Genomic DNA, 72,089 nt, shown 5'->3' with positions numbered 1-72,089 from the left:
ATGTCCCGACACCGCTGCTCGTATCTTCCGGCACAACTGGTTTTCATTTTAAAATTATTTTCCATCCACGACAAATGCCGACGATACCCTCTCGCTGGAGCAAATACTCCCCTCGATTTTTTTTCGCAGATGAGTCCGACAGTTCTCGATTTTCCCGGACAGATACTAATTATTCCCTAATTATTAGACAATTTTTGAGTTCATAGTCTGGGTGAGTACGCGCGAGCGCCGGTCCGGCTCTCAATTTTGAAATAGCCATTTCGACTTAAAGCGAAAAATGCGGAACTGACCCCCAAAACCCGACGCAATAGAATGAAGGCAACTGGATTTTAAAAAAATATTAAAAAATACAGTCACATGAAATAACAGTTTCTTGCGCGGGACCCGACCGCAATCGCTCTCACCAAAAAATAAAAGAGCCTCGAGTGCAAAAAAGAGAGAAGAAAAAAATAGTGAATAATAAAATAAAGAGTCCGATTCAAAGTGAGAAATTATCCCTTCCCCTCCTCATTTCCCCTATTCCCCCCTTTCGTGTAAAAATTCCGACAATTGCAAAACCCAAAAAAAAAGAGAGATCCCCAAAAAATTATATATTTATTACGATATTCAGCATAAAATATCCTCGAGGCTCTCCCAGACCGTTTAATTTCTAACGATTAAAATGGGATTGTATAAATTACCGGAAAACGGTTGCCAGAGTGATTGCGGTGGCCGATTTAAATATAGGCAGGCCAATTAAAACGGGCCCCGCGCCCAATCTCACTCACAGCACACACTGGGCCGACTCGTCCGATAGAATGTGCCTTCAGTGTTGATTTTATACGAAAAAAATAAAATAAAAATGAAAAAAAAGAAAAAAAAAGAAAAAAAAATACTAAAATTATACAAAGGGGCCCGACATAGACCGAACGCCCACCCAAAGCCTGATCGGTGCTCGCCCACCGCCCCGTTACCGCCCGAAAATCCATCCCAAGAGTTAAAAAAAAAACAATGGCAAAATTTCCAAAACAAGATGTCGGACGACATCACGGAATTCCGAAACACACGACACAAAAATCCATTTGACCCACCGAAACCCCAAACTCAAAGCAGAATTTTATTTGGGCAAGGAGTTCGGAACGCTGATTAAATACACGTATATTAATTAACTGCAATTATTAATGCGATAGGATATATTAACATAATATTATATGTGTACTATGGTCTCTCCCACTTTCCCATCAGACAAGACCCGTGTCATTGCGATCCGGCGTCGCGTAGATCAATCCATCCGAAATTTTACCAATTACACTTGCTCTCTCTCTGGTGACAATGAGATTACCATCAGTCGGTTCAATTTGTAATTGCGTAGAAACATCGGTGTCACGATCAACGAGACGATCGTAATCCACGGGAATTTACCTGCCCAATTACAAAGCGTAGATTCCAAACCGCATAATTATGATGAGGAGCTACGTTATAGCTAACTAACTAAACATACAATTAAACATTATTAATTATTAAACAATTAAACAATGCAGTAAACAGTATAAACCATAATGAAAAAAAAAAATGCCCAATAATCATTGAATTGTGTGTCGACAACTACATACTAACTACCTACCTATATCGAAGTAATAGCCGTATGTAAAAGGAAATAAAAAAAGTAAAAAAAATTGTATTCTTACCAGTTGTATCCAAGCCAGTCCGTTCTATAAGCAAGCGATTTTAAAGCAGATTAACCACGATTAAATAATTACCTCCCCCAAAACAATACCCCTATCTTTTATCAGAATCAATAATAAAATAATCAAAGAAAACACACTCCCCGCAAACCGAAATCCGGATTATTATAACGCGCCAAACTATCATATAACGTGATTGGACAAAAATCTGAAAAATAAACCGAGAAAGTTGATCTTATCTGTATAATTTAAATGAATTAAAACGAGGGAGCGCAAATTGGACAGATTGAATAGAAAAAAATGAGCCCTCAATCCCTCCCCAACCCTGAAGCAAATCTGAAAAATGAATCTGATGGACATTCAACTACCGATCAACCGGATAATTTATTAAACTTAATGAAATAGCAGAAAATGAGAAAAAAAACTCGTAGGCAGATTGTAAAACTTCGTTCACGTTGTACGCACATGTGTGGGGAGACCATGTAACTTTAGCTCCGCCGCTCATTCCAGCGGGGGCGCTGCTTGATGCCACCATTATTGCCGCCATCTTGTCGACGATTACGAGAAAATGGTGGAGGTCGGTGATGCAGTGCCGCGACGCCGTCACATGCACCACTCGACTGACTGACGGACAAATAAACAAGATGGCGAAAATAATGATGTGCACCACCCCCGGCCCCCGCAATCACCCCCCTCGACCGGTATAAGTGTCAACCACTGACATAACCAATAAAAAAATAAATCTTCATAACCCCCCTCCCATTGGCCTGCACCAAAGCCCTCCCAAACCTTCCACCTCCCGACTTCCCCTACGTGTTGTATTATCCGTTATTTTCGATATAATATAATAGTGCTAATAATATTTAACGATAATGATATGACGAAGATAAGGATTATTGGAGGAGACGTTTGGTCACACGTACCACGACACGCCATTTTCCTACGGAATCACTCACACTGATGACATTAACCCACAGATTGTAAACACAACACAATGACACACACGCACACTTATACATGATTGAAGATAACAACAGCATTAAAAAAAAAAAAGAAAGGTGAAAACTAGAGATGAATCAAGAAACACGAAGCCATTTCGCCACCGTGTAACGCGATGAACGTTCACACTCTCACACACGTACACGAGATGTACCAGGAAAGAATAATTAATGTGAACAGGAAATAAAAAAAAAAAGTAATAATAAAAGCAAGTAAAAAACAGTAAACAACAAAACTAGTTGCCGTGTTTTGAGAACACCAGACCTACCCGCGGGTCCGCTTCGACATTTAACTCCGCGAAGCCGAGAGGGCGCGTTCGTTGTGTACAAGCGATCGTCAAGCCACCGTCAATTCTCCAGACAACGGTTGTATATTTTTTTCTAATTTTTTCATCACCAATAAAGACCGTTGACCTGCGTGCAATTGCCCGCGGACCTGACGTCGCGCGTCGCGCGTTAACGTCTGCCAACCATAGTAATAAAAAACCAAAAAAAAAAAGTTAATGAATAAAGAAAATGAATTGGCTTTCTCTGACACACGAGGCAGATTCGCAACCGCAAGACGATGCCGTCGTTTTGCTGAAACCATTTTTGTACAGGAAATAAATGAAAAAAAAAAAACAAATGCATTTAAACAAATGTAAAATCTTGAGTTACAGAGCAGCACTATACATACGACACAGATGATGTATATATTTTTACGTTACAGAAATATGCCTGATTGTACGCCCATACGCTACAATCAGGCGCAATAAGACTGGTTCTCATTTCCCAAAGACAATGCGTACATACATGCCCTTATTAAGCATTACTGATTAAATGTAAAACCTAATGAAATATTTGTATACGGTTAAACAATGAGAAAAAAAATAACGAGGAAAAACGAGAAAAATGAAACAATTTAACTTGGAATAATGAGGAAAAAAAAAAAATAATACAATTGCCACATTGAAACGGGAGTGCCCGCACGCAACACCGAGGTAGAGGATTGATGAATAAAAAAATTCCGCGCGCGGCATAGTCTCGTTCGCTTTGCACTCATTACGAGTGTTGGCGAGCGAGTCAATTGGCGTTTGCCTGATTACCAAATTTATGATCGTAAAAACTAAAATTCAATATCACAAAATTTCAGCGTAACTTTGCGATATTATAAACCGGTAAAATTAACATCCTGATTTTCTCATTCGGCCGTTATTCGTAAAAGGATTGATGAATAAAAAATATAACGATGAACCCAATTCGGCACAAGTTGGTCACACGGCGGTAATTAATGGGATGAGATTGTTTGAGGTGGAGATCAAATTTTACCAGGTGATGGGGGGGAGGTGAATTGTTGTCTACCGTGTTGTCCGCGGGCATCCCGGCGGAAGCATAACGCGGGTAGGAGTCTCCATAAAAATTCCTGGCGGTTTCGAGGCGGTGAATCGAGCCGCGGGAAAGTCCGAAGTTTTTTAAAGTATTTAAAGAAAAAAAAAAAAGTAAAATAACTAAATCCGTACCTCCTGAGTCGGAAGAGGTGTGGCGTCGCGGTGGGTGGTGTTGCCCTCTGGAGTTGCTAGCGCAGAAGACGGTGATTCGAGGCGGTGCGACTGAGAGGCAACGAAAGGCCTAAAAAAAAAAGATAATGCGAACACATGATTAAGTGATCGACGAGAAAAAGAGAGAGAGAGTGGAGTCGCAGCGTTCAAAAGTTGCCGCCATTCTGCGCGCTGCATCGATGCGCTACGACGCGCCGTGACGCCACGCGTCTTCGGGCGACGCCGGTAATCATGACACAATTTTTGAGTTGCAGTGCAAGCGAACATCTGTAGAGCCATATACATATAGTAATGTTGTTGTATCTTAGACAATAGAGAGTAGTGAGTGTACATTTTCAAGATAGGGGGTTGCAGGTTCGTACTATTTTGCGATAATGAAAAACGCGTGAGCGAGAGGGGCTTTATTGTAGCGGGCAATGAAACTTTATGACATGCATCAACAAATCATTCAAATCAACAAGAGCCATACCGAATACTGAGAGCTGTACACATACACAACACACAAGGAGCAAAAATAAGTGTTTGAGGAATAATGGGAGAACGTTGGAAAATAAACATCCTGAATAAAACAATATGGAGATAAACTGAGATTTAGGTGAAAACATAGACACGACGAGCTGATAAGAATGTTGGGAGCCTATAATGTAGCGAGCAACCGAACGTAAGACGTGGTCACCGGTGGCCCCGTCCGAAACGGGTGCAAGTTAACTTTAGGTGTATAAATTAAACAAAAAAAAAGATATTTCTCTCGTGGTTTAGGATGTTCTAAAATGGTGAAGAAAAATTATTGTAAAAACAAAGGAATTTTATTATACGAAGTGACAAGAGGAGTTGGAAGGTGGGGGGAAAATTTTTTAGGGACAGTTTAGGTGAGTGTGTAAAAAAATTGATGAACCAACAGGAGAAGGTAATTGCGTGATTGTTTTATGTGTGTTAACAACGATTGAGCAGGGAGTTTGTGAATGACAAATGATGGATTTACGAAGCTGCCAAAAGAAATAAATAAATGAAATTATTGTAAATTTTAGGAAGGGTGATCCGGTCGCCCGGTGACCTCGTCTCAATTACCATCTGTGGCTCGAAATTTCATGGGCGCAGGAGCGTGTAGATACTTTTTTCGGTGATTCCGGGGAATAAATGGCGGAAAATCATGTCTGGGCATAAAACCAAAATTCAAAAACGATTTTGACTCGCGATCGTGCCAATTAAAATTTATGAAAACTAATGATGCTAACTCACTGTCAATGAACGATCCGGCGCCCCTGCCAATTTCGACGGTAGTATACTCGTCTCGATTTCGGTCAAAACGACAAAAAATGAACAAAAAAAAAAGGGATTAAAGAATAAAAAAGAAGAATAAAAACGTTTCTGGATTTTTATATATTTTTGGCAACGATATCTCGTTACTATTTAAGGTTTAAGCGCAACAAAAAAAAACTTAAAAATGAGGGAAAATATGCGTTAGGGAGTGAAAAATGATGAAAAAAAGATTACCCGGAGACGAGGATGGGAAAAATAGGACGCAGCGCCGTCGTAGAGATTTCGACAGGTCGAACGGTTATGGGAGTTGATGAAACAAAGTGGCAGTAAAGTAATATTTAAATATTCGTATCAAAAAAATGTGTAGGGCCTCGAGGCGGTTACGTGCGAAAAAAAAAAAAATAGTAGAGTGTGAACCCGAAGCATATGTAATGATCGAGTGAAAAATCCTAAAAATTGAAGGGCAAAAATGTAAGAGGTTGAAACTACTTAAAAAATGGAAAAAAAATATTATAATATATGGCTACAAGTACAAATTACTTCGATTACTGAAGCGTAGGTGTATTGATGCGTGGACGAAAATTAGGTTGGCCGATAACCGTTTTTGGAACCATCATACTGCGTATCAAAGTATGTAAAATTTATTGAATAAACGCTAGCGTATTATGATATAATGTAATCTAATAATGTAATATTGTAATGACGAAGTCTAAATGATGAAGTTAATCTGAGGTAGGAGCGCGCGTGAGAATGCACGTGAATGACAAAAAGATGACGAAAAAAAAAATACTGAAAAAAAGCCAAAAAAAAGTAAACATTAATAAAAAAAAAAAGTAATAAAAAATGAAGAAGTTATTGTGCATACGAGCAACAAGAAAAATTGCATATTTATAATTAAAAATTGTGTATTATGATTATTGCGATTGTGATCGGTATCATGGTCATTGTCATTATAGCCACATTGTCATCGCGATCGCTATCGAATATTTATTATTGCGATTTTATTATTGTCCATTGTTTTTACCACTTGTATCTGTATAATTATTGTGACGACCATTTATTATTGAAATTGTACATGGAAAAATAAGGGAAAAAAGGGAATCCAATGGTGAAAATTAAACGAAGGTATGAGTTGTACACAGTTTTCGAGCACACATATTATATAGAAACGTTCGGCTATAAAATAAATTAAAAAAATGAATGATGAGTTATAAACAGAAAGGGTGAAACACTTGAGGGGATGAACAAAGTAAGCTAAAACTTTAGGTGAAAAAAAAAAATGAGAGATAAACAAAAATAATAAAAAAAATACTAATGATAAAGAAAATTTTACACGCTAAATTTTACTTGCGTGGAACCAGCGGCCTATACGATGTTACGACAAATGTTGTGTATAAAGGTCATGATAATTCCTAGAAATGAAAAAATGGTGGAAAAATGAGATTAATTTCAAATGCACATACGCTTTGGAAACTAAATTGCAAATAACAAACATTTAGGCGGATGAATTTAGCACTGAAAAATAAGAGAGTGAGAGGGAGTTTTTTCGGTCCTACAAACTTGGGAGGTTGGAGGGAGAATTAAAACAATAAATATCAAATCCTCACGGCCCTGAAATCGATGCACCTGTCCGCGCCTCGCTAAATTCTATTTTTGTAAGCATATTTCTATAAAAGGTATACTAACGATTACGGCAAAATTTATTATTCCTAGTGTGGTGAAAATGCGCAGATAACAGAGAAACAACACATGAAAAAAAAAAATGCAATTAAAAAAATTGAACGTTTAGATTTCGTTAGTATAGTGTAAAAAAAAATTAACGATGTCTAGGTCCTTTTCGTGTACTGGGGGATTTGAGACGGAAGACGATGATGAAAAAAAAAAATGATAAAAATTATATGTCGATGGCGGTAGGTTGTAAAATTGTACATAAATTGCAAGAGGAGACGCGGGGAGTCGCCTTACGATCGATGGGTCCGTTGTGGATTGTATGTAAAAATTACTATGAAGAAATTCTCGAGAAAATAAGTGTCTAAATTAAACAATGGTAAAAATTATATTAATGAAAGAATTTTAAATTTAATGGAGAAAATTAACCGTCGTAACCGTATGGCTGATGAGTTTCTCGCAAAAAAATGAAAAGAGAGAAAAAAAAAAAACGTTCTACGTCACACCGCTGATTATTAAAAGTCGTTTCGTCTGGAGCTATTGGCAACTGCTACTGCCTTCTCCCGACACATTCCACGTATTCTGTGCACTCCAAGTGTGCAATTAGTCAATGAAAAGAAGCATAAATGAAAAAGTGGGTTGAAGATGAGAAAAAAAAAGGTGCGCAACGGTTCAATTAACGCTGGGGATGCCAGTAACAGTTGCTACTTTGCTCAGTTATTTTATAACTTTCTTATTGTACTTCGAAGAGGAAAAAAAAAACCCATTGTTATTCCATAATTCAGCGAAACGACGAGTTTTACCTATTTATGTAAGTATTTTTAATGAGAGATGATTAATTTAACTATTGATTTTTATTATGTTGTCACGAGAGCCCAACAATCCTGGAACTTTAGGAAAGTGGTTTATGGCAAATGCGACACAACAGAAGAATGCAATATAATCGATTTAAAAAAAAAACATTTTCGGAAATAATGGAAAGAGGTTTGATTTAACAGTTGTCATTTTGTGCGCCAGTTTGCTACCGGTTACACAATTGATATTTGTCACGGCCTCTGGTACATACTAGCGCACGAAAGAATGAAAAAAAATAATAATAATAAAACAGGTTAAATGGGAAAAAAATAGGCCACACACTCTACGAATACACGAAGTGCTACACCAAGAAATAGAAAAGAGGGAGAGAAAAAAAAAAGTGAGGAATAAAAACGAAAAATTGGAGTAAAATTGGAAAATTTGTGAGTAAAAATGCGTGTGGATGCGAGTGAGAGAGATAGTGCGACTGTGAGTGAGAATTGTTGTGAATGACAGGGAGGATATTGTGAAAAAAAAAAAATGAAACATAAGAAAAAAAAAGAGACATGGAGGATGAGACACAAAAAAATAAGTATCACGGACAGCCGTTCACATACCCCCCCTCCCCCACAAATCTACAAAGAAATAAAAAAAAAACACACACTCACGATTGAAATGACCATACAAATACGAGACACACCACAATATTATATATATACGACTCCATAGATGATGGCGCGGCACACTCACATAGATAGTGTCTCTCGGATTGTTCCACAAAACTTTTCATTCGAGTTTGCTTCAAGAAACCTTCTGTTTTCTAATGTATGACGTGTTGTTGTCGATATATAAAATAAACTTAATAAAAAAAAATACATAAACGCATTATATTGAATTGTCTCCAATAATAAAAATAAATCCTCACCGATATATTACATATCTCCTTTATTTCTGTGAATTATTATAGGATTTCTTATGCATTGGACTATTGGTACACCCCTCATTCTCCCAGTGTAAAAAAATTCAAATTTTCCCCTCAGAATCTCGAGAGAAATTAAAAATTCCCGTCTTTGTGGATCCTCCCCCCTGAAAATTCTTTTCCTTCATCATTAGCTTCTCTAATGAAGTGAGCCACTTGGGTTTATCAAGAAAGTCTCTGTACTAGATTTAACCCCTACAGCGTTCCACTCGAAAATCACTCGAAAAACCACGCACCAGTGATTATACCCTAGGCCTCTCTGAAAGATCCGAGTTAGAGGATAGAGAGAGACCCACCCTTGTTCTCGCGTACAAACCTTAAGGGGTTGTCAAGCTTAAACGCCTCATCGAACTCATAATGAACTTTCAATACTTCAGAGCCTCAATGTGCTTCGGGAATGTGGCCAGTGAACTCATTTTTACGCTAGAGTTGCCATTATCTTTCTTATATTCTTGATCACCTACTATTTGCCTGCGTTGATCGAACGAAAAAAAAAAATCCCCTGGACTATCGCGTGGCGGTCATTTGATAATTCACGCGCCACTCGGTCACCCATTCAGCGCCTCTCGCGGATTTTTCGCTGACTTTCTTATAGTTCCTAGGGTAATAATTAATTATATTTATATTAATTATAATTAATTATATTTTTCAAGTTTCTAAGCGTCGATTTATAATAATATAATTCCTTCAAATTAATGGGTACGTGCGGGAGTAATTGTCCACGTTGGAATTAAAAAAAATAATTCAATATAAATGTTATCTCGATTGCCAAAATAATTTTAGATTGAAGTCAGTCCGATCACTGTATAAAAAAATAAGTACAAAAGTGATAAAATTATATTTCTAAAATCGGCGCATTTTTTTTTAATTGAAACGATAATTTTATTACATTATTACAAAATTAATTATCCCCCTGGCAGGTGACTGTATAATATGACTGTATAATTTTCCAACCATTTATCCTATGTTTTTTACATGACGGACTGATGTAAAAAGAGATTTTCCATTGTCAGCAGTCGGTAAGTGATCACTAACTGATGTGCCACTACTGGCTGATGAAAACTATTATCAAATGCTGCACGCACTGATAAACAATTGCAGAGTAATTATTATGATTGCAGCAAGGTAACAATATTTGTCAGTAACCATCTGAGATTTAACAGGCCACCAGCAATTTGTCGACTCGGTGTCGTCGGAAAAGTGCCGTTGACATTTCGCGGATGGTCTTCCATAAGTAATTGTGTCGCAGTAATTATCGTCAGATAAGCCATCAATTATTCGTGGATTAACAATCGTCTGTTGAATTTCAAAAGTACTATAAAACACTTTGAAATTCTTCGTCAGAACGCACCGACGGTAAGTCTGCACGTGCACATCCATTTTTAATTATCTTCAGGGAATGCACAGATGGTCTCATTTATCAACTAATAATCCAGTATAAAAATAGTTCAATTCTGATTTGTCTCCATTTTTATTTGAAGAATCCAAAAAATCCTAACTATCGGATATACAGAATTCACACAGATGGAATAAGTATTCCATAACTCCGATTATACCCTTTGTAATCAAATATAAATACACATTGAATTGTATGTCATCAATTCTTAAGTGGTTATAAATAAATAACTCCGTTCACACTTGATCTATGAAATCATCATTGAACATAAAATTATCAACTACATAACGCAAAAACAATTGCGGAAGCATTCTGCGCAAAATGGATTTTATCGGATAAAAATTATGATAGTTAACTATTTTATTGTCTTTGAAGTGTGTAAAGCGAATTATCGTAATAAATCGGAGGACACGAACTCCTTGGAAAGAAAAATATCGGTTGAAGAAAGATAATCAGATACGATCTCATCTCGGGGCACAGTTAATACAAAATTATACCGTGTCACGGGTTAATTAGAGTTTATAATAGACTGAAGTGGAGGTAAAAAAGATGCCTGCACTGATTAATATCACTATCACGCATCGCAATGCCTGGTGAGAATAATTATTATCCACCTCAGTGCAATCTACACGATACATTGTAGTTACCAGCAACATTATCACTCGAGGTCTATTGACTTAGCGTGGGCAGATATCACCAGCAACATTTACCGAGCACTAGCTTGAAAACACTTTAGCATTGTAAGTACATGAAGGCAGCGTGTGCAAGAGAACTCAAAATAACTCCTGACTATTCTTGTATTTTCCATCAGCAATAAGCGGAAAATTTGGTGTGAATTCCGCAATTGATATAGCTGTTGACAAATAGCTACAACTGTTGTAAAGTGAAATACCAATTAATTTAGCGCTAATGGTGTGCAACAAGGTAACTTGAGCAAAATCGTTACTGCTGATTGTGATGCGTGCATTTGTCAGAGGCTCAAGTTTTTTTTATCATTATTATTAAGGTGTCTTCAGAAATTTGTCGTCATTGACACTCGCTTCTTCATCAAATAAGAACTTCCGGTCCTTATTCCGCCATTCTAGAATTCGTTGATGCGTTTAACAAAAATTACGTTTTTACTGTAATTTCTTCGTGAAATATAACGAAGGAAAAAACCGATATATCAAGTGACATTTTCTGACCGTGAGACACAATATTATTTTTTATTGCAGTTCAATAGTAATGAGCGATGTCCTATCCATAATCATTTTGTCTCATCGATTATCCACTGAGTTTCAGAAAATGCTGATTAATTATTGCAATCCCATTTCTTGGACTTTCAACTTCGTAACTCTCGCGTCACTGTTCGTTAATAGCCGTAGAAAAAAATCATTGACATACTGCAAATTATAGGTAATTTTTATATCTCGTTTGTTTTGGCTAAATCCAAATTATGCGGGTGTCACGTAAAAATTCGGATTGATAATTCCGTCATCAATTCAGTCAATTTTTCGTGAATAATTGTCTGTAGAAATGTGTGTGAATATCTGAGTACAATTAATGTGGGTAAGCAATACAAATCATCGAGCTCATCCCCACGAGTTGGGAGTTGCCAATACTTTTTCCTCCGACTGTAAGATAAACTGGCAAATTATAGCTACAATGTTGCACAAACCTGTACAGACTGTGGCAAGAACTCGGTTAAAGTATCGAATTACGGGTAAGGGGCTCCTTCGGGTTTCTCGGCTGGCTTTTGCCGGGTATTTCGCTTGCTGAACCCGCACGATTCAACTACTACACATGAATTGCCCCGAGAAGCCGGATTAATAAACGTGACAGTGTAGTACAAGGTAAGGGGTTTATTTATTTATTTTTTTTTTCCATTTTTTTTCCCGAATGTCTTCACCGTTGCCCACATACCGCCTCACATTACTCGTTGGTGCACCGTTCTGCGCTCTTCCCCCCGATAAATTGTCGAACATCGCGGATTTTTATTGTTAACCGTGGAAATTTCAGAACGAGTACCAACGGATTTCTTGCGTAAGTACATCTCGGTGCGTTTTCATTTCTCGCTTGAATCTAATTACTAATATTTTATTGGTCAATAGGTGGATGATAATGAGCAGTGACAGCTGGAAAGATGCGATGATACGAAGGTAAACGAGTTTCAGGAGGAACGATTGAATCCCATCCGACGGCAAGCGACGTTCGTGTTTATGCTAATTTAAGAATCTCTGGACGTTAATTGCGCACAAATTTCATTGATTCTTGAATAGAGCAACAATTGCCAGGTCATGAGAATTATTCAAAATTTTTTTTTCCTCAGGAAAAGTCGTCGGATCAACAGGGACTATAATTCCGGAGAATATAAGGATTTTTAATATAATTGATAAAAAATGCATAAATTCTCGGTGCAAAAAAAAAATGACGAAGAAGTTTTGGAAAATGAGATATGAGTGAAATAAACAGAATAATCTCGAGTTAATTAAAAAACAGCAACAATCTAACCGAAGCGAGAGCGATACCCTCCCCCCCATTACCTCCCTCACGAACCCACGAATAAGATTAATAATTAACTAAAATATGTGGGTTTCGCACGTGTGAAGGCCGTTTCATTGCACACCTTCTGGCACACGGAAGAATAAATAAATCTGCTGTATGGAAAATGAAAGAAAAAAGGCCGCGTGCAGTATTAAAAATTTTATAATCACAAGTCGTTCGATCTTCTCAATACATCAGCAAGAGGAATGAGTGTGAATGAAAATGACAGAGCAAGGTCCACATGACACATTAATCCCGTTTGTCACTGCTTGTGTGACCCAACATGTGACCCCTCACATCCGATATCTCACCACATGTGCAATATTTTACGCTAAAATGTAATATATTATTTAGCCAAGGATGATTTCATGGTTGCATGGCACCGAAAAATCAGTTATCGGTTTTAATTGACGGGAGGAGCTATCAGCCACACTTCTATCCCCATCACGTACAACAAATAAGTCAATTTCCCTGGGTTATGTATTCCCTCGACAACAATCTGATGAACGGTAAATTGTCCGGATTTAACGCGTCAAATTTCCGATTTAGGTTGCCCGTTTAATTCTCTCAACGAGACGTGGGTCGGTCTCAGAATTACTCATCAATCGTTTACTGAGAATTTGTCTCCTATCGAGTGATTGAATTTTTTAAATTTATTATTGCTCAACTAGAATCATAACAAATAAAAACTGGATGGATAAAAGAATCTTAGGTTTAAATTGAATTCACTTGCTACAAGAAAATCTGAAAGTCAAGGCATTTAACAGAAAATTTTTTGCCAGTGTTTTAATCGATTGAGTCAATTAGAATACAATCTCCAAAAAAAGTAATCACAATTATCGCCCCGGCTTACCGACCCCGGTTCTTTATCTCATTGTCGTAATAACTCGAAGTGTTAAAATCAAGAAGTTGAGAAGCTGGATGGTACACTGTACGAAATTATTGCGAATTTCCCTGATTTTTCAAGTTAAATAAAAAATTGATGACGGTTTTCAATTGAAATTAAAATCAAACTCCGATGACTCCTCAGCTTTTAGGATCATAATAAATTCGTAAAAGTGAAATTGTTTCTGAATTCTTTTCTTATTAATAATATTTCAATATTCGCGGCAGCTCCCAGTTGTACATTGTACGAAACAACTCAGGGAGTCAGTAACTTTGAATGATTATGGATGACTGCGAATGTGGTAGACAGGAATGAGAATCAGGGAGGAAAGGATTCCGAAGGAGACGACAGAGAGATTGAGAATTGAATTGTGCAACCGAGAGAGAACTATCCATTTTCATAGGCGACAGAGTGAAACGAATTACGTGAACGTGGCTGTACGGTATATTTCCTCTACTATATTTTATGGAACAATGTAAAAATAAATTCAACTCTATTTTCCAGAATTTCGTGAGGGTTATTTTAAAAAATTAATCACACAATATTAAACAATTAATGAAATGGACCAACCGCTTTATTTATTCAATGAAAAAGAATAGTAAAACTTAAATTTAATGACTCGATTATTCGTCTAGTCTATAATTTGTCTATAATTTAATTTTCAATTTTTTTTCCAGTGCATATTAACAATTCAACGTGGGACGCACCTGTCCAACAATTACCCGCCCCTCGGTGCACGTACATGTGACATACATACTGCAATAGTTTATTTCATCATATGTTTCCATTCGCAAAAATAAATACACACCATGCAGAAGGAATATTTTATTTTTGCTATAGTCTATTGAGTATTGTGGCAATTGTATCGAAATTTCTTCCAACTGCTATTCATCATTTCTTTTCACTCCTGAGCATGTGGAGGGTAAAAAAATTGTATCAGACACGTTAATTTTAATGTCCGGAGTACAGATCCGGAGAATTCATGTGCGTGTAGTCGTGGATATTTTTTCCACGGACCCATGGGCAATTTCTCGGAATAAAGAGAGGTAATGCCCGTTCTGGGGACTATTCAATCAACCGTACACGGTTGAAAAATTATTTGAAATTTTAATTGATAAAGCTTTCAATTTCCCATAATCCCGAAGTGCCACGAAAATTCTCATTGAAAAAATTGCAACTTCTTGAAGATCGAATTGAAAATTCAGATGGAAATTTGGTTGTCATTTGGAAAATTTTCCAGAATCAAAAATTATTCGAGAAAATAATTTTTGTTTTTATTTAAATGGAACTCGTTTTGCAATGTTGCCTAGGTCGTGCTGGAGGCATATAATTTGAATTCGGCAACACTGGGCCTTGAATGGCACGCGATGACATTAGCACACATAAAAATACTCCGATACCACACCATTATCCAGTGCCCAGAAGATGAACCATAGAAAAAACACCATATGCACGATCAATTTATCGTAAATTACACACGTACTTAGTAGAGGATAAATACCAGTGGACATGCACGCACCAATTAGAAAAATTATAGAGGAAAATGAAAAGCCATGTAATACTCTAATGAGAACTCGATTCCAATTTCAAATTTTTTAATTAAAAAATTCTCTCGCTCATTACAAAACTCTCTGGCAGTTCTCAAGTTTGAAAGTTTTGACGGACAAGTCTGCAAGTTCCCCCCAAGGTTTGCCGCACTTAAAAATTCACAAGGTTTACATTTATTTGTTTTACTTTATATCACGTTGTGACCTGTTTAGTCTACCACGATGTGATTGTAATCACGGGATCAATTACTGATGGGGAGAACTCTGAGGACTTGAAGGTATGTAAATAAATAGTCCGTGAATTGATGTGCCCAGGGATTGAGTTGCTGAGAGCAACGCGAAAAGGTTCTATATAATTTCATTTCAGTCAATATTTAAGTTAATATTTTTCGGAATTTTCACATGTGTATTGAAAAATTATTTATTCTATTTCCAAATAGACGAAGGAAAAATTGGCGAAGGCTCTCATAGACCAAATATTCTGTCTGATCTTCAGAAGAAACGGTTAAAGGGGTGATAACTAGGACATTGACGGTAGATGAAATTGCAAAAGACAGGAAAGAATGAAATCGTGGAAGTGAAGAAGGCGACCTGGTAGACATTTCAAAGGTAGAAGCAGTAACCGGGTAGTAAACCTAGTTTTATCGTACAGTCTCTCCCGGTTATTGCCTTTTGGCCTCGTCTCGTACTTGTCACCCCTTGCAACCCCTTAGCACCATTTTTGCAAACTCGGTGGTAATTTAGTCCAACCGTTGGCCCATAAAAACCCAGGAATCGACGAAAATCGATAAAAAAAAATGTGTCGGTTATGATAAACCCGCGGCTTCGAGAATTTTGATTGTTAATAGAACAAAAGACCTCGAGGAAAATATTAGCGGTTGAAAATCGAGAGAAATTTTGAAAGAAGCTATTGTGTGAACGCTGTTGTATTTATGGTTATTTATTTGACAAGAATAAATTTATGAGGCGTCAAGTGTCAGTTGTTGTTTTAGGAATACTGAATAGTGGATTGTGTAGAATTATTTGAGAGAAGAAATCGGAGCAATTCCCTATTTATTTTAATTTCATTCACGAGTTTATCTATGGAAATAAATAAAATTCCGAGTTGACGTGGGACCGCAAAGACTTGGAAATCGAGTGTTTACTTTCGCGGCGAGGAGAACGGCTTTATATCCCCCAAATCAGTGACACATGTATTTTAATAGTCTCATCAAGAGGCCAGCGCCCACTCCTGACTGTTAAGTTCGCAAATAACTTTACCAATACATAGACCGAATTGTATACAATGTTTGAATACATGAGTGGCATGAGCTAATGCCAGTGGTTGTACGTCTGATTGACACACAAGGCGAATAAAAGACACATGTGTGAGGAGAACATATATATTGGGTTACTCTTTGTATCGGTAACAAAATGAACGAATTATCATTGAATGGGTGTGATAGTGATGTGAGAATTCAGAGCTTTTTGTTCCCGCGCATTTGAATCGCGACTTCCGCCAGAAAGTTCATTTTGTTGGGGTAGGTCACGGATACATAGAGCACGAAATACTCGAAATATTTTTTTTTCTGCATCATCCCCTGAGCTTTCACCGGATCCTCAGGTGTTTTTGAGGGGTGGAAAGTAAATGGATTTGGCAAAAAAAAAATTTTCTCAGTGTGGCGCTCAATTTTTTTACTTACAGTTTCGTCATTTCAATCGTTTCTCTGAATTTAAGGGGCAGATTGCGGCAGATTGAATTTAATTTCATCGATTAATTAAATTTCAATCAGTTGAAGAATCATGACATCTGGAAAATGTGACCTCGTGATTTTGCCAAGTGAGCGTATATATTTCTGGAAGAAACTCAGGGGCTGACTATTCGCAAATCCACTCTCGCCGTAGCGTTTTACGATCGGCTCTCATCCCTCTTTTGCCTCAGCAGATGAGTCCAACACACTTGAAGAAACTTCCGACTAGACGTCGAATAGTCGTCACTATCACGGGTATAACCCACACGCACAAGTACGATTCAAGTATTTTCCTCAATTTCGTATATATAACGTTGAGTTGAAACTTCATCGCACGATTCACCAGATTTTATTTCCTTAAATCCAAAAAGCCGACGACGGATTTTGGTTAACTACCGTCCAAGACGGGGGTCGGTTTCAAGGTACATAAAATTGTTCGTGAGTGAGATACTTTACTGCTCTCCAAAATCCGATCACCATTTCTCCTTCGTACATTTATTTTTCCACCACTCGTTCATCCTCTCAACTCACCCCCCATAAAAAAATATTAGTTTTTTTATTCATCATTTTTTGGTATTCCAGTATTTTCTGGAATGATTTTTCAAATTTCGTGTATTGAATAAATTTTAATTTTTCATTTGATTCATCAATGGGAATAATTATAACTTTTTACGAAGCATTTATAAAAATTAAATAATTAAATAGAATAATTGCTAAAGTGTAATTTTATCGTCAATTCAATGGATTCGTTATAATAAACAAAACTAGTCTGCATGTTCGCAGGAATATATTTGATATAAAAAAATACGTTTGAACTTTGGACTAAAATTTTCTCTTTTGGTGAATAAAATTTCCAAGAAAATTTGGGGCATAATTCCTTGAGTTTTACGAGCAGCCTCCCTTCTTCAGAATATTCAGATTATCCGACGTGTCGTTTCATGTTAAATGAAGCATGAGTGGCATAAAAATTTTATTCTCTCAGTGTGACTCATTTTCCCAGCTCCGTCATCAAAATATTGGAGACAAAAACCATTTCTCTCACTTTTCCCTCACCCGGATCATATTTCCATGCATTCCAATTTTTCAAGACAATTATCCCTAAAAAATATAGAAACAACAATTCCCACAAAGACTAGGTCCCAGTCTCTCAGACCGATTGATCTCGTTCCCTATTATAAACTGTATATATTTCCTAATCTGAGACCGCTGAAGACGTGTATATAACATCTGCTATTGTTTAAACTGTAATCGACGTCAGAGAGCCATGTAAAAGTAGGAAATGTTATTGGCGATTTCTTGTTGAAAAACGATTCCCTGTCGAAAGTGATGAAATTCATTTCCCCGATTTCAGCACAGTACAGTACCCGAGGTAAAAACGTAAAAAATGAAAAAGTTTAAACAAAAGAGCGAACCGAAGGTGAATAAAAATAATCCAGAAAATAGTCGTTGATGGTCGTCTGGAGCGAGTCGTAAAACTCAAAGTGTATTTCACCCTCGTGGAAGATTCAACCCCCTCCAACCGATTTCGGGGCAATACCTTTGCCGCAATAGTAGTGGCAGAGTAAACCCCACCCTCGGTCAGTTCCCCTCGGGCCGACCCCGGCCCGCCGACACTCCATCCATCCCCCACCGTTCACCTCCACCACCACACACTCCACTTTTGCCACATGCACTCCATCGATGTGGCATTCCTCTCAGTGAGTTACCGACTGCACACTGGTGAGGTTCTACGCGTTAAAATAACATTTACCAAACAACCGATTCACATGAATCTCTCAAAATCCACGTGCCAGTGACACTTGTGCCCACAATTACCAAAAAAATCGTGATTATTCTTCAATGTTGGACTATTCTTCGATGTGATTATCACAACATTGTTAAATCAATGTGATACCATGTGTGTTGCTTTGCAGCAATAGCTGCGAGCTGTTACCACTTGCCACTCGTATCGATTGTCACCGATTTCTTTACTTTTCGGTATTCAGGTGCAGCCTCGGTAGAAATTCCAGAGTGCAATTTTTGATAGCGCACAATTCAACAATTGAAGGAGACCTGGTTGCTGAAAATAGTGTATGCGCATGTAAAGTGGTAACCGGGGGGGCTGGACCTTAACTTCCGGGGGCGTTCACTTCCTGCTTGGTTTATCCGTGCGTGTTCCACGTGATAGGCGCGAACGCCAATTCTCACTGCGCCGAAGTTCTTCTGCACGTGGCTTATCCTGTATTTTTTTTCTTTTTTTTTTTGTTATCATTGCAACGAGATGCGGCGGGGTTGACGGGGGCGCGGGCCTATCGGTACGAATTGCCGATCGACGATTTGGTTGATCGGTATTGAGACATCATCGTGGGATCACTAGCAATAAACTGTTGGATTCCTGAATTTTTCACTGGATTTTTCTCAGGTAAGGTAAAAATTTCTTGTCGATACAAAACCGATAATTTTTCGGTATCAACTTCATACGCTATCGATTTTTCCACCGGAGGAATTGTAATCGTCAACTCTGAAATTTTCATTTCTTCATTTCCGAATGAGCAATTAAAAAAAAAATAAGAATATATATATAAAAATTCATTCGCCAAGTCCATATACTGCCCAGCAGTAAATGCATTCAAATACTTCCGCAAGTCATACTGTGGTCAAATAATTTCTTCGCCCTTACAAAATGTAGTTGATAAAAATTTTTCCTTTAAAGTACTCTCTTGATTCCAAAAAATTGAATTTCGTTCACACATCTATTTTTTTCTTCGAAAAAAAATCGAGGGGATAGGTCAAAGAGGATTTATCATTTCTAACCACTATGACAAGAGATTAGCCCACACGATTAATTCTAATTCAAACACGAAGAGCAATACAATTGCGGGAGGATAATGAGTCTAAGATTCAATGATTATTCCTCTGACTCAGGGGGTGAAAGGGAGGGTGAAGGGAATCCGCGAAAAACAACGAGAAGGAAATCGCGATAAACGAAAACAACTTGGTAAATACGCGGAACGTAAGAGAGAGCGAGAAATTCGTACATTCGTGATGGTTACACGGTTCTTGAGCTTGGAGCACAATTAGGAGATATCACGGTTTACGATTAATTCAAGACCATCTCCAACGCTCATGATATACTTTTTTTCCATCGCTGTTGCATAAAGTGATAATAAATAGTTGATATAACCCGACATGATTAGTGGTAGAATTGATTAAATCGATCGACATACACTGTAACGATACAATGTTGCTCGCAGGAAATTATTTGTCAGCGAACATGCGTGTAAAACACCAGGAGTGATCCATGGGAATGTGTCCTCAGCATGCTAATGTTATTTCCACACGTTTTTTCGATTTATTTTTTTCACCTTCTGCATTTGTCTTCTGCATCTTCTTTGGTTCAACCGGTTTCTGGAGAACGCAACGGGATACAATGTTTTCATGGATGCGTGGATTTGATGAAGGCCTCATTTTCAAATTATCTCCTTTCAATTTGATCGAAAATTAGTATTATTGGAAAAATTTTAGTCGTAGAGAATAATAAATTCTGAGATTAATTGAGTCATAACGGTGGAGATTTTCTCGGGGGATATCGAAATTCCTTTAAACGAAATCGGTTTGACCTTTTCATATTAGCGGAATTTTCAATCCACCTACCTTCTAGTAGCTTTAGAGAGCATATGTGACCCTCGAGGTGTGAGTAGAACGAGTGAAAAGCCAGTACTAGAGACTCAAAGTTGTTCAAAGTTTTAAAAACAGTAGTACCGACAAAAATGATCCATAATACATAAACCGGTGGTTACGCTGGCTTCACCTTTGAATTCCGATCGATTCGATTCTCGCAGAATCAATCTCCATTTTGTCAAGACACTCTACCACAATGTTGCTTTTCATATAATATTGTCGCAAGTTGTCTACCCGTTCACTCAAATATTAATGCGCCTTATTATCTCTGTCCACTCATGTACAAATCGAATTGACGAACGGTTCTACATTCACTGGGAATCGGTAATGCAGAGGTAGTGGTTGTTGAATTTTTAAAAAACCATCTAGCAGACGTTTCCAGCTATTCAAAAATGATCAATACTCGAAATATCGGTAGTCTAGAGGTATCATTAGTCGACCATACATTATTGTCCAATATAATGTTGAGTTGGTTTGAAAAAACGCAAGGCTGGTAGCACCTGCAAGATAACAAGCCAATTCTTTTTCATATTGAATGCATTCATTTTTACTCGGTATTTACTCCATCCGCAACGAATATAATCTAAAAAATATATCAGCCTTTCACTACCCCAAGCTTAAATAAATATTCAATATCATTGTTTAATTTTATTTTTCAGCGAGATCGAAGGAGAAGTGCGTGAGGCGCGGAGTGAACAATTAATCAAGTACATTGAATTATCAGTGGTGTCTATTCAATAAACTAGTCTCGTTAATCAGTTGGAGTGTTAAAAAAATTAAAATGAATCAAGATAAGGAGGCAGTAGTGGCTGGTGCTGAGAGTAAATCGGTTGTTATGAAAAGTGCTGTGGTGATACCACGTACACCACCAAATTGTGCGCGTTGTCGTAATCATCGGTTGAAACAAGCCGTCAAGGGACACAAGAGATTTTGCCGATACCGATCGTGTACATGTGACAAGTGTATCCTTACCAAGGATCGACAGAGGGTGATGGCGAAACAGACAGCCCTAAGGAGGGCACAGGATCAGGATGCAACGAGGCCGCTGCAGCCTGGAGAGGTTATTTTTTCTTAGTTCCTTGGGGAATGAAAACATTTACCAAATATTAAAATTAGTCTCCACATTAAATAGGTCTATGAATTATCTTGGCTGTCGGAAGAAGGAAAGAGTGAATTCTAAATGGCTGGAGGAATAATTTGTTTTGTAATTAATTTCTTTGATGAATTTTTAATGAAAAATAATGTTGGTTCAGCCAGTTGGCAATGGAATTGGATGTTACTATTGATTGAGTGGGGGTGGGATTATGTTTTGGGGCGAGATATCCGCCATTTGAATTGATGAATGTATTTCTCCAGCAGATCAGAGCACTACCCATAGCCCTGGATGGGGAGCTTCCGATATCCGTGCCACAGCCTGCCCGTAGCCTAGAAAATAGCTGTGACAGTATCAGTGCGGATTCACCCTTCAGTAATCAAGGTAGCACGGGTCCTCATAGTGGCATTTTCACTATTCCACCATCCTGCAAACTACCACCGTCCTTCAGCAGTCACTCGACTTCGGATACACAATTATCTGAGCCGAGGAGTTGTGAGTCAAGTATAATGACAATGAATATTTAAATAATATTACATTACAATACAAATAGAAAAAAGTACTTTTTACGGTGTGAGAATTGTAATGGTACGCGTTGGAAAGTACTTTTTTTTTCACATGTGATTAATCAAATATAATATCAACATTAATATTGAATGCAAAGCACTTTTTCGGAGTTTGGTCTATATCTTGCGATTTATTCTCTGGTTATAATTTTCTACACGAAAAATCGCGAAGACCTGAAAAGCTAGAGGCGTAACGAAGACTTGATGTTTTACATTAATATTTCTCTGGGGATTTTCTTCATCTGCTTTTCCCGTTTTATCTTCATCAAAAGCTTGGCAAATTCTCTCGTCTCTAAAACATTTCCGTTAAATTTAATGACTGAATGCCATCGGCTTTGCCGTGAGAAGCTCACCACAGCCTCAACGCAATGCACAAAACTCGATATTTCTGCGGGATAAAGTACAAAAGGTCTGCAGAAGAGACACAGAGCGAGCATAATGTAGCCGTGTGCTCGTGGTTGGGTTTTTTTTTTTCATCACCACAGTGAAAACCCGAGAGCACAAACGATATTCTCAAGACGCTAGATAATAACTTCACAATAATTGCCAGGAATAAATAACGCACTAACGATAGTGAGACCTCAATTCATCCGAACAAAGAGCGACATTGAGCCTCGAAATATTCTCCAGTGAATTAAAAACAGAAACTTCACTCCATTCAGATATACTTTACTGTCCAGTTAACTGACAAATATCCTTCTGTCTCGCGTAATCTTTAATGCAGAATTAACTCGATCAAAATTCCTGCAACGAGATATTGTAATTGTCTGATTATTCAAAATGAATTGAGAGATCGTCAACATCGGCTGTGGATCTAATACGTTGCGCCTTCGATATTTCCGAAATCGAGGGAGATACCGAATTTTGTTAGATATCTTTTTTGAAGATTTTGGTAGGCTCTACAAAAAAGGTCATGACGAAAATTTCTCTATCTTCTTTAGGTTTCGAGATTTTCGTTAAAAACTGGCCTGCGGTAAAAATCGATTTATTACGTTTCGCTAGTGGAGTGATTTCTGTGATATTTTTTCTCTTGGTGTACGAAATTATCGCACAACGTTGTGATAATTGTCCTCTGCAATGAATACAGCTAGTAAATACCTACTAATGGAGATATCGATATTACTTAGCCTCTAACCCTCAATTGTGTTTGGTCAATGAGTCACGTGAAGTTGGTGTTGCAAAGATGCACGCGATTTCTGACTCGTCAAACGCAGAAGTTGTAAATCGCGTATTGCTTGCGTTATTGCTCATGTTTATCCTCGACAAATCGCTTATCCTTATCATCATTGAGCTTTTCCTCCCGTATCACTAGTTTTTATCTCGACTTTTCATTTTCACACGTGAGATATCGAATGAACATGATTATGAAACGACAGGAATTATTTCAGGATTTATTACTCCATCCGACTGTCCCTGAATTTTCACATATTTTTTTCCGAATTTCTCATTCACAAAAATTTAAATTCTATTCCATTTTTAATCTCCCCAGTGATCCTTAACGAAATATAAGTGGAATAAAAGTAATGAGCAAATGAAAAAAATCCGGAGGCTGAGTCCGAGGTGGGACATGATCCCACAATTAAAATAAAGTCTAGTTATGAATAATTACACCGGTATTTATAAATGTTGGAGGTAGTTGGAGATAATATTTCAAAATTCGGGCACAACTGCACGTTGAAAAATCCAAGCGACTCTTTCACTTGACAGTCACGGCCGAATGTCGAGTTCCCCTGTGAATTTTACGATCGTTCCTATTGGTTGCAGGGCCATTCGTACCCGGCTAATATAATACGGACTTATAACCAAAGCCGAAACCTAGGAGCTCACTCACTCTAACACAAATGTCTCTCCTCTCTTCCTTTTCTCCTGGGCTTGGTGCTTTTACGAGCGGCCCGCACGTTTTAAAAAGTTATCGTTATTTTGCTCGGTTTCTCGTGAAATAGTTTTCTCTCGTTTCTTTTCCACTGCACATGTGTAGATATACTTGTTTTAGTATCACCAGTCAGTAGTATAACGATTTTTACTGTTGCCGGACGAATTTATGGATTTCCGGATTTACCTCTTTCCCATTATGCGGAAAACGCTTGGGTTTCACCGAAAATCAACGAGTGCCGGTGATTTTCCAATTGGTGAATTTTTTATTTATTCGGACCAATTGAAAAAATTGAGGGAAAAAATTTTGAGGGTCGCCTTGGGACTAACGCACGGTATAATGACCGAGAAAGGGCTTTTAGGCGGGGACACGGTATGAAAGTGATTATTATGAGAGTATGGGGGTTGTAAAGTCTTGTTTTACGAGGTTTGCATTTCGAACCATCGGCCGGTGGCGTTTTAATAACCTATCACTCGTACCGCTCATTATGACGGCGAAACTCTCACATCCGGAGAGGGTTGGATAATCGTATAATCGGTGGCTATCAAGGGCTACTTTATTTTACCTTTTGTCTGTGCATTTTCAGCTCCCGAGCGATTCAAACGAACACCCTAAATTTTATTCAATAAGGATATTACCCCTCAATATATTTCAAAAAAATATTACAAGACAAGAATTTATGATGTAAATTTATTTCTTCGCGGAAATAGCCCGAAAAATATTACAAGTCGAGAAATTATGATTTCATTATTGGAGCGAGTGGTTCGGGGGTAGTTCGCAGTCATATACAATTCTCTTTCTATTTATTATTTTTCGCTGTTAATTACCTCATTTTTAATTAAACAAATGGCGATGAATCTTGGCTGCATTTGCGATTGCAGTTTGAACAATCATCTGGTGTTGATAATATTGTATATGAACTCAACGAAATATAACGTTCAAGGGTATAAACAATTACTCCATAAATCCGTTTCCCATTCCTGGATGATGGTATCTCGTTTGACTAGCGTGTTCCCATCGATTTTCATTCTAACCGACTATTTACAACATGAACTATTTATTATTAAAGTATAAACAGACAAAAATTTCAGCACTGAAAAAAGTCTAATTTATTTTCCTGAAATTCCACGAATAATTCAATTTTTTTAGATACTAATTTACGGAGTTAAAGAGTCGTATCTGCACGCGTGCGTCATTTTCATTTCAGTCATCAAAAACAATGACTTGTTCAGCGGTAGTTCATAAATCAGTTGACATAGGTCACGCATGGCTTTGAACCCTCAATGCCTTGACCTTGGACCACTTGAGAGAAATTCCTGGATTTTTTAGACAATCTTATGACCGCAAAGTTCGACGTACCCTACGCTACATGAGACGCGTGGCGACGTGGGGTTGTCTTTTACGACCTCTCGAGAAAAACCCTCGATAACAGAAGGTTCTCACAATATGACGGGCCCCAACTCGTGTTACAAGGAAAAAAAAATGGTTTCACGCCGCCATTAAACACATCGGTTAATCTTTTTCATCATTTTAAAATGAATGTTAGTGGGTTTGAGTGGAGTCTCCATTGATGAAAAAAGATTTGACTCATTGCTTCCCAACCGTGCATCCCATATTTCAACGATTGTTGATGAATTTTCAATGAATTTCCACGCGTTAAATATGAAAGGCTTGAATATCATCGTGGGGTTGCTAAGAGGGATAAACATAAATTAAAGCACTGTCCCGTAATTTTAACATGGCAGATTGATTTCCATTTATGTCTACTTATACCCCAAGATGTTTGTTCGCTACCCTTCAATCAAAATATGCCTCTAGGCAATTCCTTAAAATTCGATGGTCATTAAATCATAGCGTTTCCAGGTATGCGCGGGGTACCTCGTATAGTCTTGTGATTTGCGTCATAACGACGATGACGAGATTAAGTTAAAATGCCAGTTCAAAAGGTCGGGGTTGATCTCGAGTCATGCATGAACAGAAGTTTCACCACACACGTCGTAAAACTCCAGCTTGAACTGCTTACGACAATGATATTCCCTTTTTTCGTTGTCATTTTGACTATTGCAGTAATTGTACATTATTACATCGCGTGAGAATAATAACCTGACCATCTCAACCCTTCGGGAATTACCCGCGGCGAGTCTATTCTCTCATTTCGTTCACCTGTTTAATCGTTTCCTGGAAACAGGTTTTGTGGATTTTTTTAATTTCTCGAGTTTTCGAGGAGCAGTTCAGAAGTCAACAGGTAAAGAATGATGAGTCGATCAATAGTGATTATTCCCCATCCTTTCACAACCATGTAGATTGGCCGCCAATTAAAAAATTACTGGACTCGCTCGAGTAAAAATCCCGGGAATTCCTCCTTCAATAAAATTAATATGGAAAGTAATGATGATGAGGAATGAAGATAGATACCCATTCATTTCCCAGTTACAGCTGAGAGTGAAATTTATGACTCACTTCGCGTTTCACTGGAAAGAAAATCCAGAGATTGTTTATTTTTTATTGAATAATTTACAGGTGTTTTGCTAGATATTCTACTCCGTAGAATCGATTTCGTGGATAATTCAGTTCGGGAAACAAATGGACTTATCACCCTCTACAGTTTTGCTACTGAATTCGACAGTTCGTCTGGAATCGTGACGAGTATGAGGGGTTTCTCCACGGGGTGGTTGAGGGTAATAAAAATCGTATGGTCACAGTCTAGCGAGTTCGACCACGTGACTTTTACGATATCTTCTGTTAAACGATCTGCCATTCTCCCTCGTTCTCTTTTCACTTCCTCACTTTCTTCATCACGGAGAAATGACAAGATCGAACAGAAAAACGTGACCACTCAATTTGTACAGCAACATTACATCTCGGTGGGATAATCAATCCCTGGATAAATATGAAGATCATTTAGACCAGATCTGCACGTGACTTCGTCTTCTTTAAGCAATTGCACCATATTTTGTCGATCATTTAAATATCGGCGTGGGAGTGTTGCTAAATATATACTCCATAGGTACATTTTCCTCTGACATTTTCATCTCGCTTTTTGTATGCACTCACCGAATTTTATTGTCCTCCAAAAAAGGGATGGAGAGGTTTGGAAAGACGTCGAGGACTGAAGGGGAATTTTACGACAACAGTTGACAGGAATTTTACCGCTTCCGAAATGCCGTATAGTAAAGCCCTCGTAAAGCCTTTCTTTACTTGGGACCCGTTTGACAAGGTCCGTGCCCATTTTTTTTTTTTATCTTACTCGAGATTTTAACAGACAAAATTTACATCTCTTTTCTGATGAATTTTCTTTTGCTATTTTTCACCGGCGAACTTTGATGTGGGGCTCCTGTCAACAGCTGGGATCGCCGACTACTCCACGAGAAAATATCAAATATATTTTTCAAATTTATTTTTCTGTCGGGTAAAATATAGTAGCGCTTTTTCCCGTCGCATGAGACGGACGCACAGTCATTCAAAATCATTAATTAGTCATTCATGACATCTACCGCGAATTCTACGAAAAGTAATTTTTTTTAATTATCTAGAAAAAAATTTCAAAACTTAAAATTGAAAGAAAAAAATATTTTCAGATACTTTTTTATTATCTCTCGGATTGGATTTATTTTCTCACACTTTTAAAGTCAATTTTAAAACAGGTCATCCACGTTACTATTTTACTGAATCGATATACGGATATCGATCGAGGGAAATACATGAAGAATAAATCTTCAATTTTTTATATCATTGGATCACCCTCGGAGAAAAATTATTCAAAACCACGAGTCTCACCTGGTTTTCCCCATTTTTTTTCACGCCATGACATTATCGATTTGGTATTCCCGCGTGCAGGTAAAATTTCGAGTTCTCATCTGACACGGGGAGATTCAATTACGAACAACAACGGTATCATCGGTACAAAGCTACCTCTCTACAACCCCTTACCATTTCTCGCGTGCCTTGTGTCTGCGTTATTCGATGGTCATCCGTATTTATTCTATTCCTCTCTCTCAGCAACGCGAATATTCGCGGATATAGCCATAGGCCAGTGGGAATTTCTGCAGAACACATGAACTCGGGATGACGAGTGCCCGCTAGATGGGCACATGGGTGAAACAAAGGGCTCATTCAACCCCCAAAAAAATCGTTTGTAATCTCTACCCTCTTGAGTATTCTCACTTTTCACCTGGAGTAAATAACCGTTACCCATCTACACTGTTCGAATTCTCCGGAAATTTCTGGCCCAATATCGTCTGCCATTAATTTCCACTGAAAAATTAATTTCCTTCATCCAATTAAATTAACAAATGTGTGATTGAATAAAAAACTGAAGTAGTAATTCAATTTTTAAGTGGTTGTGCATGTTCTGAAGTTGAGAGCCGCTCATTCTTCCAGATGATTGACAAATTATTTTCTGAGAACACAAACCCCTGAGAAAGTGAGAACGGAACGGTTTCAGGTAGACACTCATCATCAAAGGGAACCATGAGTTATAAAAGTTATAATAAACATCTAATATCTCTGAATCACTGGATTCATTCACACCCCGAGGAAACGATACATCGAATGTTACACAAATGATTGTGCTATCACTCAACTCCGAGAATGACCGATCGACGTCGAATGAATGCGATTAAATATCTTTATTCACCGCCCCAAGTAAAAGATAGTTCTCATATTCCCACAATGTTCTCAGGTCACTTGATAACGGACAAATGATCGCGCGGATGTGCATTATTCTGACAAATGACGGGAAAAGACTATCTTTTAATTGTCCAGCGTTTGTCAGTGCGTAAAGAAAGAAGTCATCGGTCTTTTATTTTTCCCTTCATCAACAGGAAACTGAGTAATGAAGATATTACCTAATGCAATGTTGCAAACAATGCTGATCATGCGGAATAAGATGTTATTTTCATTGTGATGAGTGGATGCCATCAATAATTCATCAAATGACAATAATTTGGGGGCAATAGAAAGCGGTGTAATTTCAATAAACGTCATCATTGTCGATGCTATCGAAGCGGAATCATTTCCTTTGCATGTCATTGAGTAACGAAACTTCATGTCAATCTGTTTTCTCTTCTAGGTCGTTACTTCGAGTGCAATCACTTGTTTCGAAAAAAAAAATTCCAATAAGTTGAGCGATTATCATAATTTTTATTGACAACAATTAAATGATTTCCAAAAAATCTTAATAAGAATAATTTTATAAGAATATTAATCATCAGGGGTATATGCATTCTGCCATCCGGCGAAAATTTTTCGCTCTCCTGTGAATGAAAAATCGTCCAGTTGGGATAATTTGAAAGCGATTTGAAAGCGATTTGAAATTAACGAGGGTATAATTAATGTATCATTGTGCATAAAAGTAGAGCACGTCCGGTGTCTCGATGCGCCTGTGCCACCTGCAATGGTCTCTGTCTAGTTGAGAATACCATTCACGTTCCAAAAACGGTCTGGAGGCTTTTTGTGGGCGGAGTCGCGACAACGCTATGCAACCGCATTGGTTAACGGAATGTCTAATATATCATGCTGTTGCGGAATGGAAACTATTGTCCGGTATTGGGGGGTGTTTTACAGTTTGTGCCATTTTTCCCTGTCATCGTCAAATCAATAGCTATCATAGTGTCACACGTTCGAGTCATTTATGAGGGCTCCATAATCATTTTTCCATGCAGCGAATGACCACTTGGATGAAATCAATGTTAAAAATTAATTGAGATTGATTGATTGAGTTCTTTCTTATTGACTAGACTCTCGGAAGTGGCAGTAGGTGCAGTAGGTGCAGTAATAGAGATTGATTGAGGAGATAGTTCCATCGGTTTACGTTTTAATGGATTATTAAAAATTTACTACATTTTAATTCCAGAATAATAACGAAATTAAAAAAACTCGCCACCTCGACGACAATAAATTCCTCAAGTCATTGAAAAATTCATCACAAGTGGTAATTTACAAGTATAATTTTCTCGTAATGAGAGTCTCATTTTTTAAACAATACGAATCAACAACAAATACGAATGGACGAAATTTTTAAAGTAATTTCCTTTTTTATGGTGCACGCGTCACGGTTTTGAGATTATAACAATTTTTTGTTCAAGGAATATTTATAATTGATTCGCTTGTACTGATGCATCGCATTTATCTTGTGGTTCCAGGTGATGACATGTTGCTGGAGTACAGTGCTAAATTGCTCGACCAATTTTGGTATACGTCGGAAATATTACCGCTTATGTACGTCATACTAAAAGACGCTAAGTCAGATCTCGACGAAGCGAGGAGACGCATAGCCGAAGGTAACAGATTTATTTATTTATTCACAAAATGGCACAACTTTTCTAGCGGCTTGATAACGTGAGATAGTTGCTTGGTCATGTTTACAGTCCCTATAGTACTGGAATGCACATTAAAACAAGAAAAAAAGTCGTCATTCACGATTTTAGTTTACAACATCAGCCGCGGTATTAGTCAATAAAGAAATCATGATGGAGTAAATGATTGATAAATTATCTTGTTATTGAATATAATTATAAGAAATAAGAGTTAATCCACAAGTTCTTGAAATCATCCACTGCCATTTCTGCAAATAATTTTTTTTAATGCGAATATTTGTGTACTCAAAATTTTTTGTTGTAAATTGAAAATCAATTTTTGTCCTTCGGTCTAGCGCTTGAAAGATTAAGTTTTAATCTATTCAAATGATAAATTCATTGTCTGCTGGACAGGACAGCGAAACTGACGGACATGGTGACATTTTCCTTATATCTCATAATTTATTATTTTTCCTCTTTGTAGCTGTGGATACATTCCGCGTGACGTTAAAGTTTTCCATGATGGTGATATAAAATCTTCCATGGATCGAATCGGATCGATTATTAATTTCGTATTTAATTTTCCACTGAGAAATTGATATTTTTGCAGTAGAATCCATTGTTCGAATTTTTATTCGTAATTTATGCGATGGCAATTTTTGAAAATTCATTTCCACTGGTTGACGAGAGAGCTGAGGACATCATTGAAGATCCATGAAGATAGATTGACCGGAAGATGATGACTGCATTGAAGATTTTCACTTCGTTGTTTTTTATATTGAATTATTCAATGATTATCGAATTATTTGACATTGCGACTCGCGTTGGGTTTTAATTACTGAAAATTAACGAATTCGCCAGTGAAGATTCTAATGTCCGATGATCGTAAGTCCGAGGCCTAGCTCTCAGAATGATTCCAGAGTACACAAGGTAATTACATATTTTAGGGCGTCATACACACAACAATTCCATCATTTCTTCTTTCGTATTTACAATTTTTATTCCTCCACATTTTATCAACGATTGAATTCCAAGGATAAATCCATAATTTAATTTTATCCGATTCAGATTCCCGTGGAGATTCCGACACGAGCGATGAATGGGGGAGTAAGTGACCGGAAAATTTAGATCCATTTACTCTCGGTACTTGATTATTGTAAGTCAATTAGAGGCCATTGAGTGTATAATATCAATTAATCAAATCCAACGAACTGATATCCAAAATCCGAATGAATGAATCGGTAGATCGCACCGTTACATGCTTATAATTCGATTCTCTTTTGGTGCCAAAAATTGTAGTAATTATTCAGAAGAACTCTCCACCGTTGAAAAGCAATTTCGGAAATTACCACTCTCGTCTGTCACCGCAACGTTCCAAACTATCTTTTGCGTGACTAAATTACAGTCAAAGTGTATCCCATTCTTTTATCGATCTTCGAAAATCAACCGTCTGCGTACATAATAATACTATCTGCTACTCTATTACACATCAGACGATTTGAATGAACCGCTGAACACAGATGATTCCAAATTAATTAAACAATACCTCAGGTCTTTCAAAAATTCAATTGTACTTGTCGTTTAATTATCACGATGACTCAGAAAATTCAAGCTTAATGAGAATGATAATTCAATGAATGTTTTCATTTGAAATAGAATTGATTCTCGCTTGAATGATCTAAATTGTTAATTTAAATTACATTCTGGCGGAAGTTTCAAGAAATCTTAAACAGTGTACCACCACTTTACAACACAAATACGAAAATGTCAAGTAGAGTAATTACGTTTCTAGCACTTACCTCAGTGAAATGTAGATCAATGGTTGTACTTATTCCACGTTTGTCAGTTCGCCTCGAGCATGTCAACACGGGCCACTATTGTCCGTAATATAAATACTTGATCTTTGACCACTCTGTAGATTTATTGATGGGAAGAGACCTAGAAAAATAGTGAGAAATTTCCCGTGAGGCTATTTCAATCAATTTCACTCTGGGCTGAGAGAAAATATTTCCGATTCGTGACTCGAACAATTTCCACTGACGACCGAAATCAATTGGGAGATGATTTTTAAAAATTTTTGAAAAACATTTTCGGATATATTGTCGCCAGTCTCACTGAACTTTCCTGTTGATTTGTTCAACATTGAATTGTTTATAATTCAAACAATAAATAATTTGTAAGTACAAGTGAAATATCTCCTCGCCAGTTGATCTTATCAATAGTAGAACGATTGATTCCGTGGAATAATCTACAATTACGGTTGTGAATATCATCCAGCGATAAAGAACAACCGATAAAGGAAACCAGAAACAGCTATCAAAAATATTAAGACATTAGGAGAATAGAAAACGAACGGACGATTTGATAACACGACAGTGAGAAAATGAAATATAATCTGCACTGGATGGATTAAAGCAGCCATAGATCAATATGTCCCGTTTCCTTCCTGCCTTTCGAAATATCAATAATAAACATCGTGTGGGAATTTCTTTGTTGTACAATTTAGTCAGAAGAGTTGGCTATTTATCGCGAGCTTATGTAATGCAAGACACGAGTCTGTTACAGTAGAAAAGTTTAGCCGTTGAAATAGAGGAAGGGAGAATGACTGTAAGTGAGAGCTATTTTGTATGATAGTCGGCAGTGCAATTTGACAAGGATAGAAATAATGGCACGTGCACCAATACATTTCAATGAAAATGCATCCACGGATTCTGGTTGTGTGTGAGTGCACTTGATTTTGCCTTGAGATTGCAAATGCTACAATGTCGCCGAGGCTAGACGATCACGACTGTCGTGTCTGGCACAAGTAATAGAACGTACGTTAAAACTTGTGTAAAGTTGGCACCCAACCTTGATGAATTTCCCCGAGAATATGGCTAATTCCGGGTTATCACTGACGGCCCAGTAATTTTTCAGTAATTTTTCAATAATTTTTCATAAAATCCAAGTATATCGTACGGATAAAAAAATCAATTTTGTTGAGCAGTGATTAAACCCGAAAACTATTGACTTCAGGAGAAAATAACAAAGGCCTTTTTTATCGGAAATTTAATAAATAATAAAAATGTCTTTTTGATTTTTCTTCCTAAAGTCGATGGTTTTCTAATGGTTTTCATTTTACGAATTCGTCACAGATTTTTTTCTGGAAATGCATTGACTAATTTCCATAATTTTTTTATCTTCTATTATGTTTATATAGTAATAAGTGTATTACAAAATATAGTGTGCATAATCGAAGGAAAATGCGATAAACGGATACTCGGAGCCCGGAACTTCGTGCAAGTACGATTGTTGATAACAATCGTGACACGAACGTCTGGCCCTATTGATAACAATAATAACCTGCTCTCAATATAAGATATGATGCTACATAACATATACCGCTGTGTACACGATATTACATATGTGTTACATTCTCCAGTGCACTATAATTACGATAATATTTATTTGTTTATATTTATCCCTTGATCATTTCCACTGGAAACATTTCTTGACACAAGGATTACGTACCATTGAAGAATAAATTTCTCCCTCATTGCATACATGTAGCTGTTACTACCCCAATGCAGATATAAAAAAAGTTGTCATGAATTATTATTATTACTGTTATACATGAGCTCTTCGGAGTGGACTAGAGCACCGATCATGTTAAATTTTGTGATAGACCGAGCAATACTCACCTGGTGATAAAAAATTGTGGATCACCTGACAGTTTTAGTTTCCACCCCTCGAACAAAGTGCAACATTGGGCATTTCGAAATGGTAGAAGTAGAAATGACACAGTTGTAAAACGGGGGGCGTGATAAAAAAAAATAACCAGTTGTCATTCATCGAAAGTAAGGGTGAAACTTCTATGAGAGAACTTTTTCTGAATGCACATAGAATATTCAATTCTCCAGATGACTATTCGCATTGACTTTGCTCACTGTCGGAAAAGTCGTTGATATCTTTGTACGATTCTACAAATAAATAGAGATTCCATTTTCTCAGCTCAATCTGAATGAATTGCGCTTTAGCCTCGACCGAAATCCAAGACGAGAAGTCATTTCGCCCGTTATTTTAAGATTTTGTGATCGTTGTTCTTGGAGGGCATGTAATAGCGCAAACCGGAAACCAGTACAATTGAAATATTAAAAAAAAAAAAAACCGCGGTCACTGGCAGCTGTCGGCTGAAATTATTTCTACCGAAAATCCGAGATCTGCATCAGTCTCAGATTATTTTCGATTCATCGAATAAAATTTCTAATTCAATGTAGTTCCCCCGATAATCCTCTGCAAATCACATTGAAAAAAATATACTGAATCCAACAGTTCACCAGAAGGGAAAAAATTCGATATTCCAATAAAAATTCATAACCGGGAGTGAGCAGATGTCCAGCCATACCGAGTTCCCGGAATTCCGTGTCACAAGAAAATATTGCTAATATTTTATTGTGCTGCAGTCTTCCTCGAATTATCCGACAGCGGAATTCATGAGTCATTTTAGGGAATTCCAAATGTACAGGTGGACAATGGTGTACACCCTCGATACTCCCCTCAGCTATTGAAATAATAACGGTTTTTATTCCGCCACATTGTAATCACCAAAAGTATAAATTCGCGGAAGTCAATGATAAAGACGAATTCAGAGCATTAAACGCAACTTCGTGGAATTAATTTTTTGTCCATCTGACCTTTTTTCATTAAAATTTCATTTAAACTTGCATAATTGAAAATTCAATGAATTTCTAATAGTGCAGCCAGTGTCACACATGTCCAGATATTCACCAATACCGAAATTGACCAAAATCTGGGGCATAACATGTGGAATCCCGATATCTCGAAGTTTCCGAAAAGAATTCCCAATCCTTTAACCACCTACTCTCCCCCAATTCCCCGAAAAACCTGCTATCTCTCCAAATTTTATGCAAATTAAATGGTCACCACCGTCATCCCGAGTGATACCGATTAATTTAAGACTCCTTAATCCCGAGCCGAAAAATCCGTCTCCCCAAACCGTGCATATTCCCCGTGTAATTTTGCAGCGTACATAAACCTTGTACATACCATAAAGCATTACACTCGATAATCTCGCTAATTGGTCACCACCGCGACCGCTCATTAGTCTGCAATCATTGAAAAATGGCTGAAAAAATGTCCATCTCCCCGACAAAGATAGAAACAGTAATAACCGATGCAAATGGTTCACCCTGAATTGATGCCTGAAAATTGAAAATGTATTTAATTTCCACAATGACATTTTCTCCTTCATTAAAACGATATTCCGACTAATAACTGAACCGAGTAATTACGAATACGTGAATAGAGATGGTCAATTAATTACCGAAGGGGAAGGGTTAGGGAGTGAGACGGCGCAACCAGTGAACCACGCCTCACTAGCAGCCATTTTGAATGCTCCTGGTGAACACTCCCATCGTACTCTCAAGGACATGGCTCCAGCCTATAGATCATTTTTACATTGCATATTCAATTGTATAATCGATGGTCATTGATCAACAGGCATTACTGAGATACGTTCCATATTTGTGAGGAAGGCCAGAACAATGATGGGTGTTACTAGTGATGTTTACTACAATGAACGGTACACCGCAACAGCTGGAAGTGCTGGACCCACCTACATTGGTCAACCACCGTACATTGGCAGTGTCATGCATCCTCCTCTGCACTTAGGAATTCCTCACTTAGTAAATGCCCATCTATTCACTGCTGGAGTACCATCGAGTCCACCCAGAGGACCCACCATCTAGTCCAGGTGAGTTACACAATAACTAATTTTTATTGACTGATTTGGGCTGACAGTAATCATAAATTACCATGTGCCATCGGTTTATTATCATCTCAGGTACCAAATTCACCGTCTTTACCATTTGGGTCACCACTTTTTACGAGAATTTTAATCAATAGAAAGAGATTCGTTGAATTAATCATAAATGTTCTCAGGGCTCGTTTTATTTCCCCATTTTTTTTTTGTCGTTGTCAATGAGTTTCGGGACTTCGAGGCGGCGAGATTAAAGATCAAAGGACTCTCCCGGATTTTTCGTCCCACCACCCTCTACTATTTCATGTTTTATGGGTGTTTTTAATATTTCTTTCGAGAATACCCGATGACCACGTGAATATGATCAGCGCCAACGCCTCCGAGGGCTTCATGTTGGTTATACTACTTGAGGAGTTTCATAGGAGTTTTTAGGAGTCATATTCCTTGAAATCTAGGGGGTGGGAAAATTATACGAGGAGAGAAGGCGATGGCTTGGGAGAACCCTCGTCAACAGAGTGGGGATTAGTTTTCGCTTTGAGATAGTAAAAAGTTGGTATCCTTCTTTTGTCTGAGCGTGAAAAGGATGAATCTTAAATCTATAGTGGCTTTTCGGTATAGGATAGTTCACTGCAGCTCGTAATCGCGAATTCACTCGGACATAAAAGAGATTTCAACCTATAAAACGCCCTTACTTTCCGCACTCTGTGCTATTGGACTCGAGGATAGATTTAACTCTCAAGAAATTGCTCGACTCCAGTACGTGGTATATATTCGAATAATTATTTCTCATCTGAAATCCATATTTCGTGGAATGAATGTTCCATTGCATCTGCCAGATCTCCTCTCAATAAATTCATCTCTTGATGCATTTGGAGACGATCCAAAAAATCAATGACCATCAACAATAATTACCCAGTGTACACGTGCACAATGCGTTACGTATTTGATCACTAAAATAACTCGACAACACTGAAATGTAACGTCTCGGAGACAATACAGCTCCTAATGAGATTGTGTCCTCAATGTACCTTCACAACTTGGAAAACTTGGCAGCCAAGTCCAATAATAAATCCCCCAAGATCTGTCACTTGAAATCTCAATCTGCTGGAGTTGATGAAGGACCAGGACCACTCAATGAACGAATTTCCCACGTCAAAGTATTTTCAAAATGCGAGAAAACGATTTATAAATGTAACACCGACTCCCACCTGAAGCGCATAAGAATCTTCTTCCGGTAATAATGCCAGGACGACAATAAAAAACTGAATTTACGACATGTCAAACGTCCAAACTCATTCCTCACTGCGAAAAGATGCGTCGTGAAACGGAGGAATGATAATCCCGTGACATATTTTCGCACAACTATAATGACACCGATTTAGACAGTTCCCTTTACTAAAATTATTGAATCGTCCGTTGAAATTAAATTACACTTCGATTACATTTATTAATGTAATTATAAAAACGACAAAATGATGATTCAGTGAATAATTTTCCGGAGTTCGAGGGGAATGATAAAAAATGAGAGGAATAGCACCAAGTTCTAAACATTCTCCCAGTAATATCAATCCTGGAACATATTTATTTCCATTTAAAATCAGACACAACAGTGGAGGAATATTGGAGTGAGAAGGAGAGTCAGAATTCTTGCAGTAAGCAGCATCAATGTAATCAGACAGGCCGCTTACAGCGCATTTAACGATCGTCGTAAACGGGGTTCCTCGGTTTACAACCATCTTGCATACATATACGCACGGATAATCTTTTTCCGACTCCACCTCCTCCATCCCAATCACCAACCCTCGTCCCCATTCGCCTGTCCTTCTTCATATTCAAACGCTTGCCCTGTGGTTATTCTTACGGTTTATCATGCCTCTCTTGCTAATGTTTTCAGCTAAGAGACGACTGTTTCATTTCCTTTCCTCTTGATCATTTGCTTGCTGTAAACTATTTGTTTTTATGTGACAGGCTAGTAGGCGGATTTTTAGCGGGACCTCGACGCGCGAGAATTCAAGTCATTTCGTCTTAAAAAAATTTGTCTTGCTCTGTAGAAGCATTCGCGATTCCTGGATATCGATTTAGCAATTTTTTTTAACAAGTGCATCTTTTTATCATGAAACACTCACTTAGCCTGACTTCAATCCCATAATTTATTCGAATTTCCCTGATTTTTATTCTGAAATTATCAAAGTCATTGAGTTTCACCACTTAGAAATAAAATAATCGAACTTTAATCGGCTTGTGACACCAATTTACGATTACAACTGACCTCCGATTTGATAGATTAAAAAATGGAATATTTCCGTGGAGATGGAGTCTTCGAATACTCACATTAGGATGGAATCAGTTCAATGTTATGAATCTGGTTAATAATGAAGTGGCGCCATAACTCCAGGAGCCCCTCTATTTCCATGAAAAAGATCTAGACTCGAGTTTATGTTTGATTTTGTCCTGTAATATTCATCGCTCCGCGGAAGACCACGAGATTTTAGTACTTTCTAACCACCGACGTGGGCTACAATTAAACCCCCATAAACTTCGTCGTAACTTTTTAAAAGCAACCGCGTCTGCTCTCTATAATACCCTTCATTTTTTCGGAGAGGCCGGCAGTTTAAAACAGAGTTCTGCATTCGAAATGAAACTGTGGGTGTCAACCCGCTATTTATGTTCATTAAACATCGAGAAAGATTAATAATTAAGAAAGAAGAAATGTTTAATGGACGTACGTCATACCGCAGCATCCACGAATTTTTGTGGAGTCGAAATTTTCGAAAATATGCCATTGAGATATCGGGAATTTGTGAAATATTTTATCCAGTAGCTTCTCTCCAATCGCATCGATAAAGATGAAAACAAAATCACTGCAATTGCCCCATCCCCCTCCACTCCCATAAAATTATTTTGCCCCGCCATATTTGAAATCGCATCGCCGAGACATTCAATGTTAATGCACCAGCTGTAATCAATCCAATGGATCTTCTTATCTCCATTAGTGCGAAAATTTTACAACCACTTGTTTATAGCAGTATGACGAAGAAAACACCGGTAAATGAAGAAAACACCATTTGGATTGGTCGATTCGCAATAAAAGAGACGAATGAAATAGCGAGGAGGGATGCATGGGATAGAATGAAATGCAAGACAGACGTTGTGACTCCTCGTTGCAGACACAATTTTTTGCAAAATGGTGTGGGGTGTATCATTGGTGTTTCCAATGGTTGAGGCATGCCAAACATGACAACAGGAAAAAAAAAATCCTGGGGGAGAAGATACGGAGGTAGAGGAGAAACTTTTAAGCACTGACTGACGTTTACTGCCGCGGGTTGAACCAACTTCCACCGCAAATGCGAACAGTAAAACTTGAGAAGAAATACAAGCAGAAATCCTCATCGACAGTTAAAGTCATACGCGTGAAAATATAGCTGGACTCGCATGAAATACGACTTGACCATTTTTTTCCCTTTCCCTGAGCCAAAAGGGGAGATAAGTTCGTGGCGTAAAGTACACTGCGGAAATCCACTTTAAGGCCTTTTTAATTAATCGAATAAGCATTTCAGGTGATCAATAATAATATAAAAGTGCAATGTCTAGAATTTCTGCGAATTTCACTCGCAATGTCATCTCAATTAGCAATTATTTCCATTAATTATTCATATACCATAGGTTTTTTGTTCCAGAAAATATTTTTTTAACGCGGAATGTTCATCGGAAATTATGAGAGTGAATAGAGATTTTTGTAAAACCTTTGCGGGTAGAAATGATATCCTGTTATCAATTCCTGGCTTTTAACAGAGTCTCTTCCCCTCGTTGTGCAGTGGAAATGCAGAAATCAATAAATGTCAATCCGGTGAAACTCCCATTTTCACCCTTTTCCTGGAATACCGTCTTTTTCGATACTAATTTGCACTCGTTTTCCTCGTTTTTTTTTTCTGTTTCCATCTGCACGGGGAGACTTTGACAGGTCCTACTTTGTTCGTGAATTAATTATGAAACTTTGAGATCCGCTTGCGGACTTTCCCCATGGAAACAATATTCGCCCAAGGGTTCCACGGTGATATCACTTTCCGAGAATTTCAGCACAAGTGTATTGATTTACCTGTAATACTTTTTTGGAATTGACAAGAAAAGTTGTAGATCAACTTTTACGTTCTCTACTGAGTAAGTTGTAATTTTGTGAAAAATGATTATTCATTATTTCAATAATAAATTTTGCGGGAATAATTATTTTACAGATTTATATTCCGATAATGATAAATGATTGAAGAAATAATTCGGTTTCCCGGAAATTTTTAGGTCTCGCAGTGACGATATGCAAATCATGTCATTCTACTCCGAAGAATATGTATTCATATTCAATATTGTCATTTAAATTTCATTGTCAATTTAAATTTTCCAATCCCAGAATAGATCCCAAAAATTCAGGAAGACAAAACGTCTAAAAGTAGAAATAATAAAAATGAAAAAAAAAACAGTAAATCATGGAGGCTCCCGATGACATTTACGAACCCAGCGAGAAGAATGTCGCGGGATATATTGATGAACCCGAAGAATACCTGTAGCGAATGACAAAGAGGAGATATCCAATAAAAAAATATTCACAAGAAGAGAAAAAAATTTTTAAGATAGTAGCGAAGAGAGAGGAGAGAATAGAGGAAGAAGCTCCAAGAGTGAGAAGTCTTTTTGCAGACGGAGAAGTTGTAAATCATCATTTTATGAGGCACCCCATGGCCGATTCCATGGCACAAGAAGGCCACGGGAGAATGAAGCAGAATGGAATATGAACTGTGAACCGATGCATGCCTTTTGCTTTATATCCACCCTCATTTCTCCCTCGGGCTCTCGATTCCTCCAGCATTTTACGACTTTGTAATTACGTACTGTGGCAAATACTAATACATAGACATGCATGTAAGACAGTACAATGAGAAGAGGTGAGAATCACCGAGAGGCATCCGGCGTTTATTCGGAACGAAATATCCTGCGGTTGTTTGGTCCGCCATATTTTATCATTTCTCCGGTGATATCGAAACCCCCGAAGATCGATCCCAGGTGATAAAGTGAAATGATCTCATACCACCGTGACAAATTGAATTTATACTGGAAATTTAAAAGCGTCCTCGATCGATAGTTAAAACCTCTTACGGGCAGAGGAAAAGAAATATTCGTAATAAAAGGGAGAGAGAAAAAAATGTACGACGGTTGGAGAACATGAAAGAAACTCGAGCGGGTCATAAAGAAGTGAATAAGAAGGCAAAAGTACATGGGAGTCCAAACCCTCGATTGCGTGGCATTGATAATGCTTGAGTGACAGTACAAATGCATGACACGGGCGACGTTAAAAATCCCTCCTTTCCTGATATTCCCATTTATTTTTTATTCCTCTGCTCTTCGTACAAGAATTATTCGGAGGAAATTACATGCAAAATATTCGGAGGAGATTCTATTGATTTATCTCTAAATTAACTTTTTATTGACTTATTACGCAAACACGCGGTCTCACTGTCGCCTTCTCGTCGCTTAAGCACTTTTGTAATGTTTTTCTTTCTAGTTATGAAACTTATCTGCATTTGTGGTTGAATGACGTTTTTATGCGCCACATAAAGTGTAAAAATAGAAAATCTAATAAATATTTTATACAAATGGTAAAAAGATCTGTTTTCAAAATTTTCCAAGTCCAATTGAATTTTCAACAGCACTGATATATTACGATCCCTCTCAACCTGTAAAAGCTACTTGAATATGCACAACTCATCAGATGACATTCCAACTATTGAAAATAGCCTTCAACTTGCTCTCTCCTTAGGTGGAAGTGGTACCCCTCATTTTTTCCACCCTTCCCCATGGGGCTTTAACGAGTTTCGCCAGGTACGTACCATTAAGAGAGAAAGAAACACATTTAACTCGTCGTTTTTCGTCGTATGAATATAAGACGAGGAATTCAGGACATTTACTATAACGTAACTAAGAGAAGTTGCTGGTACAACGGTTGCACGTATGAAAACTACGTCCCTCAGGTTCATTTGACTGACTTTACGACAGAAGACATAAAATGGATTTTACTGTCGGCTAGTTCGCCCGTTCTCGAGTTGGTAACATTGCTTTTGGTTAAGCATAATACATACCCCCCCTTACCGCCCCTCCCACCGCCCTTTCATATCCTCACTTCGGTCTCTTTTATTTCCAGAATGTGACTGGTACGATTCTCCATCCTCTCCACAACTTCCTTTTGCCATTTTTGCATTTCAGATATCTCCTCCGACCCCCGTTACATCTTCAATATGCACCTGAAATAAATCCACAAGTTTCATTTACTCCCAGAAAATATTTCCCACAAATGTGTAATTCACATCGTGAAAAAAAAAAGGAATTCAGTTGGTGGAAGGCACTTAATGATTTTAATCTGTTATTTCAAATAGCTGAGTATCTCTTTTATTATCTCACTAATGGTTTGTATAATTTTTGTTTGTCATTGCAGATTACCGTGAAGTCAATCAAAAAAGCTCGTAAGAGAGGTCAGAGGCTGAGTTCTACGGAAAAGGAAAAATAAAAATTACGGTGACTTGAGCAATCAAACGAGGTGCATAATGAATAGTTGGAGGTTTTTTCTTTTTATTATTATTCCAATCGCAAATCGTTTGCACTCCACCAGTACAGAGGAATAGTAGAAGGAAAAAAAAAATGAGGTTGGACACACGTGTTACGACTTTCGGTGTAAATTAAATGCAATAATAAAAATGGTAATAGTGGAATTTTTTATCAACAATGGGACATTTCCAAAGTCACAAAACTTATCTTCTCTCTTTTTTTATCATTTTTTTCTCTTCCGTTGTGATATTCAGAGGAGAATATTCTATTCAAAGTACTGTATCTAGTTAACCATTCTTATTTGATCATCATCGGCCATCATCGAATGATGATTATTGATAACGTGGTGTATTAAACATGATTATAAGTTATGTCACAGTTTTGACGTATGTACAGATATATGAGTTGGTTTATTGAAAAAATTCTCCCAACATTTTTTCATTGACAGAGTTTAGGAAAATGTTCAGTTACTCCCCTTTATATTTTCACTGTTATTGTTTTTTCAAGGGACAACATTTTATTGTTCATTGGGCTCAACGTATTCTCATCGGAAATTGTCATGTTCTCGCACCCTACGGATTCAATAAGATCCTATATTTTTCCTAAAGAAAGAAAATTCATGTGTAATCTCAACCTGTTTCAATGTATAACTAACAGACTGTATTGCAATAATCGCAATAGCGATTATCAATCTGTCTCTGAGAGTAGATTAAAATGCATTGCAGCTGTGAAAATGAGCCAGTAATGAATGTCGAGTACGGGTTTCTATCATTAAAATGACCGCAGTTGTTCTCATTACCTTATTGAAATTCTTCTAATTGTTTCCGTAGCTGAATAACGATAAGTGTCTCAGCTCCACTAGATCGTGAAATGTTGGCATTATGCACATTAGTTATAAATTCGAAATGTGTAGCACTTTGCAACGTGTCATGGTCGTCGACGCTGTAAAAATCCGAGGACAATTGATTATCACTTTTTCTCCAATAATTTCTTCTATTTAGTAACTTGTAGTTAGTTAGGATATGAAGTATAAAATGCGGTCTATCAATATGAGTATAAAAAGAAATAATAATGAGGCAGGATTGTTGCATGATTTTTTGTTCTATTCTTAACAGGGAAGTTGCATTCTACTTTAGCAATTGTTCCGAAGTTTTTTCATACACCTCCAGACAGAATAAATAATGCAAGTTCTTTGTGACGAATAAAAAAAAATGTCTGTGGACTTATTTTATCTCTACCTTGTAATTCTTTTATGCAGACTATTATAGTTATTTATTGATAAAGACTTCAGTGGACGATTGTGAGACATCAATCTGAAGAAATTGTCAAAAAAGTCCAGTTAGAATTAAATAATAAGAAAAACCATGTTGAACCCATAATCCTTAAACGCTGTAGGGCCATAAAGCTTGGAATCAAAAAATAAAGTTAAAAAAAAGGCAAACCGTTTTTGTGAATTTCAATGTATTCAATGCATTAATCATCATAACTGTTAAATTATAGTATGCGATGTAATAAAAAACAATTTCGTTTCTATTTCAATGAGGCATTTATCATTATCACAGATTTATTTGCAAACCCGTTAAAACCAAACTCCAGGTAAGCATGAATTTTTTATTTAACGACTGTTCGACGACTCAATAATTCTCAAATGTAAACTGGTAAAGTAATGAGGGCAAAAAAGTTGTACATTAAAATGGTTTTTCCAGCGTGAGTCGTGATAAAAAACCATTAAAATCCCGATGAATTCAATCGTATGATGGCACCACGCGGTGTGCCCACATTATTTTTTAAGGATTCAACACCTGAGCAATGTATTTAGCTGTGAAGGATTTGAGATTGGAAAAAAAAAGGACAAGAGGGATGAAAATGAGAATAAAAAGTAAAATAACACCCGACGAGATCGCGTCGTAACCGTCGTTGAGTGAGCGCGGATTCACGCAGGCCTATAAAAGTCTTCGTAACGTTTAACTGCCCGCTCTCCACATAAACCAACGACTATATTGCTTAGATAGCACAGAAATATACGGCAACAAGCATGAGGCTGACTGCCAATCGTTTATTCGTCTCCACGCAACACTCCAAGACCAATGTACACCACCTCAAAGCCCAATCTTCATTGTTGTTTTTTTTATAGTTATTCCCCTGCCACCAGCCATCCCAACAGTTGCTTTATTATTTTTACGATATTTTCGTAATTTTTATTCTCATTCCCTTCCATGATAAATACCAATCGCTTATCAATAAGTTGTACAATTTTTTTAAATAACCTGGTACTCAATTTCATTGCAAATACCACTGAATTGGCCCGTGAAAAAGCCATTCTACCGGAAATAATAATGAAATTTATTAATAAGTTTGCTATATGCTTATCTGATTTCTCTTCGGCTGACGGGCAAATTTTCTATATGAGGCGAGTTTCAGCTACTGCTGGAGACAACTTGCATTTGTGGACAAGAATGTTGCGATGGAAGTTTTAATAACTGGGGGGCATGTACGGTCTCAACGTTAATGAGGTAGTTTTACAGATTCTCGTTCAAATTGGGTACTAGTGGTTGTTACGTATGAGCTTATGTAATCACTTCTATCGGCGGTTTTAATACACCATTCTGCGGTTCAAACACTTGTCATTAATTGGAGGGTCTTAAAATTGTATCAAGTCAGCATAAATTTGACGGTTTATTTGGGGATTAAATTCGTTATGACACATTTCAACTAACTGCGGAAAAATTAGAAAGTAGTTCTAGCAATTTTTCAATTTTACTGTGAAAGATCAGGATTTCAAGATTTTCTCAATACATTTTTTTGTCATTCAAATCCAAATGATTTTCCGCCTGACTTTGCATCGATAAAGAGGTGATTGCTCACTCCGACTGTTTATAAATCAATTCTGAAGGAATTAGTTCCCCAGAGGACCGCCAGGAAGGAAAACACCCAGTGGTTACGTGAAAGAGGAATGACTAAAGTAGAGGCTCAGTTCTGGGGGTTTGAGTGACCCCCACCTGCATTATAGTACCCCACCCCAAGAAAAAGAGGGGGCCACACGCAATGGTGGGGGGTCTGGCTATCAGCTGACTCGGTAACTGCCCCAGTAGTAGTCCCGCTGTCAGAGCGACGAGTCGACAGGGTGAATTTTATTTTCTGTGTTACGAAATTGGTATTCACTGAAATCTGAAAAAAACGGAATTTTCCAAAAATTATCACGGGATGATTTCCAGGGGATACTCCCCTGATACTTTTTGAAAAATTTCGAATTTTGAAATTTCAGTGAATACCTCCTCGATTTTCATGCTCCCCTGATACTTTTTCGAAAATTTTGAATTTTTCAATTTCAGTGAATACCTCCTCAATTGACATGCTCTCCTGATACTTTTTCAAAAATTTTGAATTTTCAAATTTCCGTGAACACCTCCTTGATTTTCATGTTCCCCTGATACTTTTTTGAAAATTTGGAATTTTTCAATTTCAGTGAATACCTTTTCAATTGACATGCTCTCCTGATACTTTTTCAAAAATTTTGAATTTTCAAATTTCCGTGAATACCTCCTTGATTTTCATGCTCCCCTGATACTTTTTTGAAAATTTGGAATTTTTCAATTTCAGTGAATACCTTCTCAATTGACATGCTCTCCTGATACTTTTTCAAAAATTTTGAATTTTTAAATTTCCGTGAATACCTCCTTGATTTTCATGCTCCCCTGATACTTTTTTGAAAATTTGGAATTTTTCAATTTCAGTGAATATCTCCTCAATTGTCATGCTCTCCTAATACTTTTTCAAAAATTTTGAATTTTCAAATTTCCGTGAATATCTTCTCGATTTTCATGCTCCCCTGATACTTTTTTGAAAATTTGGAATTTTCCAATTTCAGTGAATACCTCCTCAATTGTCATGCTCTCCTGATACTTTTTCAAAAATTTTGAATTTTCAAATTTCCATGAATACCTCCTTGATTTTTATGCTCCCCTGATACTTTTTTGAAAATTTGGAATTTTTCAATTTCAGTGAATACCTCCTCAATTGACATGCTCTCCTGATACTTTTTCAAAAATTTTGAATTTTCGAATTTCCGTGAATACCTCCTTGATTTTGATGCTCCCCTGATACTTTTTTGAAAATTTGGAATTTTTCAATTTCAGTGAATACCTTCTCAATTGACATGCTCTCCTGATACTTTTTCAAAAATTTTGAATTTTCAAATTTCCGTGAATACCTCCTCGATTTTCATGCTCCCCTGATACTTTTTTGAAAATTTGGAATTTTCCAATTTCAGTGAATACCTTCTCAATTGACATGTTTCCCTGCTACTTTTTCAAAAATTTCAAATTTTCAGATTACCCAGTCGTCTGACAGGCAGACACCCCAGCATTACGTGTGGCTCCATCCCTCTCTTGGGGTGACGTACTACGATGCCGGTGGAGTAACTCAAACCCTCAGAACTGAGCCTCTACTTTACTCAATCCTCTTTGGGTTACGTCTTCGTCGAGCAGTGGAATGAAAAAAAAGTTAGTATAAATGTGACACAAAATCCATTAAAGTAGATAAATTAAGAGTGACACCAGTCCTACATAGAGTAGGATAAAATCCTCGTCAAGTAAGCAAAATAACAAAACCACCATTACCGATCAATATTTCACTCCCATCCTCATCAGTCTATAACCTCTAATCAATTGCAGCCATGAATCCATCAATATCGAAGAAGATACTGCAGTTCGAGGCCTATATAAACGACACACTGAAGTCTGACCTGTCAAAATTATCCCAAAAACTAGACGAGAAGAACTCCGAAGTCGCTGAATTTCTCCAATTGAAAAGCATCATCACGACCCTGAAGAATACAAAATCAAGTGAGACTGGATTTAAAACAAAAATTGATATTGGAAATAATTTTTTTGTCCAGGCCAAAGTCGAGGATGCCTCGCACATACTCGTAGACGTCGGCCTAGGTTACTACGTAGAATTTAGTCTCGATGATGCCCTAGTATTAATCGAAGTTAGAATTAAACTATTGGATTCACAGCTTAAAAATCTAAGAACAGAAATCAGTAAAACTAATGCACACATTAAACTGCTTTTACTAGGTATCAGAGAGTTGCAAGGGATCAAGTAAATACATTTTTCCAGTGACAGAACATTCAATTCTGTACGAATACTCAGTAATTAAGGCACCTAATAAACTCATCAAACACATTCCCCTCAGACTTTGTATTTAATAGTCTCGAGATAATCACTTATGCAGATTCTCAAAATCAGCATCTCTGGCAACTTTCATCCACTCAGAGTCTCCCTCACTCGAGCTATTGCCAGTGCTTGTGCATAAATTACTCTCGCTCTCATCAATGATGAGTTTCAATCAGCCACTTAGTCTCTCCATCCTGAAACTTCGCATTAAACTGATGAAAATTCCCAACAATCCAATAAACCAGAACAAATCACCGAACAATCAACCAAAACTCCACTCAATTCTCAGCAGTGATTGTATTGTATCATTAATTTCAATTGTATTATCATTTAAGTTATTTTATTTCTCATTGTTTGTTTTAATAAATTTTTGTTATTTTCTTAAATTACCTTGCGTTAATTTTACTTGTTTCCTTTTATTATCCGACGATTATGTTATGTTTACCCAGCGATGTGCCACGTCGATAAGGTACCATCAGCGGTTGAACAAGTCGTCGATAAGACTGACAGTAACAGAATATGAATAATTACCACACATGCGGCAAACTCAATTACGCAATGGCCTGAATTTCAAAAGCCATTGGTCGTGATTAAATCATGAAGAATGAACTATCATCGATACCATGCGTTTGATTATTATTTAAATGTCCTATTTCAACGGTGCAGGTTGGAATATTGACGCACCTGGATAGTAATAAGCACATAGGGGTATTGTCGGCTAATCCGCATTCAAATGAAAGTACGCGATGAAGCCGTAGAAATGTCTCCAGTCCGTACTTAATAGTCGGTAACTAAACCCGGGCGGACTAATGCAGGATTGCTCCACTGTCAGTCAATCGAAATCCCAGAGTCGAGTTAATAATTCGACAGCAATTCCATCGACCTGGTAATTGAATCCACCAGGACACGATACCAATTCCCCGAAAAAAATTCAGTTTAACCGATTCATTTGAATTATCTATCCTCCCGAATGGTCACCAGTCGACGCTGACTCATTGCATAAACTGTCATACCTCAATTGATGTGGATAAATCCCCAGGAATTGCTTAGACATCTCTTCCGGGCGCTCAACAACTCCAAGACGGCCCTGCACTTAAGCCTTTACTGAGGGTGCATGCCCTGACAGTGTGTGCTAGCCAGTATTCCAACGCTTTACAAGACGATAACAACTCTAGTGTCTAGGCCTGTGACACTTGCAAGTACATAAGTGGCTATTGTTACATTATTGCTCCTCCAATATACAACATTGGTGCGCTTGCATGGAATACATATTAGTCCGTGTACCTGTCAACTCTATTCGTGAGTATTCCAGAACTAGTACCTGTTAATATCAAACATCACCTGTACCAATCGAATCGGTAAATTATTCAATTTTCGGTTAAATATTCCAACAGGTGCATCAATAATTCCTATCATCATCAGCGGACTATTATAGACAGATCGGGGAGCAGACAGATTCACGAAGAAAGTTAAATGTGTTACACGAGAGGTGATATCTAACAATTTAATGAGATTATTTTATTACCTTATCACCATTAACTCGATCATATCCATCATTTCAGGTCAATACTTTTCAGGTAAGAAGTTATTACCCTCATGATCCTCTCTCAATTAAGCGAGTCGTTAATTACGTCAGGGGAATATTTATTTTTATTCCGAAGTATATATTTTTTTTTAATCACGTATGACACTTACATCGCGCTTCTCCTCCCCCTGATAACGATGGCACGAGTGATAGATGCCTTTACAGTATTTCCCATGATACAGAGTCCCTCCCATCTTCGGTGAGAGACAACAAAAAAAAAAAAGATAAACCGCCAAAGTGATGGATTAGCGGTCGCTGACCATCGCCTCGGTAAATTATGATCCCTCTCACCTCCCCCCTTCGTACGGCTCTTTCATTCTCACTGGTCATTTGAAAATACGCGTAATAACACATGAACGATGTGTGCCCACATGCAATGTCATGTCCACTCATAACCCACTCGTTTTAACTTCATAATTATATAATTTTGGTTGGAATTTGCAATTGTCGAAAAAATAATTCACGACGTATGTGGGGTATTCCGTGACAAGTCCATGCCGCGACCTCGACCCTTCCAAAAATATAGGACAATCTCGTTTTAATTGTATACATTTTTTATTCTTCTGTATTCATTGATAAAAATGAAAATAAAAACTCTTTTTTACAGTAAAAAAAATCAATACTATAAATTTCATTAACTCCAACGGTCAAAGAAAAAATATTTATGAGTAAATAACGGACGGAGTAACGATAGCCATAATTAGCGAGGAATTCGATGAACTATACAGCATGATGTGTGGAAAATAATCCGTTCTAGTTGTTACGGTGTAAAATTATAACAGTAAAGCCGACGATTGTAGTGGTAGGATGACTTTTGCATGTTTTTTTTTTTCAATACGGCATCCGTTAGGTTATTCCTAGGTGAAGTCATGGTAGTCACTTCAGTACGTAGACTGACAAGTTCTGTGCAAGTATCGAGTAGATAAGGAAAACACGCAACTGTTAATAACTGCATAAATTTCTGCTTTCCCAATGGCAACGCGGTCTCACAAGTTTCATTCGTTACAGAATATGGGGCCCTTGGAGAAGGCATATCGTTACTTGATGGAGGGAATAGCAGGTGAGTTTATTATTGATGAATTGAAAAAAGGGTGATTAAAAAATATTTCATTCCAGATCCCAGGGTGGCTGATTGGCCCCTCATGTCTAATCCCATTCCTCTCACATGTGTGCTCATAGCTTATCTGATGTTCGTACTTTATATTGGTCCGAGGATCATGAAAAATCGACCTCCATACTCCCTCAACAACCTCATGATATTCTACAATGTATTTGTTGCTATCACAAGTGGCCTAGTATTTTATGGCGTAAGTTGTTTATTTATTCCATTTTTTAAAATACCTGTTGGACGTTTCTCAGGCTCATTGTTTATTGACAGATACTGACTTCGGGATTTACTACCAAATTGTCCTGGGGTTGTGAGTCCGTAGATTACTCTTTCGATCCTGAACCCATGAGCGTGAGTGCAAGAATAATTTGATTAATTAAAAAAAAAACAGAGGACAATGAAATTAAATCACTCTCGATTATGATAATTTTCTAGGCGGTACAAATGAGTGAGGGATTTCGTTTCAGAATTTCTTTTAGAGGAATAATCCATTTTTTCTGGAGGTGAAGTAATTGCGAATTATAATGATTAACATTGTTTTAAATATCTGGCGGGCTTGGGAGATAAAAAATTTTCATGTTTTCTGAGGAGTTAATAAATATTTTATGATAATCTGAAAATTCATAACGATGACAGCCATATATATCCGATGTTAAAGGATATCGCTCGTTTCAGATGGCGAGATGGGTTTGGTGGTTGATGATTCTCAAAATGTTTGAACTCGGTGATACCGTAATCTTCGTTCTGCGTAAAAAATTCAGCCAGTGTTCTTTTCTGCACATCTATCATCACGTAACGACCGTCTGCCTTGCTTGGATCGCTTGTAAATACGCTCCCGGTAGGATTTGAGTTATGAAAATTTCATCCATCTATCTACCGAAAAGTTCATCCTACAACCATTTATTACCTCATTTTTTTCCTTATACTTCAGGTGGCATGTGGACATTTATTATGATGCCAAACTGCATCGTTCATGTTATTATGTATACGTACTATCTTCTAGCTAGTTTTGGTCCAGCTATGCAGAAGATTCTTGCTCCATGGAAGCCATATTTAACCATGTTGCAAATGGTAATTTACCCGATCTATTTTATTCACTTTTACATTTAATTCCAATACTGAAAATATCGTCATCGCATTCCTACATTAAATTTTCGATTAAATCTTCGTAACGGAACAAATTCCACTGGCAACGAATTAATCCATGAAAATTACAATTTGCAGTAATTAAAAATCATAATTATAATTTATTTCAATGCGCACGCTAAAATAAATATAATTCAAAAACATAATTCGTAAAAATTCGGAGATATAGTCTAACTGGAATAAAATGAGGCGGACATTTTAACATGCCCCTTTCTACTTAGCATTGCCATTTTATCGAGACAATACTCGAAATAATTGTCAGGAGAAATTGTCGAGTCGATAAGACCCCCCCGATGGCCCGCAAATAGTCATTGTACGCCAGTCAACTCGAATATTTCTGTTTTCAGCTCCAATTTGTGATTATGGTGATACACACGACTCAAGCGCTTCTACCGTCCTGCGAGCCCACGCGTAAGCCCCTGGCTTACATTTACATGTCTCAAGTAATCGTAATATTCTATTTGTTCTGGAATTTTTACAAAACAACGTATTTAAAGAGAAAAACCGCCTAGTGTGCATTATAATTTTCGTTGTCATCGAATATGTCATTTGTGTGCCTTATTTTGTACTTTTTCTTAAAAAAAGTAAAAGCTTTTTGATGATTTTATTGTGCTTAAATTTGGTCTTGAATTGCTAACGATTCACCTTAATGTGTAATTATGAGTGGAGGTGGAGGGGACCATGAGGAGTGAAAATAATAAATGAAGTGACGGTGACTGGCGATCACCCTCTTGTTCAGATATAAACTTTATGCGACCTGAATTATCGCAACCAATGGATGCATGCTGACCACGAATTAGCATAGGGGATTAGTGTGTCGGTGAGCTTCAAGTCGACACGCATGGTCGCACTACGATAAGACTTTATTAACACCACTACCTATTTATCCCCTCGCCCTCTCTGATGGCGTGTTTATTACACAACTCCATCATCCCATTTTTTATTAACCCCCTCAGTCGTCACTAATGCCCTCACTTGTTCCAATATTCTAATCATTTCTACGACATTACGATTTTTTGTTCCAGTAATGTCCTCAGATAAATCAAGGAATAAATTAATTTTACAGAGGATTGTAATGGCACGATCAATCATTTTTAGATTAGTTCATTATCATCAATGTCTCGGTAATTGCCTGATCTTTATTTCAGACTCTCGCGTGATTTTTAACGATCCACTCACATCCACTCTTCATTCACTTTTTATTTATTTATTCTTTTCTTTTTCAAAATGTTGGGGTAATATGGACATTAATTAAAATTATACGTAAAAATATAAATTAAGGAGTTGGTAATTAGGGGATCGATAGACTGTCGAGGGGAATTCTCTATAAATAAAAAGTGTAAACAATGGAGAAAATTGAATTGCTACTATAACAATTAAAATAAAAACATGTCCAAATTATCCGTACATTTTTCCGCAGTACAGAAGTCCGAGGTTTTTATACATGTTCGCAAAACGAAATAAAACAAATTTCAATTGAAACTTCTAATGGTCGGAAATGCAGTAATAAGAACGACAAAAAAACGAAATTACATGGATAAGTTGGGAGTTGTGTTCTTCGGAATTATACGAGAGCAATCAGTGGGTCCCTCGGTTTCTCATTAAAAATTGTAATACGATTATGGTGAAAGGAGTTTCTCTCATGATTGGAGTGAAATTGAAAAGCACTGAGGATTAACTTCCCAATTTGATGAATTGGCTACCACAACGGGATTATTCGACGGACCGATTGTTTCGGGTGCAAGACAATAGGAGGAAGAGAGGATTTTTGCATTCATCGATGTATTTCAACCGTTCAATTTATAAATACTACAATTGGTCGACGCCATTGGCCATAATATTTTTTATTGTTCACTCGACGCGTTTTTTTTCTCTCTGCGCTATCCTTTTGTTCAATTTTTTTTTTTTTTCTACCCAGGAGGATATAAAAAATGGCCACCCGCTGCCACTGACACGTTAGCCCGCTGTCGCTTGCAATTGGATTTTCAACGCTAGCGAGTTCGCGGGGCCGTCTCTCATCCACTTCTATTTTACGCTTTTCTGTGTATACGTTTTCAACATTAGAGAAATCATTTTTAATGAAAATTCACCCGCTATGAGAATTTTTTATCCCGAATAAAACCGCGCGATCGTTGATTCACGATCTCATGATTCCCCGATCGGTTCCTGAAATTACCTTATCAAGGATCAAATTCTACTTTCTATTTCAATATTTACAAGATAAAATTATTTCTGCTTTCCTTTTCACTTACAGGAAAAAAAAAATTGAGGAGAGGTGTGACTGTAACGAGAGCGACTATACGGTGATTGGCCAGTATTGGCTGTTGGGAGGATACAATGTTGACGATCGTCCCGTGTGACCAACTCAGCGAAATATCTATTGAAAATAAGGAACCGTTAACGTGCGTCGTGATACGATTTAACGACACCCCGGGCGTATTACGTGCTGTTATTAAACTCATGGTAAGAAATCCATCCAAACAAAATGGCTAGTAATCGTGATGAGAAAACTGTAGAACCGATTCGTTGAGTAACGCTTCATCGTAAATTCGCCGTTGATATCCACCCATTCCGCCTCTTATTTTGCCATTTAGCCGGGCGTATCACCAGGGCAGATTGATGTGATTAATGTTTAAAGATCTGAACGTCTGTTGATTACAGACATTCCATACCAAATTAAATTTTCAGTCCTCGAATTGAAGTAATTAATATTTGGGAATCCACCATTGTAGAATTTTTACCATTTAATGATTAATCGAGAGAAAATATTAACGGTGAAGTAAAATATTAATGGTTCGTTATCGACGATCGGGAAATACCGATATGTGCTGTTTTAATTTTTTTAATGATAGGATTAACCCGATGCTGATTAAATTGTTAACGCAATTGGAGCAGATTCTGCTCGATTTGGCTGAATTGAAATAATTAATGCAGACAATTGAATATTGCGCTGAAGGCTAACAATTCGGATTCATCGAGTACTTCAATTATTGAGACTCATTTAAGCGATGATTACAGTCTACATATCAATGTTGAAGAGGTCTTGACGGTAATTCCGCTGGAATAATGTACACTGGAGTATCAGACGACTAAGAGATCCGGTAATATCGCACGGTTTCCCGATATATTATGGAAATTAATAACTCCGTGCAATTGATGCATGCGATGGAGACGAGATTAGAAATGGCTTTGAGGACGGGGTGAGAATGGCGTTTGCGATTTATCATAATCGATTAATGAATGTCATATTGCGGAATGCTTCCAACTTCGCGGAAATCACGAAATTCTGACGATCGTTTAATTTGCGGTAATTATCCGATGATGACTCATCAAAAAAGTTAGGATGGAGAATTGCACTCGTTAAAATTGCCCGTCTCGATTTACCTCTTAAAATTTTTTCACCGAATAGTTTTCTCTTTTGAAGGTATGGAGTATCAATGATTCGGGTAATTGGAGGTTAATTTTACTGGTGCGGCTGGATGAAAATTTTTCCATTGAAATTGAATTGAAAAATTGGCGCGGACTATTAAATACTGAATTTATTAATATTAAACCGTCAGAAATATAAAAAAAAATCCCAAACTTATTTTAAAAGGACGATATCGAAGACACATCGGCGTTAAATAAAATTGATTAATTTCCGAAATGATGAAAGATGTGGGAGAGTTTAAAATAGCGGCAAATTCTTTCGACACGAAGTTGGTGTGATCCATAGAATTTTATATGGAGAGAATTTTATTAGAACAGATTATCAGAGGTATAAAATTGTTCCGCACAGGTAGAAATGGACCTCAGGCATTATTCCACGAATTAATAAAAAATTCAAATGAAGTGGATAAAGAGATTCCCAGTATAGCACCGACTGAATTGATTCTCCTCTGACGCCACGAGAATTTTTAATTTTTATCCCCTATTGCCCGTTTGCCCACCCAATGTCCACCATCCTTTTATTTCTCCGTCACTAGGTGTTTTTCTGGCGTTGGCACCTCCACAAAAACTCATTCCACTGACTTTTTCCACTGAGGGGGGTATACCATTGAAAGCATTTTGCGGCACATAACATTCCAACGAGCCTCAAGCTTGCCTGAGGAATTTAATCGATATTCGTGGTGCTTGTAGAAAAAGTGAATAAAAGAATAGAGAAAGAAGGAAAAGGGACAAGCGCGAACGAACCAGCGATTTCCGGGCACGTAGGAAATTCAAGTAAATATTCAAAGTTTTTTTAAACATTTTTTACCCCTTTTTTTTTCCCCATTCCCCATTCGGCTTCCGTCTCTTTCATCGTTTTATGGAGAACCGACGTCTCTCAGTGGCTCTTCGAGGATTGAATCGAATGGTTGACTTTATAGTTTTCCACTCGCATTCTGTTAAATATAAAAATTGGTGAGCGAGAGCGATGGATCCATTATCGTTTGTTGATCCAACCTTCGCATCAGGATGATATGGCTTTTTCGTTCAAATGGAGCGTCCACGAACGAGATGAGATGAGGGAAAAATACCTGGTGAAAAAATACACCTCCTTCATGGGCCAAGGGTCCCAACTAAGACGATGAAATTAAATTAAATTTAAATTAAGTTCAATTAATTAAGCAGGACTGAGATCCCGTGGGAACTCTGTACCGGTGCTGGCGCTCTGTCTCTATTCATCCCTCGTTTCTCACCATGAAATTCACACTACCCCCATTCTCTCGATTCACCTCCCAATGGGGGTTGAAAATCCACTGTATATTTCCTCATACAGTGTTTCAGCCCCAATGAGACACCTGACAGAGACCAATTCTCGACAACTGTCCGCTAAAATAACGATGGATGCAGGCGTAATCTCCTTGAAATTAGTATCACATTTTCCAACGACAGGGGTAAAATTTTCGGGGTTGAAAATTATTAAATTCCTCCGTGAAATTCCCTCGTGGCAGAATGGAGCATCCATGATGGCACTACTTACGGCATTATATATAAATTCACGGAGATAAATTGCGTGAGATTGATAAAACTTGGTATAATCACGCGGAGAGAACTACTCACGTTATTTTTATTTGACTTTACGATTATTTCTGTGAGACTTTTTTTCATCGGTTGAATAAATACACCATTACAGAGGGATGAATAATGGTGATAAAAAATAGTCAACCCTTCATACACTGAATGTACCATTGTAGTGAGAGTTTCATGGGAATCCCAGTAGCTATTCACGTGTCACTGATTGCCGCGGAGGTTTGGCCATCTCCCCAGAATATCCTGCCACTTGGATAAGGCCAATAACAATTAAACGTTGTCTCAGTCGGTGATTGTACAGTGGTACTCGACGATAAACTCCCCCCCTCACACCGGAATGATGTTACAGTTGCATAATTGCACATGAAAGGGATAAGAGTCTCGATGAGCAGTTAAACGAGTAAGACGCAACTATTCGGGTTAAGGAAAACTATTCCAACCGCAGTGGACATAAACGGTTTGTTCATTGCCCTTAAACTCCATTAACCTCAGTGTGAATACAGAGTAACTTAGAGTGCTGTTGGATAATTATTTATGGAAACCAGTGAATTATACTTTATTGGCAGTAAACCGCGGTATAATTCTCATGCACTTTCTAGAATTATCAAAAAGGCCACTTTAATACCCCGGTATATACCGGTCATAATCATTTTAAAGCACTGAAAATATTTCTAATCAGATTACTGTTGTTGCAACAACATTTAATGCCATCTCATGCAGAGGCATGTGCACAGAAAATGCTCACATCTTTCGCTTCACGTGTTTCACGGAGATGGGGATGGGGATGGGGATGAGGATGAGGATGGGGATGAGGATGGGGATGAGGATGGAATGGACAAGACGTCTCTCATTTTCCGAGGATATTAAATAGATTTTATGTTATTTCCTTTATAACCCCTGGTCTCTCATCCTTGCGCTAATCCGATTACGGTACGCTAATGGAGGTTGGATTAAAATTTCTAAGATAATCTGGGGAATTATTTTGATTCGCTTCAAAGAGGCCTATCTCTCAGGTCATCTGAATTTATATTTTTATGGGATTTAGGGCGGGATGGAGAATGATGTGGAGATGATGGAATGTTAATTAATCTTGAGGAAGATATTCAAGAGGAAAAGTTCACGCACTTGCGACACGATAGGGTATTCTCAGTTGAATGGCAATATCGTATTTTGTCAGAGGGATGTCTCAACCCACCTGGTGGCAATGAGTCCTCACCAACACGGGAGATATAACCACCTGATGGGGTGGCTAATGAGCCAGAGTCCGGAATATAACGTCGTTATAATAAGTAGCCAAGCTAGTGCAGTGTTTTACGGTTCCCGACGGTACTTGCCACACTCACTTCAGTTATATCTCTTACCTCCACTTCCTATCTCTCTGGGTTTCACCTGTATATATCCTTGTAACCCACTCTTGGTGGAGTTTAAATGTCTTTACAAACGTTAAGTGACTCGGAGTGGAAGTCTGATAGTGAGTTCATTGCCATTGGCTAAGGAGACGAGTTAGTCTTGCCTTTTAGATGGGAGGGAGAAAAGTAAAGTGTATCGCGTGTTATTTATTTTTTTTTTTACTCAGTCCATTGGGAAATGCACTCTGATGAAGGAGAGCGGATGGAGAAATTGGATTGGTTCGCTTCTTTTTTTTCTGACGGTTTTACACGAGTCGTTGCGAGAACACAATGGCTCGAGTACTTGAGGGTTTCTGATCATGCGGCGAGGTAATGTATGAACACGAAAAAAAAAACATCCACTTGCCAGTTAATACAACGGGTGAATATTTTCCTCTAAACAGGAACGGATACAAATGGATTCCAAAAGTCCTGTAATTTCTATTTGGCAATCGAAAAAAATTAATCATCGATGGAGATTATGATGTGCAAAAGATAAAAATGTCGGAGACAATTATTCGGGACTTATTCATCTCGTTTTCGAGACAATGAAGAAAATTCTGCGTGAGACAGTATCAGTTGCACAGTTCAGTATTCCTCTTCTGAATGTCAAAAACTGTTAAACAGAAGTGATAACGCTGTTGAGAATAGGACGAAATTCATCGAGAGAAACCATTCGGTATGAAACGATTAAGAGACGCAATACAAAATACGTGAACTGAGTGGAAATTCAGAGTAGTATAAACGAGTCCTTTCAACGTGCATCCGTATCTGCGAGCAAGATCCAGTCAAGTAGTGAAAAGTTTCATAAAGACTTGGATGAAAAAAAAAAAAAAAATGGTATGGCTGTACACGATCGTTAACCTCAAAATTTATGCATCCCTGGTAAATTTACACTTGGGTGAACGCATCTAGTATTACTCACCATCTGCCTCTTTTCTGTACGAAAAAATAACCATTCGTATTCTAACACATTTCAGTATAAAAGCGCCTGGATAAAATTGACGTTGGACTATTTTCTCGTCACGCCTCATGGAATTCACACGTATGGATACACAAAACGTGAAAACGTCAATGTTCTTGTTTCCATTTCTCCTTTGCGTATTGCTTCATGTGCAGCGAAGCTGATGGTATGTTAAGATAAAAAAAAAATACATGTCAACGTATTTACCTGGGCTTGTCTCACCCGTCATTGTGTATATGGCTCGGATTTTCATGGGCTTCCGAGAAATGGAGAGGTACTCGTCGAGTACTTATAAATGTGTTGAATTTGAATTGACGGGTGAATTTTCCCCGCTCATTTTGTCCCAATGGTGAAAAATTGAAGGGAATCATCCAGACGTGTGTAATCAATCTAGAATCCGTGACTCTTATCAATCCCGGTATTTTTTATTTGGAAAAGTTTATGAGATCCTTCTTGGGTGAGGGTTTTAACTCATCTTTTATCATGAAAAATGAATTAAAGCCCATGAAAAGGGGTGAGAATTGGTGAGGAGACTCATTAGTCAGGGAGTGGTGGGGGATGAATGACGGGTCCCATGATACTGACGGTGTGCCACCTGTAAGTAACAGTATAGAAACCGGAAGGAAGGAAGGAAGGATAAGGATATGGCAGAAGAGATGGCTGAGGGGTAGTCGGCCGTGTGGTTGGCGGAGACAGCCGCAGAAACTTGAAAATTTATGAGCCTGTGAGACGCTGGGTGAAAATAGGATGAAACTCACTTTCCAGGAGAATGAAAATTTTTCTTTAAGATTATAATATCCACCACGTGAATATTCGTAGCTGTCCCATCGATGAATATTCCACGGCTAAAAGAAAAAATGATGAATCAAGTGGAATCAAGTAGTAGAGTATACTTGAATGAATGAATAAATAATAAAAATAACAATCTCTTGGATTTTCGCGGACTTTTCAACTTTCACTTGATTTTTCACCCGTGACATGTTTCGTTTACTGTGAATTATAAATTCTGCTTGGACACTGGGAGGGAGAAATTCCCTGGGTGGAAATAAAAGTAAATTGAAGTCGTGGAATCCCCGAGTGGTTTAAAATGTAACGACCAATTACGTGCATGCCGAGTTTGAGGGGTGCTCGCGCAGCGTGAAAACACGCCCTGTCAAAACGTCACATTGTACTCCTCCATTCTTTTTTTTATATTTTTTTCGGTCACTCCTTTTTTTTTTTCAATTTCATTGCGCCTTTTTTATAACATTTTTTAGAGGCTCTCCACTCTTTTATACCCCTGGGTCCATACGAATGCAATTAAGAGAATTCCAAGTCTTCGCTTGTCGTCGGTGAGTACGACTATAAAATACCCATGTTTTTTTTTAACTACCTCACTCGTCATTTACTCCGCCATTCATTCCAAAAAATTCCTCTCAAAATTTCACGGGGAATAAACGAAATAACGAAGGGGTGTAGTGAGGTGGACGAGAGGACATTTTTTTTTGTGGTACAAGCCACAACACATGTACACGAATATAAATTCGCAAAGTTTATTTCCTTACGTCTTGATGAAATCAAGAAAGAGACAAATTGTTGAACAATTAATAAACAATGAATTAATAATTAATAATCAACAATTATTTCGATAAAGTCATTTATTTAATTTTTACACTCGTCAAATTTTTTTTTCATTGAGACATTTAAGTCATAATTTTATTCTGTTTCGCTCTTCAAGTGAAAAAATCCCAGGGAATTCTGAGGAAACGAACCACAATGAGCGCAAGTTGCCCACAGCTATTATCCCTGGTCTCGTTATATTTTGAATTAGATTCAGCAAGTGGGAGTTGAGTATTTAGCAACCGAGGGGATTATCCACCGTTTCACTTAATATCCACACGCCATATCTTCTCCCAAACTCTTTACACTCGCCAGACTATTTCCGCTTGTAACATTCTCCCTCCACTCACGCTTTTTTCACCTTTTCATTTTAATTCAACTACGTAAGTTTATTTAATCCCACAGAAAGGGAGACATAAGTGAATCAGGAGAATCATAAAGAAGGCAGAGTGGATGGAACATTGTTCATTTAAAGCAATTCAGTGGCAAGAAAAATGTCACAGAAAAAAACGTGCGGGACTCAGGCTTTCTTGTAGGCCTTATTAAATCTGAAACTGCATTTGAAATTATTTTCTACCCTAAGAAGTTTACATGAATGAAAACCCCAACCCATAATTAATTTCCTAAACCCAACGTTGAATTACTGCAAATAAACAATTCCTGTTAATAATTCAGAACGATTGAGAAGATTAATAAAATTCGTTAATTACCACAATCATTAATTATTGTAATAAAATCCATACTAGAATAATTTCTTTATTCAATTATTTATTTTTTTATTTGTCGTTTTAAGAAGTTGAAAAAAACCATTAGTGATATAAAAAAAAAGTGATTGACGTTTTTGGGGAATTACACGTGCCGTGTAAAATAAAAAAAAATTAATGAAACGAGTTGCATGTGGTAAACATTGAGTGGCACGTGTTCTTTATGATATTCAGGGCTCTTCTCTGAATCCGCAGTGCATTTATACTGGATCGTCAGCGGTGGGAATCCCCGAAATTGGAGGGACATCCAAGCGATTAATTCATGAGAAATGCCAGTGCTTTTAATAACGTATGCTGAAAGCTCGACCATCGCTGAAACTCCTTGCCATAACATTCACGGTTATTACAGTTTTTGTCCGCTTAATACGTGAAATCTAAGAACAGGATACACAGTCGACGTTTATGGATGGTATGAAATGAGAATAATGACGCTGAGTTGCTGAGTTTTGGGGGACACTCGAGACTTTGGCTCAATGAAAACTCCCACTGGTGCTGGAAAGAGTGAAACCACCCTTCCTCTAATGGCTCCTCTGATTCTTCTATTGTCTCTGGATTCCAGAAATCCTGGAGGAAAGATGAGGGAAAACCCCCGGGAGGAATCCAGCCTATTGCTCAATTTTCCTCGAGAACTCATCTCGCCTTATTTCACTATTACATTGAGAATTGTTCTCAGGTATTTCCATGAGTCATCGGAGTACATTGTCATTTTTTCCTTTAGCTTTCGGATTAATCTCCCCATCACCAGGTGCAGTGTGGGATTTCCAACTATTTTAGTCATTAAAAATTCAATTTGAACCGCAATTATTCATTAATCAATAATAAATAGGTGATCAAGTGGTTTCGAACGTTTTATTCAAAGTTTTCCGTAAAATTTTCTAATATTGTAATTTAATCGTTCGATCACTACTGGCAATAGCCGGTGGAACAAATCCCGGGTTATACCCAGAAGAATTGAAATGAATTCGACAAATAAAAAAAACGGGCGAAACGTAAATGGAAAAAGGCGGATTATGGGGGAAAATCTAAACTGTTGGGAAATATCCAGTGGACTCGCAGTGCTTTTCGACTGGCAGATCGATACGAATTGCTGTTGTGGAATACAGGTCGCTAGTTTGACCGTCGAAATTCAATCAAGTAAAAGCTCTCGACAGACCGCCTCGACTCTACAAACCACTGTGTGTACGATTTTTTTTATTACGATTTGGCTTACACCGAGGGCTTTATCGTGCCTGTGAATATATTGAATGGTCTATTTAAGGTTGATTAGAATAGAACAGTATCGGCAAAGGTTCTTTGATGGATTTCACCCGATTCCCTTTCAAATACCTTTCACTTCAAAGAATAAATGACAATTTCACCCTGAACCGATTGTTTTTTTCTCCACTTCATAGCATTTATACGAAAATTTACAATTCAATGTACAATTAATTTTTCATCGCTTTTTTTTTTAACGGGAATTTTTAACTTCAGTTGCCCAATTAAATCTCGAGATCGGAATAAATCGATACCTCAACCCAGAGGTATGCACTGAGTGTTGAAAATGGCCCGCGACTGCTTTTCGATTTGATCGAACATTCTTCTCATTCGATGAATGTCACAAGGAATTTTTCATCGGCGGCGTTGTTCTCTGAGGAATTTCCAATTGTCGTTGGCTCAGTTTTTTTTTTCCTTCAAAACTATCGATCGAGGAATTTAAACTGTTCATGCAAAATATCTAGATAGGGATTCATGCAAATATTTTATAACGAGTGCGTGGGTGGTCGGACATATTCGTTGGTTCATTATAATTCGGATTAAACGGTGTGGAAGGACTCGACTTGGCAAATGTCGTCTGCAAACCTCTAGCCCACATTGCTGTCCTCCGAGGTCCTCCAGGAGTCACGTTATCAGACACCACATAGCATTACCTCAACCACCACATACCAGCCACTGTATACATTTCCACATGATTCCCATCCCCTGGTCTTTCCTCGTATCGTGCAAAGTTATCACCCAGTGGGCCATCCCCACGGGACATGCACAGTTGAGATGAAAGGATCTGCATTGATGTTTTTTCATTAATTACCCGGAGGATTAATAAAAAAAAATTAAAGATGCGGTCGATGTTGATGAATTAATGCATAATCTGATGAATCGCCTTCAAACCACTAAAAATCCGGGAAAAATCGAGACTTCCTCTCCACATACCTAATATTCAAAATGAGTTATTCCAATTATTCATTTTTTTACCTGAGAAATTTTTTACGAATACGTTTTATTGATATTTGCGGTTTGCAGAAATGCGCATTGGCAATAATAATGTTTTCTCGGCCTGAGGGAAACTGAAATGTACGTTCCATCGAATTTTTAATTAATTGTTAATTAATGTTTTTTGGAGGAAGAAGCCTATACTGTGGCAACCACGAGTCCTGCGGTGGGTACCGTCAACCCTCGAGAATCCACAAGCATTACCACAACCCAAGAGCGAGTTGTCGAGAGGCCAATGGTTTAGAGAAGGAGTTACAAATGCCAGGGCCTAGGCTATTTGTCTTCATTCACCTCCACGTGGTCTGGTGGAGTGAGCTATAGGGTGGTAAAAGAGGGGGTTGTGAGAGGGTGGAGAGGCAAACTGACCCCTCATTATCGCCTCCACCATATCCATCCTGATTAGACCAGAGCGGACAATACCTAGGGCCATCGGCGTCGTTGAAACCATCGCTCTGTCGACCGCGAATTCGCCGGGACCTCGCGTGCCCTCCGTCGCACAAAATCCATCCCCTGTATCACCCCCTCCCGATCCCGTTAACCAACTACATACCCTTTATATCCCAGTCCTCTCCCACGTCGAATGCACCTGCCTAAATCTACGGCCCGCAATTAGCAGAGTTGTATGGCGTATGAGACCAAGCCTGCAATTACCGCGTTTAATTTGTTTTCACGCTCTCTTGCTGCCGTACATTCTATCTGTGATACGAGGATATACATAATTTCAAGATAAAAGTTGATGGTCAACGGGTCGAACCGTGAATTCCTGTCAATTCCAATTTTTAACTATTTTACGAAGGATAAATCGGTGGCGGGAAGAATCCCGTGATAAAGTAGTTGTTAGGATTGATTGCTAATTGGTGGGGCATTCAGAAGCGCGTAATTCATCCGTCATTTGAATGATTGATGAAAAATCATGGAGTCACGGGGAGCCTCGGTGGGAACTTCACCATTCCCTGATTTTCTCGAGTGGTGGCCACCACTTGCCATACGCCACTCGACTTCCTAAGCGACTCAGAAACATATTTCTCAGGAAAGTTTCAACAATATCGTTGCCAGTGGTCGCAGAAACTACTGCACACAGGTAGAGAGGATTTGGCTCACACTGAGAAAGTGGGAAAGGGAAGAGTGTCCCTCTGGCTCCCTTCATCCACAGCCTTCCAAAAGTTTAGCTGGAACTTCAACCGGGTGCGACTGGAAAGGCCCCGGGGCATTTCAAGTTCGATGAGAGGAGTGAAGTAGGACAACGAGCAAAAGCGGAAGATGAAAAAGGATTTAATCAAATACATTGCTTTGCTGAGTGCATTCTCACGATAAAACATATACCCGCACTTCCTCTCAGCCAGAGTCACAAATGAAATTCCTGTTGAATAGTTCCCAGTAATGATTCTATTTCGATAAAGAACCCTGTGGCAGAACGTTACGTTAGAAAATTCTCATTTTTTTCATGATTGGCTCATCAATCCTCAGCTTTCACCAACTCGGAACTCGGAGTAATCGACTCTTATTAAACTCGTGTATTGCTGCAATTTTTTTACTCCCACTTTTTTTGGGGAGGGGGAGGCAATTCTCCCCGGCAAACTCCCCATCCACAACTTCCTGTCCATTAGTGCATTCATTCACTCTTTCCGCTCGTTATTTTTTTCTCGACCGATACGTTCAGCACCTGAAAGCTCATTTCATCCCTCCAAACGTATCACAGGACTGATGGATTTTCGTGGATGCATATTCGGTTTTTAATGAAAACCCAAGGATTAACGACGAGCCCCGAAGGTGTTTATCATCCCCTTCATTGTCAGGATGTACTTGCAGATGTGGCGTCAAACTCGAAATGAAAATTGCCGGGAGGATGCTTCGATGGACAGAGTACACAATGTAGGTGAAATAGGGAAATTAAATGAAACTTTTCACTCTGAAATACGATTACGTTGTTACTCAGGCTGAATCTAGGCGAACTACCTTCTCTCTTTGTGCTTTCTACGAAATTCCGTTGGCGTCAGGCCAGAGAGTCCAGCGCAATCCGTTAAACTCCCTCAGGGCTTCAAGGTAATGTACAGGGGATTGCATTGTGTCGATAATTGGACGTTTTAATTCATCAATTCGGGGATAGATTTAGTGGGATCGAGTAAAACAGGGAAGACACATGAAATAGTGAAATCATAAATTTTTCTCTCAAAATTTATTCGTCAAATAAAATGAAAATTTTTCGCAACGTTTTTTGGAAATAGATGCCGCAATTTCCTGTCATAATTTTCTGTGGGATTGACGACATTGTTGAAATTATTAACTACAACTCGTCGGTGTAAGGAGCTGATAAGACGGTTTGAGTGGTATGTTCATTGGCACGTGATCGGCACACCGGAGGATTTTCGATAGAGCAAGTACTGCGAAAGGATTTCAAGCTGGTCCATGAGTACCAGTTGCACTGGTTTAGCTTAACCTAACTCCCATCGGCTTAACGAAACTTTGTCGATAGTTTTGGTGTGAGTGTACGCCAACCATCTTTACAGCCTCGCTAAATTCATTGCACCCACCTGCGCTAAGTATCGCGCATTATTCTCCACTCGAGTAACATGTGTATTTAGTATTATTTTCATATTAACATTTTACGTGGAGGCGTTTGGTTAATGAGTTTTTTGGGGAGATAGAGGAGTAATCAGCTGTTGTCACGTGGAAAATAGAATTAAATCTGGAAAATAGCTTTTTAATGCCGATCATTATTTATATGATTAATTGGTAATTGTTTATATAATTGCCTCGATTTTAGCCTGGGTAAAAAAAAATTGTCATCGGAATATTTTTTTCAAATTTTCCAAAAATTTCTGGAAAACTATTCAGAATTTTTTTTTTATGAAACAAAAAAATCGGTAAACAAAACAATTTTATTTTTCGAAAAATGAGAAAAAATTGAAGGAGAAAAAATTATATTCGCAAAAATTTCTAGAAAATTATTTAAAAAATTATCCGAAACAAATTTTTGAAACATTTTTCAAAACATTTCCCAAAAATACAATTGTTTTGTTTCCCGAATTTTTTTTTGTTTCAAAAGAAAAATTTTTCAAAGGAAAAGTTTTCCAGAAAATTGGGAAAATTTTGAAAAAACATTCCGATTCCAATTTTTTTACCCGGAAGGATATTGATTTGTTTCTTCTCAATTTCATTTTTCCATGAACAATTTCTGATTTCAGGGAGATATTTAAAATCCCAGATTTCGATAAATTTTTTCCCGTCAATCGCGTGTGAAAATTTTCACCGATGAATTCTCAAACTTTCTGTTCTCCACTGGAATAAATAAAAAGACGAAGAGCCACGCATTAAACAAACCGAAGAAAAGAGATTAAATGGGCTGTAAACAAGTCGATGGACACTAGAATGGGAATAACCCATGGACTCGAGTACTTTGGAGAAGAACAGAAGAGAATGGGAATGGAAAGCGTGGGGTCACCTGGAAGCACGAATACCCTCGACCTAATGGTCCACCATGAGCAAACCCATAGAAGTGCGCGTAGAGTTGGTGGAAAGTTGGTAAAAAGGTGGCAGTGGATTGAGATGGGGATTCCCAGGGTTTACCAAGAAAAGACGCTATAGGGGGGGTGTTCGCGGGAGTGGATAACCTCGTTATCGAAGAAAACAACATCTCTTATTTTTTTTTTCAACCTTCCATACCCCATGGCACAGTGAATTGGCGTATTCGCCGGTAGAAAAGGAGGAAGTGCATTATTGCCGCGACAAAGTTTAATTTCACACACCATGGAACAATTGTGCACTCTCGCTACACGATAAAGAGAGTAAAAGTTATGTTGACAAAAAAACCAAATTACAAGGTGAAATAAAATGGAGAAAAATGAAAAAAAAAAACCCTCGTGAACTTTTGCCGGAGTGGTCTAAAAAAATGGGCGAATGAAGTGTTCGAAAAAGAGTCTTTAAATGAAGAGGGGGGTGTGTAAACTTGTGCTGTTTTTTTTTTCAACCCAAGTAGAATTGCCGTAAAAAATGCGACTCGAGTGGGGTTTTCTTTATCGAGAAAGTCGCCTTCCTGTTGTACTTAGCCAGATATATATGCGTGTACTTGCAACACAGAGGGGGAAGTAGTGACTCGAGTGCCCTCGAACAAATGGCCCGCCATAAACAAAGCTTGTACTACTTCCGTGTACCGTCACACAAAGTGGATATACCCTTCACCCCTTTCTACCATGACGATCCTCAACTGGAGTACTTAGTTTTCGTGATCCTCCCACGACACGCTCAATCCCTGGACGATTAGGTGGAGGTCTTCCGAGTGATGGGAATGGGGGATGAAAAAAAATGGAGAATAATTAGTCGATGAGTGGATCGTAGATCTCCACGTCGTTTCCGTGGTTATCGGGTTATTTGTGATGGTTATATTTCATTGGGGCTATGAGAATTTAAGATTATCGAGATATTTCATTTTTATGTGACACTGTACTCTGTCGTAAATTTTTTTTGGGACGTACTCCGAAATTCACACTTTGAGGAAAACAACGGCTGTCGAACGGTAAATAGCGAAATTTTGCACGATTTTGAATGAGAAATTTTTTTATAAATTTGTCATGAGATTGCACTGGCTGCAACAGAAATTTTCAAAGCGATTGGAATAGATTGGGGCAATTATAGGAACTAAAAGTTGGAATAAAAAATGCTGTCACGAGAATTTTTGCTTCAATGATATTCATTAAGTCGAGATACATTATTCTCCGAGTTCGAGTCTCGAACCCCAGTTTTTGTCCGTAAATAGAATACCGTCATATATGTAAACACATAACCGATATTGATATACCGATAGCCGCCTTTGACACCGCACAATCAGACCTCCGCACCGGTGACTCGCAATCGCAACTCACGTGTGCGTATCGATTGCCTATCTGATTGGAAGATATTGCATCACACCCACACAGTGCCCTTCCAACAGAAAATATATCATCAATTATTGATAACAATGAACTTCCACCGAACCATAAGTAATTAGTCACTCGTTTCGACCCGGGGAATACAAAAAAAATTCATTAATGAGTTGTTAAAAAATTTTGCGGACGCAATTAAACTGACAACGCGACAGTATTCGATGAGTTTTTATAATTTTCAACGTAATCATCATTCACTGTGAACTCCCGGTGAAACAAAGCCCGTCAAAATGCCATGCACATGACGGCCGATTGAACCCAATAAAATCTTCCATCTGTACAACCAAACGCGATAACTTTATCAGTAACTCAAACCATCAGGCATTATTTCAATTATCCACCGAATACATTTCTTCATCATTCACATTTAACGACCCATTAATTTATAATTCAAACCATTTCGTTCGACTTTATGACGTACACACGCGGCGAACAAATTCCCAATAATCATTTTAAACGTGATGTACATCAAAATGTTATTTGCATAATTAGAAAAATGAATTTCACAACTTTTTCATAAATTTCTCTGGTTTCATTAGTTTTTTATAAGTGACACAAAATTTATTCTGATTTTCTGGCCAATTAATAGTTATTCCATCGATTGTTAATTATGAATCAATTTTTCATTCACATTCATGACCCATTGAGTTTTTTCTCCATTGATGGCTCACTCAGTTTACGATGCATTCACGGGGAATAATAGAATTGTCAGTGAACAATGGTTGGGTAATAACAATGAAGTGCGTATCGTTTTGGGTAGCGATTGGTTGAGGATACATTCACTATTTCTCTCGGTGATATAAATCCAGCTTATCTCAAATACCGTAGTCAACACTCAGTACAGACACACCTTTATTCTACCACCTCTTAGTGCTTCCACCCTCAATACTTGGGTGATTGTGTGAAATATACTCGTTATTGTTATTAGCCATTCTGGCAATCTCGGGTGGAAGATGAAATCGTGCGCCAGTAATTTTCCACTAGTGTAATTTTACGAAAGGGGGTGGGAGGGGGTGCAGTCGATAGGGGTAATTTCAAGGCGCGTTACGAATTGCAACCTGGCGCCAGGCTACGATCAAACCGATGTGTATGGATATTTGTGCCGTCGGCGATATCGCCAACCTCGACTACTTCATCTCTCCCTTTTCCACAGCACGCACAGAAATATTACATATAACAATAAAAATTTGTCGCCTTTTCCATAATTTAATTAACGAGTGTGCGGGTTTTTCAAAATAAAAATAACAAATTCCTAGAAAAATTGTCGAATCTGGAAGGTGTTTCCCGAAGTATGGCAAAACTTTGAAAATCTCAGGGCTGTGACAATTTTTATAGCACCCCGCAAAAGCCACTTTATGGATCGAAAAAGTTGAAACGAGAGTACGTTAATCGGTTTTACGACATCATCAAGGTACTCAGCGTAGTTTCCACCGACAAGGATCGTTGAGAGACATATTCGGAAGTACCGGATTGTATTCGTACTGGAGGATATATATTCCAAGAAAATAATGGATGTGGATGAAGCAAGGAGATTCAGACGGGCGACCCGTTAAAGTACCAGTGGTGCCCGTAAATTCTCGGTTTCTGGTGTATGCAAATGACGGAATACTCCCAATTTGACAGCATTACAATTGCTAAAACCCATTGTACATCTCCAGATATCAGTCAATGTAGGTGAAAACGAGTGCACAGTTGGGTTTACCTTGAGGGCAACAATCGTCGAGACGAGAGAGACCCTCACGTGACATATTGATGACACACAGATGGAGAGAAATGTCGATTTTCGATTTGGTACCCGGTGGATTCGGCAAACGTTGGCCAATGCCATTGTACCGGTATTGAAGGAAAAACAGAGTGCTAGAGCAAGAGGGAATGACGAGATATAGAGTGTCACCACTAGAGTCTCCCAGAGCCCCTCCGGCTGCTCATTAGGGTGTATACGAACGTGCGGAGCTTTCAAAGGGAATACCCAGAGATGGCCCAACATCAATCGATGGATCACGTACCAATGCCAGAGGCCCGGCCATTCCGCAAATTCTCCCAGTCTTCCCTTCCACGTAACCTATATTTTTATCGGTGTGAGCAACTGAAAATATTGTTTCCTCCCCTCAATCGGGAATTAATCAAGTTCATACTCTTTTGAATTCCCATTTATCAATTTTTACTCCTTCACTCTCCATTTTTTTTTTAGTTATGGGAATTAACATACCTGGATGGAGAAACCTCGTCGTCTTTCATGGCCGACCGATATCCAACTACTCTCGGTTGTAGACCAAGATTTACATGCGATGACTCCTGGAATGCTGCCAAATTGGCTCCACCTGATTTCGATCGGCATTGAAGCATTATGACCCTTTTATATGGGGACCCAGAGATTCTCTCTCACAGTTCACTTTCTCAATGGTATACATATACTTGTGTCATCTTACCTTGTTTCAGCAGACTGCTACGGTTATAGTTGTGATCCTTGGAATTCTAAGTGTCACGTTGAATTTCACCGAGTGCTCGACCCCCCCGTCTCTTCCCACCAAAGTTGGAACATTCGATTTTATGGGATAAAGTTTCAACGGCCTCCACACAAATGACGAGGATGGCCCTACCATCAAAGGGTTCTTCGAGTGCAACTATGTGCATATACTTGAGTCATAGGCTCAATCCAATTCCATTTATGACGTTATGCACAGATAGATCATCATCCGCTGTATTTTCATTGCTAATCACGAAATTATTACGGAAATTCGAGATTCAAGATGAAGATACAACCGAGATATCCCCGAGGAAAATTCCCCCTCAACAAATAACTAATGATTTTGAGAAGGAGAAATGTGAGGAGAGAAAGTAATGATTATCACCCCGAAGAGTCATTGGTTGCCATAAGAGGCTCACGACAAATCATCCGGCTTGGTCCAAAGACCGATAAATCACATCCGAAAATTGGTGAGATAAAACAGAATTATGATGACCAGCTGTCCGTAACTCACCCTCCACCACTTCCAGGTTGTATTCATTCTCCATTGTTCCTGGTGTATTTCGTGCAGTCTGGACCGGATGCATCCATTAGCAGGTAATGCTTTGTAAACGGGATTAAGTGGTGGACGCGTACCACAGTAATTAGACGAAATGGCCAGTGCCTGCCTCAACGCCGTTACCCCAACGACGACGACAACAGGGTTGATTCAGCGTGAGTCAACCGTAAACCATGTTCCAGTGTTTGCACGGAGCCTGGTTGGTTGGAATCTTCATAGTCTTGCACCCAGGATAATCACATTTTCTAATCAACTGGTGAGCTTGAATCAACCGGGACCATCAATAGTGAATTGGTTGGCATCAGAGGTACCTCTCAAGCACCTCCACGGTTGAAAGTAAATCCGCCCTTCATCT

General features: G+C 38.0%; 3 protein-coding genes across 9 annotated transcripts; all 3 read left to right on the top strand.

Annotated features, from left to right (window-relative positions):
* Positions 1–14,971: 14,971 nt before the first annotated feature.
* dsx (doublesex) lies at positions 14,972–44,354 on the top strand. Of its 4 annotated transcripts, none has more exons than XM_011309135.1 (7): positions 14,972–15,599; positions 15,695–15,863; positions 21,304–21,704; positions 22,001–22,241; positions 30,320–30,457; positions 35,972–36,224; positions 42,706–44,354. In XM_011309135.1, the coding sequence occupies exons 3-6, from the start codon at positions 21,426–21,428 to the stop codon at positions 36,217–36,219; spliced, it is 906 nt and encodes a 301-aa protein (XP_011307437.1). In that variant the 5' UTR covers positions 14,972–15,599; positions 15,695–15,863; positions 21,304–21,425; the 3' UTR covers positions 36,220–36,224; positions 42,706–44,354. The 4 variants fall into 4 exon arrangements, 3 of the variants coding, with proteins under 3 accessions (XP_011307437.1, XP_011307438.1, XP_011307439.1); XR_892402.1 differs by lacking the exons at positions 14,972–15,599; positions 15,695–15,863; positions 42,706–44,354 and adding exons at positions 18,667–19,385; positions 30,957–31,402; positions 31,541–32,648 and having other exon boundaries at positions 35,972–36,054; XM_011309136.1 differs by lacking the exon at positions 15,695–15,863.
* A 2,874-nt stretch (positions 44,355–47,228) lies between these two features.
* On the top strand, positions 47,229–48,346 carry Uxt (Uxt prefoldin-like subunit). 2 transcript variants are annotated; one of them, XM_011309134.1, is made up of 2 exons: positions 47,229–47,317; positions 47,489–48,346. In XM_011309134.1, exon 2 carries the CDS (start codon positions 47,491–47,493, stop codon positions 47,920–47,922), a length of 432 nt encoding a protein of 143 aa, XP_011307436.1. In that variant the 5' UTR covers positions 47,229–47,317; positions 47,489–47,490; the 3' UTR covers positions 47,923–48,346. The 2 variants fall into 2 exon arrangements, with proteins under 2 accessions (XP_011307436.1, XP_011307435.1); XM_011309133.1 differs by having other exon boundaries at positions 47,268–47,406; positions 47,489–48,344.
* Positions 48,347–49,038: 692 nt separating this feature from the next.
* On the top strand, positions 49,039–52,439 carry LOC105269120 (elongation of very long chain fatty acids protein 1). Of its 3 annotated transcripts, XM_011309129.1 has the most exons (9): positions 49,039–49,292; positions 49,388–49,482; positions 49,556–49,570; positions 50,587–50,638; positions 50,695–50,885; positions 50,957–51,037; positions 51,362–51,524; positions 51,618–51,757; positions 52,180–52,439. In XM_011309129.1, exons 4-9 carry the CDS (start codon positions 50,590–50,592, stop codon positions 52,342–52,344), a joined length of 789 nt encoding a protein of 262 aa, XP_011307431.1. In that variant the 5' UTR covers positions 49,039–49,292; positions 49,388–49,482; positions 49,556–49,570; positions 50,587–50,589; the 3' UTR covers positions 52,345–52,439. The 3 variants fall into 3 exon arrangements, with proteins under 3 accessions (XP_011307431.1, XP_011307433.1, XP_011307434.1); XM_011309131.1 differs by lacking the exon at positions 49,556–49,570; XM_011309132.1 differs by lacking the exons at positions 49,039–49,292; positions 49,388–49,482; positions 49,556–49,570 and adding an exon at positions 50,275–50,519.
* The last annotated feature ends 19,650 nt before the right edge of the window (positions 52,440–72,089 follow it).

Source organism: Fopius arisanus, unplaced genomic scaffold, assembly GCF_000806365.1.
Source record: "Fopius arisanus strain USDA-PBARC FA_bdor unplaced genomic scaffold, ASM80636v1 scaffold00065, whole genome shotgun sequence".
NCBI lineage: Eukaryota > Metazoa > Arthropoda > Insecta > Hymenoptera > Braconidae > Fopius > Fopius arisanus.
The sequence above is the reverse complement of the archived record's forward strand: the minus strand, read 5'-3'. Positions and strand labels throughout refer to the sequence as shown.

Bases quoted from the DNA above. Each gene is read 5' to 3' on its own strand.
- Uxt (XM_011309134.1), top strand. From the start codon at position 47,491: ATGAATCCATCAATATCGAAGAAGATACTGCAGTTCGAGGCCTATATA.
- dsx (XM_011309136.1), top strand. From the start codon at position 21,426: ATGAATCAAGATAAGGAGGCAGTAGTGGCTGGTGCTGAGAGTAAATCG. The intron at 21,705-22,000 runs GTTATTTTTTCT...GTATTTCTCCAG, and splicing joins GGCCGCTGCAGCCTGGAGAG to CAGATCAGAGCACTACCCAT. The intron at 30,458-35,971 runs GTAACAGATTTA...ATTGATCAACAG, and splicing joins GAGGAGACGCATAGCCGAAG to GCATTACTGAGATACGTTCC.
- LOC105269120 (XM_011309131.1), top strand. From the start codon at position 50,590: ATGGGGCCCTTGGAGAAGGCATATCGTTACTTGATGGAGGGAATAGCA. The intron at 51,525-51,617 runs GTAGGATTTGAG...CTTATACTTCAG, and splicing joins CGCTTGTAAATACGCTCCCG to GTGGCATGTGGACATTTATT. The intron at 51,758-52,179 runs GTAATTTACCCG...TTCTGTTTTCAG, and splicing joins ATTTAACCATGTTGCAAATG to CTCCAATTTGTGATTATGGT.